Source organism: Prunus mume, linkage group LG6 (genome assembly GCF_029339155.1).
Source record: "Prunus mume cultivar Tortuosa linkage group LG6, ASM2933915v1, whole genome shotgun sequence".
Classification (NCBI taxonomy): Eukaryota; Viridiplantae; Streptophyta; class Magnoliopsida; order Rosales; family Rosaceae; genus Prunus; species Prunus mume.
In genome coordinates this window covers 23,761,446-23,833,158 of record NC_142703.1, presented here as the reverse complement: position 1 = coordinate 23,833,158, position 71,713 = coordinate 23,761,446, and the positions used below count along the sequence as shown (strand labels likewise).

Genomic DNA, 71,713 nt, shown 5'->3' with positions numbered 1-71,713 from the left:
GTTCTGTCTGCAGCAGATCCAGATCCTTCATCACCGGTCAAAGGCCTCTCTGTCCTCATCTAGCTCTAATTCAGAGATCGCGGATCTTCGCCTCCATTGCTTCTTCCACCGCCTGGACTTTATCTTACCAACAGGAGAGCCGAGCTTTTCCAACTTATCCAGCTGGGCATCTAGGTCCATGGCTTCAAATTCTACCACCTCAGATCGGCAAAAGAGGTCGTGGCAGATGAACCGCAAGGGAATGTATAGGCATCTGTAGAAGGAAGCATAAGTCAAAACAAGGCAGAAACAGAAAAGAAGAAGACAAAAGTACAAAAACACTCACAGCAACAATCGGAGGTGCAAGGGGATGGTCCTCACCGCCAAGATCCCAGGTTTCGATGTTTCGCCTATAAAGATTTGAGAGTCGAGAGAGATAGAGGCAGGATGAACCACATAAGACAGAAAAGACAGAGTAAGGGCAGAACTCACCATGAAGCTGTGAACGGCAGCAGCCACTTCTACTATGGTTTCAGGAGCAGAACCACTTGTTCGACTGCTCCCGAGGCTCGATCCGAATTGCTCCGATCCTCACTGGAGCGGCAGAGAATGTTCTGCCTTTGGATCATCAAAAGGGCCACCTCGAGTTAGTTAGCCCTGCCTATATCTTCCTGCTTCCGAGCCAAGGCAATGCTCTCGCTATCACCTCAGCAGAATTTCCTCCTATGGATGCATGAAGTCGAACAGAGAAATAAGAGTGCAGCAGAAACAAATACTGCCAAGTATATAAAACTCACCTCTTCTTCCACTGTTTTAGCCTTCTCTTGAGGCTCCTCTCCTACCTCTTCTATCTCTTCCAGCTCCCTTTCTTGCTCCACAGCTTCGAAAGCCTCTCTCGGATCATCATCCGTGCTGTAGTGGTGGTAGGAACTGCCCTAGTTCCCTCCGGGGCCACATATTCTTCTACAATCTTCTTTCTAAGTCTTTTTGACTTAGTAAGAGGAGGAGAAGGGCTTCCAGCTGCAACGAATAGAGAATGAGCCTTAGAATTATGACAGAACAAGATTGTGAAGAATTCAGAAAAAGGGAAACTGTCAAAGAATACCTAGAGTCACAGTTGGGCGGTTTCTTTTCTTTTTCTTCTAACAGGAGAAGTGGCCTCAACAGAGTCTGTTCTTCTTCTTCTTCTTCCTCATCTCCATCCCCGGAGGGCAGCTCCAGATCCCCAGCAGCAATAATGAATTAACTATGCAGAAAACAAGAGTCAAGAGTCAATCCAGTAGAGGAGTAATAGAAGAAGCTGAACAAATATCAAAACTTACCAAACACCTCTCCACTCTGAGCAGGTGGCTACCAATATTCTTTGTCAAAGAAGGATCTGATTATAGATAGAATGAAAGATTAGCACTATCTCTAAAAACAGAATGGGCAACAACAGACAGAATTAAGGATTTACCTTCTATAACTTGCATATTGATGTCCTTAATGGTCTGCACCATGAATTTGTGGGTCTCCTCATCTGTATGGATCCATTGTCCCAGCCCTTAAAAAGAACTCAAGAGAGGTACTAGAAGCAGTGATCACGAATCGCCTTCCACCAAGCATCAAACTCCCCAAACTGCAGGAGTTCAGTTCCCATGAAGGATAAAGGGCATCTACACTATTGTTAATCTTATTCACGGCACACCTGGCATCTTTGTGAACCTCCAAGTCATCTGCATCCCTCCAAGAAGAACCCCGATTGCGCTTCAGATGATTTGAGGGGTATGAGTGGGCAGCAAGCCGCCTTACATGAAGTTGGGATGGTAGACTTCGCCCCAAATGATAATTTGGAGGTTTTCCTCCTCCATGAGGCAGATCTGGGTAAGGTCACACTCAGAACTTTTTCCTCAAATCACCTCGCGATTCTTCTTCCTGCTCCTTCTCAAATAGACGATGTCCAGTGAAACCAAGGATAGGTTCTCCCGATCACCACTTGCCACCTGCAGACCTCTTGGTACAGTTCTGAAGAACATCGGTACTCATCAATTAACCTCTTGGGAACTTCGCCGACAACAATGGTTGAGCCGTAACCTGATCCTCGAGCGTAACTATGTCCGGAAACCTCAATTCAGAAAATAGACACGCAAGCTGATCCGAACCATCCGTAAGGCACCAAGGGCGCATGATTTAGTGGATATTCTAGGGTGGCGGATGCGTGTTCTTGAATAGATGAGCGAATCAGAGGCCCGAGCCCAACGCCGATGATTGTGCAAAGCTTCGCAGATGCCTATATTCAAGCGAATCGCAGAAGAACGATTAGGCGAATAAACTTGTTCACCAATACAGAAGAAACAAGATGTGTCACGGTCTTTATCCTTCTTAGCACCGAATTTTTCGAGATAATTGGAGAAGGAGCAATTTTGGTTGATCAGGCGGTGAGAAATAATGAACGGCTTGGCTAGCTTCACGATCTTTCTTCCCGTGATAATCACCATGACAAAGATCAACAGCCTTCCATGAGGTCTAAAACCAAAAATCGAGCCATATCCAGCAGAGTTGGAGCCATGGGGCCTATGCGAAAATCAAAAGTATTCTTCGCAGAATTCGAAACACAAAGCAAAGACAACAAGCGTGTTCTCATCTCTGTTGATAGATTGCCGATGAAGTATGGCGTCATAAATTCCACCCGCTTCAAAGTGAGCCCCAAATCAAGGAAGGAGCTCATCAATCCAATCACCCACTTGACGGTGTTTCTCACTTCACTAGATGGGAACGAACGGCTCAGATTTTTGCTAACCTAAGAATGAGAAGCCGAGCGTAAGAACTCTCAAAACATAGAGGGCCTCGGATCCTTCTTCATCACCCGCCTATCTCGGGAGGAACGGACCAAACCGGTGAGGCCCCAGACCAAGGTGTTTTCAAACAAATGGAGGACATTCTCGTCTAGGTTCTTAAGGCAAAAGGATGGAGTTTGCTCCTAACCTCTATCGCATGCTTATCAATCCCAGTGATTTCAGAATGTAATCTGGAGGGACCTGCAACAGAGGAAGACTGAGCACGAGACTTGGGAAGACATTTCTCGGAGTATCTTTCTAAAAAAGAGGTCGACAGGACGGACAAGGCAGGATCGAGCGAAAAGGAGTTATCGAAAGAAAGAAAGAAAGCTCAAGAGGAATGGAGTCTGAAAAAACTAGGTTTTCAGGTGAACAGAAACAGAGGGTTTTTTGAAATTCTTTTAAAGAAGCCAGAAAACGTGGGAAAGAGAAGACAGACGTGAGAAGACAAAGCGTCACCGATATTGACTAGCTAATAAAGAGTCGAGAATCAAAATCGCCTCACACGGGCACTAGCTTAGTGGGAAGCGTGGCGAGCGTGAGGTAACAGAGGAATTGATCACGCGCCAATTTAATGGCTATAATATTTAAGTCCAAACCTGCTCCAAAACGATTCGACTTAAGGGCATTGTTTGGGCCTAAAATTGACACACCCAAATTTCAAAGAAAAACGGCCCAAAACCGAGCGCCACCAAAACTTATCAAACAACGAGGCTAAACCGGGCCTCACAGCCCGATATGATAAGGGAAGAGCCGAAACAAGAACAATCTCACGTGATATCTCTGGGATAAAGAAAAGTCAACAATAGCAACTGCCATGGAAGAAGCGATTGAAAAGATTATGACATCAAGTGTTCGAAAAGCACGAAAACCACTGAAGATCAAATCCCTCTCACATGTATATATTCAGAGATTTTTTCTTCTATGTTTACAGAGAAGGTAATTCTCCCAAGAAGATAAGCAAGTTACAATCTCGAGAGAAGGATAAGCAGGAAAGCAGGCTGTCCAGAAAAGAAGTCAAACTAACCATCACGAGTGAAATCCCACAAGGGGCAGTTGAAATTGGGAAAGAGATTAAGTTCTTTTTCAAGAAAGACAGGGAAGTGATTGCCTATTTGAGAGCCTATCTGCCAAAACTGATGAAATCCTATTTTCTTTCTTTCCATTAACAAAGAAAAAGGGGGAACATCCTTTTGCCGCCCAAATATTGAACAAAAATCACTCTACCCCAGAAAAATATTTTTACTATAAATAAACAAGAAGGAGTGAACAGGAAGGAGACAACAAAAAATTCATCATCCAATCAAACAAAATCCTACACAAGGAAACTATCAGCCAAATAGACAACTCAAAATCAACCAACAAGCCCACTTGAATTTCAAGTAAAACCAGCGTCAAATCAAAATTCCCAAGGCTCGGACTTAAGAAATAAGTCATTCAGAACGAGATTTTCTCACAAATTTGGTTCGAGAAACCAAGATGTAGAGCTTGAGTTCTCTCCAAAAATGGAAAACCTCAACAAATTTCACGGTCGATCTCTAGCTCACCGACGTCCTCAAGAACACCATCGCCCTTTCAGATCAAGAAGCCGATTCGCTTCACTCGTAAGCTTCACAAAAGCTTAAGGTACATTAAAGCTCTGCGAGAATCAACCTTTGGTATCGATTTGTAGTTGAAAACTGCAATCGAGTTGTCAATGGTCCATCCAACCAAGGCATTTCGATCCATGAGCCTCCCATCCAGCAGAAATGGAGATCGGCTATCTTTTTATCTTTTAGCATTGGAATCTACTTTTATAGTTTTGTAAAAGGCGATTCGCCTAAAAACAGCTTTAAATTTCATCAACCATTCGGCCAGAGCAACCTCTTTATACTGAGATAAATTGTTAAAGTCCTCACCAGTCTGAGGCAAGAAAAGAACTTACTTGGGAGATATTCCTCACCCAAATTCACAATCGTTTGTTTAAGAAATCAGTAACTTGGGGCGCAAGTTATCCATTCCAGACTAAGTCTGCTAGAATTTTATTACTAGCAGTGGCATGCTCGCACACCAAAGAAAGCTGACTTGTTGACCAGTCTATGGTTCTCAAGGCAGTGGGGAACTTTGTCCTTCCATCATAGGAGTAAACCAAAGCGGGTGAACAATTTGGCACGCCCAGTGGGACTTCTCGGTATACATATTCTCATTAATTTATTCGCAAGTTCATGAATACTGGAAGCTCTAGCCAGAACCCACACCACGATATGGAAATAAACCAAGTAGCCCTCAGGGAAGGACTAGAATCGGAAGAGAGTGATGCCCGGCATTCAAAGACATGGCAAGACAGGAGCAGGAGATCCAGGACCGGCTCGTAGGATGAACTCGACATAGAATCTGTATTCGACAAGAGGTCACAACACAAAGGAGCCAAGCTACTCTAAATAATACGGCGGCTATGATGCAATGGCAGTCAACAGCAATTCGGGAAAGACGAGAGGTCGCCATGGCTGTAATTCCCAATCGAGACGCATTTAGGTGGTCCAAAGAACTAGATCTTACCTCCCCCACCAGATTTGCATGGCCATATCAAGAGAATCCTCTTGTTGCATGTGTAGCTGGAATACTGTAACGAGGGAAATCCAGCCGACACAGGAAGAAGCGTTTCCTATCCAAGAACGCCAGTCCCAATACGGCCGAAGGTCTGCGCAGACAAGTTCCCAGAATCAACCAGAGCCTCAACCTGTTCCACAACAAGCGGCCCCACAAGATCACCCTATGGAAATTCTGCCCGAAGATACCCTACAGCCCGAAGGATGGACCCCAATCCATTCCCTCCACCTGCAAGAGGAAGGAGAGGCAGAGGGGGAAACTACCCTATGCTAACAATGATAGGAACAGGCAGGGGGCAAAGTGGAGGAACCACCCAGTTTTGGAAGAACCAGGAGGAACACAGGAAGAAGTTACGCCTAGGCCATATAGGTAGAACCGAATTAATTATGCCCGGCCAGTGGACAAAATCTCCTCCTGTTAATGCTTTAAATGATGTGGGGGCATTGCAAAGGATGATCAGGGAAATGATGGAGCCTGAGGCCAGGAGGGGAGAAAGACCCACCTACAGAAAGCCATACCCACCTTACATTGATCAGATACCTTTGTCCCCAGGTTTTAAAGTGCCAAACTTCACTTTATTCAACGGAGAGGATCCTCATGCTTCATCAGTCGAACACGTAGGCAGATTTTCTATCCAATGCATAGCCATAGAGAATAACCCACTGTTAAAGCTAAGACTTTACGGGAATTCTCTCTCTGGACAAGCTTTCACTTGGTACACTAATCTGCCAGCAAATTCCATTCAGACTTGGGAACAAATGGAGAGTGTCTTCCATGACTACTATTACAGGATTCACAGAAGTCACCATCGGTGACCTTGCCGCCCTCAAACAAAATGAAGACGAACCTGCCCAAGACTTTATAAACAGTTCAGGAAGCTCAAAATGAAGTGTCGAATCCCCATGGAAGAAAGACACTTCATCCAAATGGCCCAAGCTGCCCTCAAGATTTCTCTAAGAAAAAGATTTGATGGGATGTTTGGAGATCCGCAGAATCGACAGATAAAGCGTCAAGTACGAGGAATTGCTCAGGGAAGAACAGCAGAAGAGAAACTCTTCCAAAGGCACGTATTATAAATCCTCTTCTTCCTCAATACATATGATCGAAGTTGAGTCAGAAGAAGATACAGAGGGATCGGAGGAGGGAGAGGTTGCAGTGGCGGAAATGACAAAATTAAAACATCCCATCAGTTGTAAGACTCTTACAAAGCCTCCAAGGGATCAGAAGCCGCCACCATTCACAGCAGGTTTGTTCCAAACAAACCAATGCAGAACAAGGTGTATTCCTTTGATCTGACCAAAGTAGATGCCTTGTTCGATGAAATGTTGCTACAGAAAGCAATAGAGACACCTCATAGAATGCCCAAACCAGAAGAACTCAAGGGCAGACAGTATTGCAGATGGCACAATTCTTGGAATCATTCTACCAATAGTTGTGTTGTTTTCAGAGATGTCATACAAGAGGGATAACAGCAGGAAGGCTAAAGCTGGCAGAAAAACCTTCATCCGTCACCACAGACCCTTTTCCCGCCACAAGTTAATATGGTCAACCTAAATTGGCCAGAACGAAAGAAAGACAGACCAGCTATAGAGGCTAGCTCCAGAAAGCAGAATAGTTCCAAAAGGGATTATGGAGAGACCAAAAGCAACCATTTCAGCTGGAGTAGTGCTCTGCAGCAAGTGCAAGTGCGAGGTGAGTTGGAAGTGGTCCCTGGAAAGATAGGAACTGCCCACTCCAAGTGTTTTTGACCGGATTGGGATCACACCCCATGATAGATCAGACGGAGAAACTACCCCAAGCTTTGTCAATCCAGTAGAAGAATGACCAAGCAGCCCAAGGAGGAAATATCAATAAAAATGCTAAGTGAGAAACCTTTGGCAGCCATCATTGAAAGGTGGTATTCGGGAAGAATGGCAGACCAACAATGGAGCTAACAAGAACTCAAAGGAGCGGGGTTGAGCGATCGCACATTCCTCAATAACAAAGCATACAGTGCTTCAGAGGTCAATTTTGCCAAAAAGGGAAAGAGCAGTACTTCCCAGACAGAACAAGCAATCTCTCAACCACGAGGTTGACAAAAGCAGAATCCTCGGAGAAACCTTCAATCCGTCCTGCTTCCATCTCGGAAGATCTACTTAAAACTCCGCAACCAGAGGAAAAAGCAGATCTTATTCCAAGAGAAGGACAAGAAGAGGCTGAAGAGTATGAAGAGGAGCAATTGGATTATGAACCATCTGCAGATGACGAGAATGCGCCCCTCAAAGCAGAAGCGGGAGAATGGATGGAGGAGTGCGGTGGAGAACAGATGGATTATGATGGAGAGTTGGATGCACGGCGAGGCCTTTGGTGCAGGTGGAGGACTTGCTACGTGCCGACCTAGGCATCAATATAGTGTTCGTGCGAGAAAAGTTAAAGGCGATAGAGGACAGAAAGCACTTTGGACGGAGATGTATTTTCCCAAGAAAGTTTTGAATGCGAGGTTGGCGAGCGGAAGAGATGCGGAAGCAACTGGCAATCCCAGGACGGAAGGAACCACCAACAAGGTCAGCTCAGTCAGCTTTGCTTCTCCAAACCAACCAAAGAAATGGCAAACCACCTCAGACCCTTGTTTATAACAGCAAACTTTGGGGGTGTTCCTATCCCCAAAGTTATGGTAGATGGAGGTGCAGCCATCAACCTTCTGCCTCATAGAATGTTGAGCAAAATGGGCAGGACAGAGAGGGATTTAATTCCAACCCGCTTGACCGTCACTAATTTCGCAGGGGGCATCACCAAAACCCTTGGGATCCTGGATGTAGATGTTTTAGTAGGAAGCAAGAAGTTGAAGGTTGCATTCTTTGTGGTAGATACTACTTCTACCACTTACAATGCACTACTTGGCAGAGACTGGATTCATCAGAGTCTATGTGTTCCTTCCACTCTTCATCAACAGTTAGCTTTATGGAATGAAGAAGGCTACATGGAGATAATAGAGGCCGATCCACGGCCATTTCTACCTTCTGCCATGTGTTGTGAGGCAAGGTACTATCATGATGACCTTGGACCTTTCACCTTTTTTGGAGTCAACCAGAACGGCCGCCCCCATGGTGTCACGGCCCAGAGGCTCATTGAAGAAGGTCTAACCAACTCTTTGGAGGATTGGAACAGACCTTTTGTCCTAAACTTCCAAAACTCCGATGTTTAGTCCCAATCAACAAGAAAAGGATCAAGCTGCAACAATCCGGTCCATTACAAAGAGATTGTTGATATACTGGGAGGAAAGAAAGCTTTTTGTACAGAATCCAGCCATCAATATGGCAGAATTCACTCATGAAAGCACGGAAGGCCAGGAGGAAGAGGAACTACAGGAGGAAGTGTTAGATTTTGTACCAGCTCTGCTAAGGGTCTTCCTCTTGAATTTTTGGATTAAAATCATATTTGTGTTTAGAATTTCAAGACCAACACAACAATGTAAATTAGATAAGCAAGAAAAACACACAAGAGCTCATTCCTCTTGAATTTTTGGATTAAAATGTCATGTTTGGTATGAACATGTTGGACATTGGGATGAACTTGTTAAATATGGATATGAATTTGTCGAATGTCGTTTGTAGAGCAAAGAGCATGTGTGCCATCCTTTTTTTTTTGCTTTTTTGTGCTTCGATCCTTCTTGAATGTGGATTAGTTATTTTTCCTTGTTTTCTACATATTGTAGATGTCTGAGAGTTCAGGTAGAGAAAGTCAGGACCCCACCTTTGGCGGGAAGATACCAAAGTGATAAGCCGAGCCTGTATGTATGTTCTAAAGGTGAGAGTTTCCAGTCAGAGTATGTGGTAGAAGGTGTGATAGAGAGTAAGATGGTAGGGCTCGAGGGTTAGAGGGGGGAGCCATCAATGGATTCTCGGGAGGCTGAGTATAGAGAGATGTAGAGGAATTATAGTGTGCTAGAGGTTGTGGCTGATTGGGTTACAGCCTGCCTCGGAGGCCGAGGTGGGCTCAAGCAATCAGGCAGGAGCATCGGGGTTTGTGGAGGTGGCCGTGGCTTCCTTGAGGGGTTGGAAGTACGGATTGGTGTCCCATTATCGAGGAAGAATACACTGAGGTAAAACTAGCGGAGATTCGGTCGGATTTTAGCATCCCACCTTCGGTGAGTTTAAGGCTACCTACTGCGGCGGATGTGATTAGATATCCTCCAGAGGGATGTGTGCTCATTTTTATAGATATGTATAACCATGGCTTCAGACTACCACTTCATCCATGGGTGCAAATGATCTTGGCCAAACTTGGGTATGAGCCGGGGCAATATAATCCCAACTTCTGGATTTTATTGCATGGGTATATATTGCTTAGTGGTTGGCGGGACTGGGAGCCAACGTTTGAGCAGTTCATGTATCGTATTGATTTCTAGGCAGCAGGAAAACTTTGGCTGAGTGCAAGCCAATTGTTGAAAGGCAAAAGAGAAAGGTTACTTCATTAGTCATTTACCTTCTTCTCAGAAATCTTGGAGGAACAGGTGGTGTCTGACTTATGGTGACTGGGAGTGTCCATTAGGGAAGACTGTCGCCAAACACATTTCTAGCCATTTCCAGTCTATAGGTCCTTAGTCCCAACCTTCAAGACAGATTGTTGTTTTGTGTGTTTAACTGCTAGAATTTTGGTTTCTTTGTTCGTTTTTGCTGATGCATGTACGGAGGGTTGAGTGAATCTTTTTGTGTTGCAGGTTCAATGAAGTGGGCCTATCTCAAAGGAAAAGGAAGACGTGGTTGGAAAGGTAAGATCGCTGGCATGAGAAATAACTAACGCACAAATTAAACCCTATAATTTATGCAATCGTAGTACGAGTAAGTAGGGATCGTTCTATTCCGGGGATTAGGAGGGATGCTAATCAACACAAATTAGACTTATTAAATTGGAAACTAAGTTAAGGGAACAATGATTGGGGGGAAATTGGATGATTTAGAATAAAGTAAAACTGACAGCAGCAAACAACTAAGTTGTGAATGAAATATGGATTAAGGGATAGCTAGAGGATTCTTCTCCACACATGGAACATATGCACACAAATCGATCTCCAGTTACTCTTTCTATAAAGTATGAACGACAAAGCCCCAAATTAATTGTGAATGCACTAATTAACTCTCAGATTTTCCTAAGTTCATTGAATTGGACTCAGCGACGCAATCAAATTATCCTTATCAAGTTCCCTATATGAACAGCATGATAGAGATACATATCAAAGATCATTAAGTTCTATGAAAATCATAAGCCTTGACAAGACAATTGTAACTATGAAAAGCATGATACTCCTGCCAAGAATTTACTTAACGCAATCATGACTAGTGACTTTCACTACTTATGAATATAAGTTCATAACGATTAGGTGAAATTCCCTTATATTCTAGCATCAAATCCCTGCATACAAACTAAGTATGCATCCTTAATAAACATGCAAGAATAAGTTCTCAATAAAACATAAAAGTAAATCACATTCATACTTTATGAAACCATAACTGGAAGTAATCAATTCATGTAAAACATATGTCCATGGCTTCGAATTCACCTCTAACTAAGAAGAAATTCAGTTACACATGTTCATAATAATTGAAAAGCAATCTAGAATAAACATTTGAACTAATCAAGGGAAGAACTCTGAAAAACCCAATGGATGCAGCAGGTTCCGGCACCAAGTTCTTCTTCTCCCTTTCTCCTTTCTTGCTACGGCACCAAAAAACTCCCTTCTCCTGCGGCAACCCCTCCTTTATATATGTGGTAGATCTAGGGTAAAAGGGCCCAGCAGAAACCCACGAAATTAGGGTTTTATTTGGCAGATTTCTTTAGGCATTATAGGGCCCAATAGAAACCCACGAAATTAGGGTTTTTAGGTTTCCTAATATGAAATTAATCCCCCCCTTTTCCAGCTGGAATTTAGGTCGAATAGGATTAGGATAAGGTAAAATAAAATAAAATCAGTTAGGGTTTTTACTTCCCAGAAGCTGATTCTTGAATTAATTTCCCCATCTTTTTAGCACATTCCTAGCCTATTCGAACTTCAAAAACGTCCATCCATCTTGGCCCATGCATATGCTATCCATTCCAAGTCCAAAACTGCTCTAAAATGCTCCAAAATGCCCTTTCTTGCCAATCTTGCCATTTGGACCTACAATAGTACGAAAATAAGCTAAATCACTCTAATAAATGGGAATTAACTAAGTAAATACAAAGAAATAAGATAGCAAAGTCGCATAAATATGCTCCTATCAAATTCCCCCACACTTAGCTTCTGCTAGTCCCTAGCAGAACAAAGAAAACAAAACAAAACCTAAACCTTCCAACAATTGTCTCAGGGATTTCCAATGAAACATGACATGTTAAAAATCACTACTCACACAGATTTGAGCTATCCTTACCCTCGAGCTCATACTTAATCACAGTAAACACTCACTAGCTCACATTTAATCAATTAAAACAACATTTGAAAGTGGTAACATGCCTTAGAGAATTCACTCAATTCCTCACCCGATATACTCTCTATTTTCACACAGATTTTCTGACTACACTCCCTATACTAAGTATATGTGAGAAGATTGATGTAAATGTGTAGACTAGCACTCACATATGTTATAACAAAGAAAGCACTTTCTGGAATTATTAATACGAACGTGTATATGATCTCATGAACAGAATGCTACTACTTAGAAGCGAGAACCAGGGATTCCATAAGCTCATACCAATTTCAAACTCCACATATTGAAACACATAACAATCAAGATAGAAGTCTAAGGGTTGTATTGGGGCTAAGGTATTGGCTAACAAAGAAAGGTTGAGGATAAACAAAGGTTCTTAAAGTAATAGTAAACAGAGCAATGAAATCAACACTTGGAATTCAACTTGTGATTGCAGCACCCAATTTTTAGCACAAATGGGAGATTTATACAACTTTAGGGTCAGATTCACATATCCCTTCTTCTTTTTTCTCTCTTTTTTTTTTTTTTGTTTTTTTTTTTTTTTTTTTTTTTTTGAACAACACTAATCCAAAGGAACAAATCCTTACCCCACACTTGTTTTTTTTTTTTTCTGCAAATCGTAAATCAAAAGGAATTCCCAACAAGTCATGCTTGACTATTCTTTAAGAACAAGGGTATGGATATTCTTATACTAGGCTTGGTAGGGATAATGCAAGCTAACAAAGAAAATAAGCTAAATAAGGCTTCAAAAGGGTTAAACCTACAATGCATATGCAAGGGATAAGGCTTTTTGGCTCTGATGGTAACTAAACAACTTCATCTTGTTATTTGTTACGCAATCAATTTGATGCTTTGAATGGAACGGGCATGAGTTCTAGTATTTGGAACTAAAGAGATGAAAAAGCATTCTAAGTAGCAACCAAGCAAAGAAATAATGAGATCATGCAACGACTTTAGAAAACAAGAATATCAAGATTAATAACTCTCCAAACAAAGAACAGGCTCAAGTCTCTCAGGGTTGTAGCGTTAGTTTGAGTTCCTTCCTTCCAGCATGTTACAAAAACAGATGATCTTTTTTTTTTTTTTTTTTTTGGTGTGTGATTACATGTGAATTCGTAATTGACAACTATAACTAAGTATTAACCAAAGAGCATATCAGACTTCCACCCATGTTTGTAACTTTCTTTAAAAGTCATGCAATTAAAAACCAAATCCTCATCATTGTGTTGGAAGGTACCCTAAGACACAAACAAACAACAAAAACGACTCTTGACTCTTTTGGTTTTTTTTTTTAATTTTAAATAAAGCACGAAAACACTTTTTAAAACAGTGAATAACAACATTAGTAGTGATAGGTGGTGAATTTTGAAAATAAATCACGAAAAGCACTCTGTTTACCCCCCCACACTTAAACTAAACATTGTCCTCAATGTTTCAAAAGAAAACTTTAAACAAGAAAGCAATGAGAGACAACTAGCAAACAAGACAATCATAGCAAAGTAAAAATAATAAAGAGAAGAGTAAAAGAGAGCAAATCTGGTTGTAGAGCCCGGAGATTCCGTTGTCTTTCTATTTGAACACATGGGTTGCCTCCCAAGAAGCACTTGCTTTAACGTCTTCCAGCCGGACGGTACCTCCCTTTAAGCTTCACTAGGGCCAATGGCATGGAGGGGTACATCCTCCACTACATGCTCCTCAAAAGACTCATAGTATGGCTTCAAACGGTGTCCATTCACTTTGAATTCATGTCCTGTCTTAAAACTTTGAATTTGGACTGCACCATAGGGAAAAACATTAGTAACAACAAAAGGACCAATCCATTTAGAACGCAACTTACCCGGAAACAAACGAAGGCGAGAGTTGAAAAGTAACACTTTCTGCCCCACAGAAAACGTTTTACTACGAATCATCTTGTCATGGGCAGCCTTTGTTTTCTCCTTGTAAATATGAGCGTTCTCATAAGCTTCAGTCCGAATTTCCTCAAGCTCATTCAATTGCAATTTCCTATGAAGTCCAGCGGCATCAATGTTCATGTTGAAAGTCTTGACTGCCCAATGTGCACGATGCTCCAACTCAACTGGAAGATGGCATGGTTTCCCATAAATGAGCCGAAAAGGAGACATTCCAATTGGTGTTTTGTAGGCAGTACGATATGCCCACAATGCATCATTTAACGCAAGCTCCAATCCTTTCGAGTTGGTCCAACTGTCTTTTCCAAGATCTGCTTGACTTCCCGGTTGGAAACTTCGGCTTGTCCACTTGTTTGGGGATGATAAGGTGTTGAAACCTTATGCGTGACATTATACTTCTTAAGTAGTGCCTCTATGGTCCGATTACAAAAGTGAGAGCCCCCATCACTTATAAGTACTCGTGGCATTCCAAATCTTGCAAATATGTTAGTTTTAATAAAATCTGCAACCACTTTGGAATCATTGGTACGGGTGGCTTTTGCTTCCACCCATTTTGAAACATAATCCACATCAAGTAGGATATAATTAAAACCATGTGAAGAAGGAAAAGGGCCCATGAAATCAATACCCCAAACATCAAAAATCTCAACAGAAAAGATAGGGGTTTGTGGCATTTGATCTTTTGCACCTATATTGCCCATTCTTTGACAACGATCACAAGCCAATAAAATCCACATTCTAAAACCTTAAGTGCTGTGCGTTGTGTACCAAAGTGACCCCCACATGCATAAGTGTGACAGAAGGTTAAGATTGAATTAAACTCAGAATCATGCACACATCTACGAATAATTTGATCAGGGCAATATTTCCACAAATAAGGGTCATCCCACACATAAAACCGTGCAATTTTTTTAAGTTTATCGCGTTGGTGCCTAGTTATGGTGCTTGGAACTTGTTTAGACACAATATAATTCACAATATCAGCATACCATGGCTCACTTACCTCAATGGTCAGCAATTGTTCATCTGGGAATGCCTCTGGAATAGGTAGAAGGTCTTCTTCATGTACCAAACGGCTCAAGTGGTCAGCCACTACATTTTCACATCCTCTTTTGTCCCTAATTTCCACGTCAAACTCCTGAAGAAGAAGCATCCAGCGAATAAGCCTTGGTTTGGCTTCTTTCTTTGTGAGTAAGTACTTCAAAGCTGCATGGTCAGAGTAAATTATAACTTTAGTACAAAGTAAATAAGAACGAAACTTATCTAAAGCAAACACAACAGCAAGAAGTTCTTTTTCAGTGGTGGAGTAATTCAATTGAGCATCATTCAAGGTTCGGGATGCGTAGTAGATGACGTGTGGCTTCTTGTCCTTCCGTTGTCCCAAAACAGCCCCTAAAGCATAATCTGATGCATCACACATAAGCTCGAACGGAAGGCTCCAATCTGGTGGAACAATGATAGGTGCTGAAGTTAACAATTCTTTGAGGTGATTGAACGCCTTCTCACATTCGTCATCGAACACAAACGGCACATCCTTTTGTAGAAGTCGGCACAAGGGTGTTGAAATCTTCGAGAAATCTTTGATAAAACGTCTATAGAATCCTGCATGTCCAAGGAAAGAACGAACCTCTCTCACCGAAGTGGGAGAGGGTAAGTGGCGTACAAGACCTATTTTTGATTTATCAACTTCAATTCCCTTTTCTGAAACTATATGTCCTAAAACTATGCCTTGTTTTACCATGAAGTGACATTTTTCCCAATTTAAAACAAGGTTGGTTTCAATGCAACGTTTTAATATCAACGTGAGATTAGTTAAACAGCCATCAAAAGAGTCACCAAAGACACTAAAATCATCCATGAAAACCTCAATAATCTTCTCAACGAAATCGGAAAAGATACTTACCATGCATCTTTGAAAGGTGGCTGGTGCATTACATAAACCAAATGGCATTCGTCGATAAGCAAAAGTACCAAACGGACAAGTAAAAGTAGTCTTTTCTTGGTCATCTGGGGCTATAACAATCTGATTATATCCCGAATAGCCATCAAGAAAGCAATAAAAAGAATGACCGGCTAACCTTTCAAGCATTTGATCAATGAACGGCAAAGGGAAGTGATCTTTCCTTGTGGTGGCGTTGAGCTTCCTATAATCAATGCAAACTCTCCAACCTGTTTGGATACGAGTGGGGACAAGTTCATTCTCTTCATTTTTTACCACAGTGACTCCTGATTTCTTTGGTACAACTTGAACCGGTGAAACCCAACGACTATCCGAAATTGGGTAAATGACCCCACAATCAAGAAGCTTAATGATCTCCTTTTTCACAACTTCCATCATTGGAGGGTTGAGTCGGCGTTGAGCCTCTCGAGTTGGTTTAGCCCCCTCCTCTAGAAGTATGCGATGCATGCATGTTGTAGGACTAAGTCCCTTGATGTCGGCTAAAGTCCATCCAATAGCTGTTTTGTACTCTTGCAACACCCGAACTAGTTTTTCCTCCTCCACTGCCGTGAGTGATGAAGAGATTATGACAGGCAAAGTCTCTTTATCTCCCAAGAAGACATACTTCAAATGATTCGGTAACGGTTTAAGCTCGAGAGTGGGTGCCTGAATCACCGAAGGTAACAACTTGTTAGTAGAAACGGGAATTGGGATTGGGATTGGAGACTTACCAACATATTGTGGCAGTGACTCAAGGGCAGCCACCATCTCGCCAATTTCTTCATGATTAGGTTCGGCCCCATTTTTGATGAGTTCAATTCCCTGAACAATGGTGGTTTCAAGGACATCCCTATCTAGGGATTCGAGATATTCCTGCGCCAAAGAATCAAATGCATCAATAGAGAAACAGGAGTGATCATCAATAGGGTACCTTATAGCTTCAGAAATATTGAAATCAATGATATTGCCATCAAATTCCATTGTCAACGTCCCCTTGAACACATCGATCTTGGTTCGGGCTGTTTTCATAAAAGGTCGTCCAAGTAAGATTGGCAATGGTGTAGAATGGGCCGAATCCTCCATCTCAAGCACATAAAAATCTGCTGGAAATATCAAGTGGTTAACCTGCACCAAAACATCTTCCAAAACTCCTTTCGGATATGCATTAGAACGATCGGCTAATTGAATTATAACGCCATCATTTTTAAGCTCTCCTAAGTTCATAGATGCATAAATAGAGTATGGCATGACATTAATGGAAGCACCTAAATCTAACATGGCATGTTCAAACTTGGTGTTACCAATAACACAAGGGATTGTGAAACTACCTGGATCTTTGCATTTAGGTGGCAGTTTTCGTTGCAAAACTGCGGAAACATTCTCACTTACCCTTACCACTTCTTTGTTTGAAATCCTCCTCCTTGTTGTACAAAGCTCTTTCAAGAATTTAGCATATCTTGGAACTTGCTTTATTGCGTCAAGAAGTGGGATATTGACTTGTACCTTCCTGAAAGTCTCTAAGATGTCTTTTTCATTCTCTTCTTTCTTAGATTGCATAAACCTGCGAGGGAAAGGCACATTTGGTGGGATAGGGTTAGAATGAGTTGAATTTGGAACAACCTTACCTGAGTTTGGTTGTGTAGGAGCTTTGGGGGACTGCAGCAAGGGTTGTTCCTCCCTTGCCGTGGCTTTGTCCACCTCCTTCTCTTTGAGCAGCAGCTTTTCGTTCTCTTTTGGGCTTTGTTTGGACATTTTGGGATTGGTTCCAATCTCTTTACCACTCCTCAAGATGATAGCTTTAGCCGTTTCAAAACCTCCTTTTGGATTGACAATGGTTGAGCTAGGTAGTTTGCCTTCTTCTCTAAACTGTCCCATGAACTCCGCCATCTGCCCAATTTGCTTCTTCACTTCGCTCATCTCTTTGGCTTGATTTTGTAAACCCTGAGTCAAAGAAGTTAGTACTTTAAGCATTTGATCATTATCCAATGGCGAACCTGAATTTGATTGGGCAGTTTGTGGTTGAGGCTGTGGTGGTGCGAACGGCCTTTGATAGAGCCACTGGAGGTGGCTGTCTATATCCGCCTTATTGTTGTTGAGGCTCCCTCCACTTCAAATTTGGATGATCTCTCCAGCCCGGATTGTAGGTGTTTGAAAACGGGTCATACCTAGGTTGATTTTGGCCTTGATAACCTACGGCATTGGCACTTTCCCATCCCCCATTCTCTATTAATTGAGGACATTGATCAGTGGGGTGTCCATGCATAGAGCACACGCTACAAGTGGCTGTACTTTGCACTTTGGATCCTTCAACAACCTGCGAAATAAGAGTAGAGAGATTAGCCATTTGAGATTGAAGTTCCGAAATAGCACTTACCTCATTAACTGGACTTGGCCGTGTATGATCTCTCCCTCCAACTCCTTCGTATTGTTGTGCATTCAAAGCTCGGTTTGCTATTAAGATCTTCGCAGCAACTGGTGTTTTGTCAACCAAAGCACCTCCCGCTGAAGCATCAAGCATTTGTCTCTCCAGTGGAAGTAGTCCTTCATAGAAATATTGAATTAAAAGCTCTTCCTTCATTTGATGTTGTGGGCAGGATGCAACTAACGTCTTAAAACGCTCATAGTACCCTGGAAAGGATTCTCCCGGGCCTTGTTGAATTCCACTAATTTTCTTCCTCAAAAGAATGACTCTTGAAGTTGGGAAGAATTTCTCTAAGAATGCTTTCTTCATACTTTCCCAAGAAGTAACGGTTCCAGTGCTAGTTCATAGAGCCAATCTTTAGCCTTGTCCATAAGAGAGAATGGGAAGGCTTTCATCTTCAAAATATTCCCATCCACGTTAATGGGTGTCATGCTTGAACATACTACTTCAAATTCCTTCAAATGCTTGTTTGGATCTTCCATGGACAGCCCATGGTATTTGGGAATGTGATGTAGCAAACTCGACTTCAATTCAAACTCATCGGTCTTACCTACAGCTGCCCTAGGGTATTGAATGCAAAGAGGGACTGCAGTGTCCAATCCTGAGGCTGAAAGTTCCTTGATTGTTCGATTGTCTACAGCCATGTCTTGTTCCTCTTCCAAGTCCGTTTCAGCTTCAGATTCAGGTTCGGAACTAGAACTAGAGGGATTGAGTTCTGGCGCTTCCTCTTCCTTCTCAAAGTTCGTTCGAAATCGTCGTCAAGTCCAATATGTGCGCACGAACAGGGTGTGAACTTCGAGTCATAAACTAGTACCTAAAACAAAGAAAACAAAACAAAACAAAATCAGAAACACAAGAAAAACGAAAACAAAAGGAAGATTAGCAATTTTGCTAATCCCCGGCAACGGCGCCAAAATTTGGCGTGAGAAATAACTAACGCACAAATTAAACCTTATAATTTATGCAATCGTAGTACGAGTAAGTAGGGATCGTTCTATTCCGGGGATTAGGAGGGATGCTAATCAACACAAATTAGACTTATTAAATTGGAAACTAAGTTAAGGGAACAATGATTGGGGGGAAATTGGATGATTTAGAATAAAGTAAAACTGACAGCAGCAAACAACTAAGTTGTGAATGAAATATGGATTAAGGGATAGCTAGAGGATTCTTCTCCACACATGGAACATATGCACACAAATCGATCTCCAGTTACTCTTTCTATAAAGTATGAACGACAAAGCCCCAAATTAATTGTGAATGCACTAATTAACTCTCAGATTTTCCTAAGTTCATTGAATTGGACTCAGCGACGCAATCAAATTATCCTTATCAAGTTCCCTATATGAACAGCATGATAGAGATACATATCAAAGATCATTAAGTTCTATGAAAATCATAAGCCTTGACAAGACAATTGTAACTATGAAAAGCATGATACTCCTGCCAAGAATTTACTTAACGCAATCATGACTAGTGACTTTCACTACTTATGAATATAAGTTCATAACGATTAGGTGAAATTCCCTTATATTCTAGCATCAAATCCCTGCATACAAACTAAGTATGCATCCTTAATAAACATGCAAGAATAAGTTCTCAATAAAACAGAAAAGTAAATCACATTCATACTTTATGAAACCATAACTGGAAGTAATCAATTCATGTAAAACATATGTCCATGGCTTCGAATTCACCTCTAACTAAGAAGAAATTCAGTTACACATGTTCATAATAATTGAAAAGCAATCTAGAATAAACATTTGAACTAATCAAGGGAAGAACTCTGAAAAACCCAATGGATGCAGCAGGTTCCGGCACCAAGTTCTTCTTCTCCCTTTCTCCTTTCTTGCTACGGCACCAAAAAACTCCCTTCTCCTGCGGCAACCCCTCCTTTATATATGTGGTAGATCTAGGGTAAAAGGGCCCAGCAGAAACCCACGAAATTAGGGTTTTATTTGGCAGATTTCTTTAGGCATTATAGGGCCCAATAGAAACCCACGAAATTAGGGTTTTTAGGTTTCCTAATATGAAATTAATCCCCCCCTTTTCCAGCTGGAATTTAGGTCGAATAGGATTAGGATAAGGTAAAATAAAATAAAATCAGTTAGGGTTTTTACTTCCCAGAAGCTGATTCTTGAATTAATTTCCCCATCTTTTTAGCACATTCCTAGCCTATTCGAACTTCAAAAACGTCCATCCATCTTGGCCCATGCATATGCTATCCATTCCAAGTCCAAAACTGCTCTAAAATGCTCCAAAATGCCCTTTCTTGCCAATCTTGCCATTTGGACCTACAATAGTACGAAAATAAGCTAAATCACTCTAATAAATGGGAATTAACTAAGTAAATGCAAAGAAATAAGATAGCAAAGTCGCATAAATATGCTCCTATCAATCGCTGCTATTGGAGACTGATTGGGAGAATCTGAAACTTAGTCACACTGAAGAATCGCTAGAGTCCGGACTCTTGCAAGGGAGTAAGTATTTGAGTTCTGTTGTTGTTTGTCTTCTTTTTTATTTTGTGGTTATGACTAACTTGGCTTTTGATATGCAGTGGCAGGTGTCGTAAAGGGATCGCGAAGGTGGTCATGCACATTGAGAAGCCAGCGGCGTAAGGCATCTCGGCGAAAAGGTGAGAATAAGGGTGGCGGTGGCGGAAGCGCCCTCAAGATGATGATGAGGGCTTGTCGCCAAAGCCTTGGCGGGGAAGGGGAAGGCTTTGAAGGAAGCCCACCATAGTGTGATGGGGATGGGACCGAGGCTTCCACCCTTTGATCTGCAGGCACCGCTGAAGCATCCCTTTGGTATGGAGGAGGTTTTTCTAAGGGGATGGAGAGGGTTGACTTGATGGGCTGCGTAGACAGGAGAATGAGGTGAGCCTGGCCATGTACCTGCAGGAAATGCCCTTGGTCAACGTCTTCTGGAAGGCATCAAGAGTGACCCCGAGGCCTTAGCGAGGACCCAGACCTCCTCCTTTGTAGAGCGGGCACAGAAGACGATCCCTATATCCTCCTATGTAATTTATGTTTGTTTAAGAATTTCTTCTTATCATTCTGGTTTTGCTTTGACTGATAATGCTTTGTTTTGCAGGCCTTTGGCGAAATGTATGTCAATCTGGCTAAAGCAGATCAAGAGATCTAGAGGATGAAGAGGCGTGAGGAGATGGCCAAGGACAAGATGGAGGAGGCGCAAGAGGCTATCTGAGAAAGGAACGTCTTGCTTTTGCAGAAGGCGGCGCTTGCAGAGAGGTGGATGAGCTAAAGGAAAAGATGGCGTCTTACGAGCGGGCATTTGTTGAGGAGGAGCAGAAGAAGGCTGAAAATATAGCTGCTGCCCAGTGAAGCGATCGAGTCATACCTAACTTCTAAGGACCTAAACAGTTATATCCTTGATCGGTTGGTGGATGGCAGATTCACTAGGAGGAGACCTTGAGAAGATCAACCCGATCTGAGTGGTGTGCCTTCTTGATTAGTGCTACTGCCTATGCCACTGCAGTTGCCTCATTGGTGAAGGAGACAATCATCACTACTTGAGCCTGCCACCGCAGATATCGCCACTGTCAAGGCCTAAAGGCTTTTCCTGCCTTATGTATTTTATTTATTTTTGGAACAGTGATGTGTTATTTTAGATTTGTATAAACATTTTGCCTTGCCATGGGGCAAGGTTGTCTTTATTTTCTATGGTAGTAGACATATTTCATTTCATAACAATTGTGTTAGCAAAATGACAACATGCGATCATAGAGATAAGTCGAAGTCATGCGTTTCATTAGATAGATGCCGCAAGGCAAAAAGTACATAAGGTGTTAGCCTGAGGCCTAAGATAAGTGTGGAGACATGAGGAAACAAAGAACCTTACTTGGACACAAAACAAGAAGCGTCCCGTAATCACTTGTGGTAGTACATAAGGTGATCAGCATTCCATGGATGAGGCAAAGTCTTGCCATTGGGATCACGAAGTTGATAAGCGTCTCGGCGGCAGACCTTGGTAACCTCATAAGAGCCTTGCCATGTAGGTCCTAGGGTACCCTCGGTAGAGTTTTTGGTGGCCAAGGAAACCTTGCGCATGACCCAGTCACCCATCCTGAAGGCACGAGGTTTCACCTGGGAGTCGTAGTACCTAGCGACATGATGTTCGTAGGAGGTGTTGCACATGCCTAGGCGGTCACGAAGTTCTTTGATGAGGTCAAGGTTTAAGGCCAATTGCCCGTCATTGGCTTCAGCGTCATTAGTGGAGGTTCGGTATATGGGCTGGCCAATTTCTATCGGGGCAATGGCTTCAAGGTCTTCTTAATGATTTTGTTCACAGCTTCGACTTGGCCATTAGACTAACGGTGGGCTAAGGAGGCAAAGCAAAGACATATCTTGAGGTTGGAGCAAAATTACTTAAATTTGGCGTTGTCAAATTGTCAACCGTTGTCTATGATGATGGTGTGGGGGATGCCAAAGCGACATACAATATTTTTCCAGATGAATGTTTCGATGCGAGCTGCGGTGATGGTGGCTAAGGCTTCGGCCTCAGCCCACTTGGTGAAGTAGTCCACAACGACAACTGCGTACTTTACCTAGCCCTTGCCCTCTGGCATAGGTCGAGCACAGGATCGGCTTATGTGATAAGCGTCAAAAGTTGTCGCGGTGATGGGTATCTTTGGAGGTATGCCGTCATGGAGGTGTCCTTGGCGGTGAAGTTCGTTGACTTAGTGAACGACAAGCTGGGAGTCATTGAATATCTGGATTTTTTTAGTGCCCATCTCTTTGGCAAGCCGAAGGCCAACTAAAAGTGCTTCGTATTCGGAGACATTGTTGGAGGCGTGGAATTTAAAGCGGAGGGCATATTCAAGGATGACTTTATCTAGGGAGATAAGGATAAGGCCCACCCCACAACCCTGGGCATTGGAGGAACCATCAACATACAATGTCCATAAGGGCTGGCTGAGGTCGAAGTTGTCGTTCTGGCAATGTGAACCGGTCGAGGTAGGAGTAGGTTCCAGATAAGATCTGGGCGAGTGAAGCTTGGGGTTCTATAAATTCGAAGATAAAGTCGACAACAGCCTGTCCCTTTGTAGCCGAGTTGGGTTTAGAGTGAATATCAAATTCACCAAGCTCAATGGCCCACTTAACTAGTTTACCAGAAGTCTCTGGCTTCTTCAAAACCTGTCTTAGCGGTTGGTTGGTTAGAGCATGAATGGTATGCTCCTGGAAGTAGGGTTAGAGGGGTCTGGCTGACACTACAGGGCAAAGGCCGCTTCTCAATATCTGGGTATCGAACCTCGGCATCCTGCAAGGCTTTGCTAATGTAGTACACTGGATGTTCAGCACCTTCATGTGGTTAGATGAGCACTGAGCTAACTGCCATGGCCGAGACAAAGAGGTAAATCATGAGGATGTCGCTAGGCTTGGGGGTTGATAGTAGAGGTGCCTTGCTCATATATTCTTTGAGCTGGGTGAAAGTGTTGTCACATTCGGCTGTCCAGGTGATGTTTCGTTTGTGGCCTTTGAGTGCCTTGAAGAAGGGGGTGCAGCGATCAGTAGCATTGGAGATAAATCTAATAAGGGCCGTGACGCTTCCGATAAGGTTATGGCTGTCCTTAACTGTCTTCAGTACCTTCATGTCCAAGATAGCCTGGATTTTTTTCTAGATTGGCTTCAATACCCCACTAGTTGATCATGAAACCAAGGAATTTTCCCAAAGCCACTTCGAAGGCATACTTCGTGGGGTTGAGTCTCATTTTGTACTGCTTGAGGATTGCGAACATGGCAGATATGTTAGGGATGTGTTGGTCAGCGGTGCGGCTTTTGACTAGCATGTCGTCAACATAAACTTCCATTGTGTTGCCAATTAGTGGGGCAAAGAGGCTGTTCACAAGACGTTGATAAGTAGCTCCGGCATTTTTTAGGCCGAAGGGCATCACCTTGCAACAATAGAGGCCACGATCGGTAATGAATGATGTGTGGGCCTTGTCATCAGGGTGCATGAAGATCTGGTTGGACCTAGAGTAGGCATCCATGAAGTTAAAAAGGGCGTGGTCAGCGGTGGCGTCGACAAGTTGGTCAATTCAAGGGAGAAGGAAGCTATCCTTGGGACAAGCCCAATTAAGGTTGGTGTAGTCTACACACATGCGCTAGCCTTTCCTTGGTTTGTGGACCATCACCACATTGACCAGCCAGGTGAGGTAGTCCACCTCCTTGATGAAACCAATGTTGCTCAGCTTGTTCACCTCCGTCTTCTTGGCTTCGTATCTCTATAGATCATAAGTACGACGCTTCGCCTAGCGGGTCGAACGACAGGGTTGATGTTGAGCCAATGGGAAATGATATCGGGCGATATGCTAGGTATGTCATTGTAGGACCAAGTAAAGACCTCGGAGTTTACACGAAGGAAGGCTGTGAGGGCAAAGTGAAGGTTGGGAGAAAGGGCAGTGCTGATCTGGACCTGCCGATCTGAGAGGTAGTCATGATGGCAAACAAGTTCAAGGTCCTCTACAGATGTGGCCTGCTGGGTCACGGACTCCTCCCTAGTGTCCTCAGGTCTTTCGGTCCAGGCTCTTGGAGGGGGTTAGGCTTTAGTCACTAAGAGGGCCTCACTCCGCCAGTGGGGATTAGTAGATTGGACTGCCGAAGCATAGCAACTTTGGGCCCCAAGTTGGTCGCCACGCATTGTGCATGTGCCATGGATGGTAAGGAATTTTAGTAACAGCATGTGCGTGGAGATGAAAACTCTCATTCGTGCCAAGGCAGGGCGTCCAAGAATGACATTGTAGGTCGTGGGACAATCAAGGATGAGGAAGGGAGTAGTGACCATTGCTCACTAAGGTGCTGAATCGATAGAGATGGGGAGGTGGATACTTCCACTAGGCTAAAGGACATCACCAGAAAAGCTCACAAGATGTGTGATGCTTCAGTCGAGAAAGTAAGTAGAGACCTAGAGTTCGTTGAAAGCGTCGGCAAACATGACACTAACCGAACTGCCGGTGTCGACTAGGATGCGCCCGACATCAAAGTTGGAGATGTCAACACGAATGATCAGTGGGTCGCCATGGGGGAGGATGACACCACGCTCTTTCTCCTCGCTGAAGGTAATCGAGGCCCAGCTTGACTTGGGCATCTTCGGTAGGCGCCCGTGCTCTATGCTGAAGACCTGATGTGCGTAAGAAGAGCGGACATAGTGCTTGATGAGTTATTGGAGGTCCCGACCAATGTAGGACCACCACTAATGGTGGAAATCATGTTGATCTACCTTTGGTGAGGGTTTAGGGGAGGTGGGAGGTTGTGCACATACTTGTCTAGTTTCCCCTCACAGATGAGGCCTTCAATGATGTTGCGCAGGGCGATGCAAGATTTTGTATCGTGGCCAGTAAATTGGTGAAAATGGCAGAAGATGCCTATACTCGACATGGTTATAATAGGTGCCTCATTGACCAGGACGTTTTGAGGGTGGTGAATACTTCGAACCTAGGCTTGGGCTCGAAGGGGAGCGAGGCACGACCATTTGTCCTTGAAGGGTTGTTGCCGCCGGACCAATGGTGGTTATCATGTTGGCCGCACTTTCCATTGTTGAAGGTGTGCTGGTAGCCATCCTTCCTCTTGGGGTGCTGGGTACTTTAATTATCGGAGGCAGGAGCCTAATGGTGAGGTTTGGCAGAGGTGGGTGCTGAAGCAAGTGGGGGATCATCAAAAGTGCTCCGTGACGAGGTGGCTGGCCACGCTTAGAGTTAAAGTACTCGGCCTTCACATGGACTGCTACATGCTTCATAGGTTGCTATGGAAAAGATAGCGGAAGTTGGATTCACGAAGACCACTTTTGAAAGCTCCGTAAGTAGCCCGGTCATCTGTCTCTAGGCAGCGGGAATATTCATGGCTAAAGCGGGCGGCATATTCCCGAAGGTGTTCGTCCTCATCCTGTCGAAGCATATACAGATCGTCTGCGGAGTATAAGCGATCAGTTTGGATCATAAAATGGTCGAGGAAGGTTTGCTTCAAGCTATCAAATGAGTTGATAGTGTGGGGGTTCAACCGATAGAACCAGTTCAGAGCAGCGCCACTAAGGGTATAAGGAAAAATGAGGCACATCCCTTCGTCACTAAGGCCCTTGCATCCGAGGGTGGATTGAAAAGAGTGGATATGGGTGATAAGATCCTCCTTGGCCGTGTAGAAGGCAATGCGGAGCGGCTGAACGTCCTCCTGACGATAGTTGAGAATACGTTCGGTGAAGGGGTTAGGCGTGGTTTCGTCCAGAGGGGCTGATGGCTATAGAGCTGCTCACTCTTAAAACGTCGGACCTTCTCAAAGAGAAGTCTTATGACTAGGTTGGCATGAGGGAGAACACAGGGTGCTTAAGGCTTGGGGTGTGGGTGGGTATGGGTTGGGTAAGCTTCCTACTCCTCGAACGCTTCGGTATGGTAAGACTTGAATCTTGGGTGATAAGGTTCCCAGTCATCTAAGTCCCCTGCACCTTCTCCAGTGGATAAGTGGGCGGGCTTCGGTAAAGGGCCTAGGTGTGCCACCCGTGGGTCGTCGAGGTTAACAAGGATAGGGATAGACTTTGGCCGAAGCTCGAGATACAGTGCCTGCAATCTTTGTAGATTTTGGTCAGGATATGGGGCCGATCCTTCGTGGGAAAATGTGGAGAAGTTGCGATTTGGTCGCCTCTAGATGAAGGTGGCCTTTGCCCTTACCAAGCCTAGACTAGATCGAGGAGCTATGACGGGAGATCACCGGCAGTTCAACTAGGTGTGTTCAACATCACAGGTGAGGTCTGTTAGGCGCCTTGGGGTGAGTCTTTTCCCGATTGCGCTTGGCGTGACAATCATGCTCCAGCTAGACATTCTTGGTACGAAGATGTTCGTAGTTCTCCGTCATCTTGGCCATACTGGCATGAAGGCGCTCCCCCTCCTCTTGGAGATTCCCCTCAACCAAAGGCTTCTTTGGAGGAATCCCACGGGAGTGTGGTTCTAGGTATCATGGCTGGTCTTGCTCAACATGGTAGAGGGTGGGGAGTAGAAGAGGCGACGGGGCTTGATGGGGAGGGAGCTAGCGAAGTGGTAGAGAAATGGGATTGAGTCCATTCCCACAGCAGTGTCAAGCTGTGATGCTTTTTTGGAGGGTCAACATAGAAAAATGTAGGCTCTTCAGTAGGGAAGAAGGTGAGGACCTTCGGGGTTGGAAGAACCTGTAGAAGATAAGGAGGAAGAAGCAGTTGTGAAGCTTTGGACACCGGTGTGGTGCCTGCCGAAGGCTTTCCGATGCTTAAGTCAGCTATATGTGGTAATTTGGCAGGTAACCTTTAAGGTGAGAAAATAGTTACCTTTTTTACTTGGGCACTATTCCCTATTTATAGGGAGGTGAAAATTGGAGTCTTGCTCAAAGTTTTGATGTGGGACTTTGTGCAAGTTGCTGTGGTGGTGACACGTGTCCTTGGAATTATGTTCGGCAGGGAGCCTGCAGGATCTGCCGCTTAGTAAAGTGTCTACCTTCGGCATGTCGGAAGGTGATGACGTCAGTCACTTTCTAAGGATTTGTCTGTGTGTCCCTTTAAGGTCTTTCAGCAGGGGAGAAGGCGTGTATGCCTTAGTGCTAGTCATTTTGATGCCGGATATGCTCGGTTGATTATGGTGTAAATACATCTAACAATGATGTCAACACCTCATCGACACCATATCTTTTGTTTTTTGTAACAATCAACACCATATCTTCAGTCTATGATTCGAATGGACGCCATGTGGAGAGGAGAAACATAACTGTAGATAATCAAATAGTTTAAAAAAAATTTGATGACGTGAGCTCATGAACACTCCTATTTTTATTTTTAAAATTTTTTTTAAACCCCAATAACGGGTATTCCGATTACCCCTATCAATGGTGTAGATTAGCCCACATCGACTCATTTTTCATCTAATGGTCTATATCCTTTGAGAATTTATCAAAAATAGCCAAAACTTGACCTCTAATTTCAAAAATGTCAATTTTTATAAAAAATTTCAAATATAGCAAAAAACTCACTTAAATAGACACAAATACCCTTAAATTTAAAACCCTATTATTTCTGCCATTTTATATCATTCATGATTAATTTCTTTAAAAATTTTGGCAAGTTTGCTTTTTCTACATGTGATGGCTTTTGCAATCGTTTTTATTTTCCATTCCAGTTCCTTTGATTCTTTTAGTTTTTTTTTTTTTTTTTTTGGGGCTGTAATTGCTGGTTTAACTTTTCTTTTTTCTTCAATTTAGCTCCCAAGGTTGGGGCACCATAAGCTATTAACTCAATCCTAAAAACACTAAGGGCATGTTTAAGTATCAGTAATAGGTATGGGAGGAAAGGGAATGATTTCCATTCTTAACTTCCCCTGCGTTTACTTGCAATTAGTAATGAAAAAATAAGTGGGCCCTACCTCAAAATCCATAATCACATCCCCTCAAAACTAAGTATTAGATTAACTAAGAGGGGGTAGTCGATATGATTCTCATTCCTGTTTTCACTTATTAACTTCCAAAAATACCCTTACCATTTTACCTTAATTCCAAAACACCCTAAAACCTAAAAAAATAAAAACTCACGCCAAGAAGAAGTTCAAAGACGCTCCAAGGTGTAATTGGAGTTTATTTTTTCGTTTGAAATTGGCTCTGGACAAATGTGTTATTAACATTATCATTGAACTGGGATCTTGCTGTTCATCTTGTTTAGCATATTGATTCCTCATGTTTACACTGCCTTACTAGTTTGCTGCGGAATTAGTTTGGTCTCCTTAGCCAATTTGAAAATTATCCATGTGTTGTGGTGAAAATGTGCAGGGCATTTTAGTAATCAAATTAATTTGGATTCTGATTTATGAAAATTAGTAAACAATAACAATGGGAATCAACCTCATTCCTTTGCTAATTCCATATGTTTAGTAACTAGTTTAATGGGAATGATTCTTTCCATACTGATTCAATACTTCCCCGATTCCTAAATTCTCTGATTCCTTACTTTCTCCATTACTGATACGTAAACATGCCCTAAAGTTATTCGTAAGGGATTACTTTAATGTACAAAATCTTTATTTTGGACTTACGGCTTAGAGAGTTTGGTGCCTAGGATTAGATTGAATTGGATAAGTCACTAAATCTAAGGTATATTGAAGGATGAAATGAAGGTAGAGGTGAATGACTTTCCAAGTTTGGGGATTAGGAGGGATTAGTAATAAGGTGTCGTTATCCTACCATTTTGTCGAGATTAGATAGGATAAGTTTTCTTCATGAGTAATCCATCTTCTACTTTCAACTTGATAAAACAAAAAAAAACAAAAAAATTTCATTTTTACCTTAAACATGCTTTAACTATATCGAGTATTCAATCCAAAACTAGTCACCATTAAAAGGATAGGTGTACTTGTCAGAAAACTAGGTTTAAATAGAGGCGCAACTTAACCGATTTGGGTTAACGGTTAAGTTCCAAAAGTCAGGAGCTTCTTCTTTCCTTCATGTTGCTGCTTTGATCTCTAGCTGATTAATGATTTGTTTGTGCCCGAAACTCCAACAATTTGAAACAAGGCTAGAGGGCTTTAGACTTCAATTATGTTTTTGTGTTTAAAAAATTGGATTCAAACACAATAACAAACAGCCCCTAACCATCGGGACCGGTTATGTTTCTTTGTAACATTCGAAAACTACCCTCCTTCAAACTCTGCGTTTCCAACCACGTAGCTGTTTCCAACCTTTCTAACCAATGTGCCTTATTTCTCTCATTTACAACCACATTTCAAAACATATAGTATTTCCTTTTACCTCCACGTGATCTCTTCCTTAAAAACTAGTTCTTCAAATTGTATGATTAATCTTATCCCCTCTCCCTTCTTCCTTCTCCCATTCCTCCAATGAATACAACACGTTTATCTTTCCCTCCACTTTCTTCTTTGCCTATTGTGCATCCCAAACTCTCTGCCACTCTTCTGTTCTCCTGTAATTCTTCAAAAAAACTTATATCCTTCCCAGCCTTGAATGGATTCACAACTATTTACCGTTACTTTTGAGACAACTTTTTTTCTGAAGGAATCATGTTCAGGCCACATGTTTCAGATCCCCCCCTTCCCCCCACCTCCGCGACAGAATCAGACAAACATCCAAACCAATCCCAGCAAGGACACAAAAAAATTTGTCCTGTGCTCTATCCATAAATAAGTCAGCCAATTCCCCCTTTGAACTCATTTACAAATGTGTTTAGCAACAGTTTTCAAACTTCCAGTGGCCCTATCTGGTTAACTATAAACTACAAACAAATATTTCGATGTAACAAAATAAAAACGGCAACTGCATCCAAACAAAAAGCAGTACATTATAGCTCGACAACAGCTTTCTGCATACTTCGTTATTATAAACTTCGCCATATGTAATTGTAAAACATGTTACAAGGACTATCAAGGTTACATGAGCCTAAAGCAATGATAAATTCATAAATATTCTGCACAGTATCTTTCCAAACACCATTTGAACTCCGTAATACATTACCTAGCAAAGAATGCTTTTGTGGAGCGTATATTGAAAAACACGTACTCCCTTCTAGATACTGGAAAATTAAACTTCGCCATTGTTGTAACATTTAGCTATTAATCTTAAGTCTACACACCCGCCTTTCAGACAGAAGCATGGAATGGCATTCTCACTACCAGAACGTTCATTCATAAATTCGCTTCCTCTTCAAAAGGGTTGGAAATATAATCACAGAACCAATAAGGAAAAGCACAACCAAGGTTTTAAAATCATAGAGATCCTTGACTGACTTGAGTTCCCCAAGAGCAAGGCCAGCCTAAAAAAAAAAATCAGCAGCTGTCAGTTACCTAGGAGAAAACTCATATATTAAACTTGAAAAGCAAATTTCATATGGTCAAAGCCGTTCGGTGTAAACCATACATTAAAGAGAAGAAATGAACTTGTGAGAATGTGAGATGAAATGTCATTGAAAAATTAAGTCTTTAGAAAAAGAAAAATGAAGAAATGCCAACTAAACTTTTTATAATGGCATCAGTTGCTCCAGTTATGTATATCTTAAGTTTTTAAATGTGGACCAGAAATAAAAACCTCCAAATTTCCAACAATTCTGATACGCTCTCTACAGGCAGCAAAGCAATATTTTTCTATTGAGTGAGTGCATCAAACAAAGTGGCCAGAAAGCACGGTACACAAGTTAAATGATGAAATCAAACATCTAATCAACAACAAAAACAAAACATTTAGTCCGTCATATTTTTATGACGGGTAGGGACAGCACCACATAACGATCAGCCATCAATTATTCAAATGACTTTGCTAACCTCCTTCAAATTTTTGACAGAATATAAAGCCTACACTACGATCAGATGACCCAGATCAGCTTTAATGTGTGTTACATCCATAAAAGAAAGACTATATTTTTTTTAAAAGGTTACAATCTCATTTCCAGTCAGGGGTGGATCTATTAAGGAGCCAGTGAAGGCACTTGCCTCCCCTCAGTCCTGTTCTACACCTATGAAGGTGCCTAGTTTTCATGACATTTTGTGTTGGATGGGAGAAAACTGTTTGATAAAATGCCTCAAAGAAGGCTAAGCCGGGGCAATGGAGCAAAGGAAGGGCTGACTTGGGCTGCAGTTCGGCTTGGGCAACTGCTCTACTCCTTTATTCTTGTTTACTTCTTGTTCTCTCCACTAACTATTCCCATTCTTCTCTTTGTGCCTTGCAATAGAGAAATTAGGTAGAAAGGTGTAGAGCTTATATCTAATCTGTGCACGGATATGTTTATATCTTCACTATTAGTCATTTGGTAGTATTGTTTGTTTGTCCCAAAGCAAAATTACTAGATCCGCCACTACCAATTACACTTAGTCTTCCAATTTTCAATATTTCAATCCCATAGATCCAAAGGGGCACACGAGGAAGGAGCAAGGACATCAATTATTTAATCAATAATTCAATCATGACAAAAATTTATCTGGTAGTTCTCTTGCAACCTTTTTTTCTTAAATTTCTAACGTTGTTAAATAGACCAGCAATAATCAACATGTGGCGTACTAAACAATGCCTCAAAATCCAAAACCTCCAAAACATAACAAAACAATGAAGCAAAATTCTGGCCACAACTAATCTAAGCAGTGGGCACTATTCAACGGTTTTTATTGCACAGACGGATTATAAAAATTCTTGTCAGCACCAAGCACAGATGCGGAACCAAAACAGGAGACAATAAATAACCAAAATATTGTAAGATGAAAAAAGTTACATCCAGTTTAACAAAAATAAAATTAATCCTTTAATTAGTATAAAGAACTTACTCGGACTGTGATATAAGATGCTGGAATAAGACCAATAAAAGTCGCCAGAAAGAAAACATGAAATGGTATATCAACAATTGGAGATGCCAAGTTGATAAAAAGGTTCGGCAATGTTGGAGTTATCCTCAGGAAAAGCATGTAATTCAGCAGCTTTTCCCTACGCTTTGCAATCTGGAGGCACCAAAATTAAGGTTAAAGCAGCAGCAGAAGGATAGCAGTGTGACCAAATTCAAAGAAGTAAAAAGAAGTACCTCTGCCTGAAAAAATCTCAACTTTTCTGGCCACAACCAACTAACTAAAGGCCTGCCAATTAGCTTAGACAAAAAGAAGCAGGATGATGCTCCAGCTGTAGCATTAAAGACAACCAACAGAAGGCCTCTCATGACACCAAAAAGAGCTCCAGCTAGCAATGACATAAAAATTGTTCCAGGAATCATAAAAGTCTGCATGAAGATGTAAGTAGAGCAGTAACCCAGAATGAATTGTGCCGGATAGTCTTTTGCATATGTTGCAAGATGATCTCTGGAGAAGATTATCAAAGCAAAAACAAAGATTCAGATCAAAGCATTCAGGGAAAGTAACCAATGTTACATGGGGACCATAGAAACTACATTACTGGAAAAAAATATGCAGATAAAAGGAAAACCATGACATGATTTGAAGGCATAGACTAAAACTGTGTTCTACCTGTGTTCTACCTCAATGGTATGCAATGTGCAAAAGTTAAGTGGAGCATAAGTAGCATTTATTGGTGCATTCCCAAATGGCTTCACGGATGTGGAGTGGCTGGTTGTAATGGTTGATTTCCTTCGGTTTTCGTCTACTCATTGGAAACTGAAATCACTGGATTTGGTCCCAATAAAGGAGTGTGAACATTTTAGAGATGCATTCTCCTGGTCATTCTTTGGGTTGTTTGAATGGGGAGAAATGCAAGGATTTTTAAAGTAAGGAGAAAAGGGCTAGATGAGATTTGGGAGTAAATTGGCCTTTAGCTTCTTTTTAGGCTTCCCTCTCCGAAAATTTCAAGGGAAACCCTCCGCCCCCTTTTTTTCCCTAAATTCTGGGGTGGGTGTCTATGTTACTGAAGGTGTAGTTTTTAATTAACTCCTGCATGCTTGATGGTCTATTGATACTTTTGTTTCCTTTGTTTTAATTGGAGGATATCTCATCGTCCCATGTTCCTCACCTCTTCTATGATAAAATTTATTTCTTGTCATACAGAAAAAGAAAACTTGCACGGATCACAATCTGCAGCAAAGGAATGGATTTCTTTTAACACTAGGGGTCATAATAGGAAAGTTCATGGCAAATATCACAAAACACAATCAGCAGCATAGGCATCAAAATTGAGATATCATGAGTAGGAAACTATTCTTTCTGCAAGACACAGATGTAAAATTTCTGTCTAAACAGAAAACTCCTATATTCTCATTCTACGATAATTTAACAAGGTCAGCAAGAGGAACCTACACATCTTAAAAGCTTTAAGTCAGGAAATGTTTGTTAAGTGTGCCTGTGAAACAACAAACTAAAATTTGTCGAGCCATGGATTCTCCAGTAGTGGAGTTAAATGAGAATTCTTTGGTGCAATGGCTAAAAGGAAGCCCTCAATTGCAAAAGGACTAGTAACTTGTTTCATAACTTCTATTTGAATTTTAGATTATCAGAATCTTCAAAGGAAAACACATTGAGGGGAAAACAACAAATCAAGGTTATCTGACATTCTCGTTGGAGCCAACGCAAATTAAACAACATATTCCTAACGGGTACCTTGTTCAAACGCACATCTCTAATCTTATTTTCTTGCTGTATATAAATCCTTAATAACAATAACAAGTATACACATTCAGAAAAGAAAAAAAAACACAAGAAAACAGCAAAACGGCCCACTACCCACATAATCAAACCTTCCACAATTATTAAATTACCCTAGACAAAATCTCATAACCCTTCACAAGAAACCCAAACCATAATGGTTGAATTGTAGAGCATGGAAATGAGGAACGTACTTGAGCAAGCGAAGATCGGCAATGGTGCGCGGCAGCTTGAGTTTACCATACTCGGCGGCGGGCATGGTCAAGTAGACGCAGATGAGGCCGGTAGAGAAGACCACGAAAACGCCGAGAGCCGCCGCGAACTCCCATCGCGTCAGCGGAAACCTCTCGGACTTGGGCTTCTTTCCGGCGGACCAATCGCCCTCCTTTGCACTCTCCTCATCCCTCAGCAGCCTCCCCGCGTCCCCCACCAGATTTCTTGGAGCCGCCATGTACGGATTGCACAAGCACGATCCAAAGATGAGGAGGAGGGCGCACTTCAATAACAGCACTCATTCATTGACAAGCTTTGCGTTTTGGTGCTGAGAAAGTTCAGAGTGAGAGTTTGAGACCTCGTCCAATACCAATCAGCCGATCTGCTATTGAATGCTCACATGGGATGAAATTTTGGATTGAAATTTAGGGATCGAGAATTGTTTTGGTTTTGGGTTAGAAGAATGAAATGTAGTTTAATTTGAGAAGTCAAAAGGAAAATCACAAAGGCAAAGCCAAAACTATTAAACCAACAAAAATGAAAGTCTGGAAAGAATGCCACAAAGGAAGTAGATGGATCGGGAAGAAAATGAACAAAAAGCAATGCGTTTTAAAAAAAACTTTTTCATACAAAAAGCAATGCGTTTGAGTTTGAGTTTCTATTTACGCTAAATGACCCGTTTTAACCAAGTGAAAACTATGCCCCGTTTGATTCGGAGAAAAAATTTAATACAAATTTATAAATAAACCCAATCTTAGACATGTATTTATAAAAAAACTCAAACACTATTTAAACATAGAAACACACCCAAAATCAACCCCAAAGTCAATAATTGTATATTTTTTGGGTGTATTTATAAATGGGTTTTGAGTGTGTGTAATGATAAGTTTTGGGTGTGTTTATAAAGTGTTTTGGGTGTTGGATTTTTTTATAATTTCAGCTCCCATTTTGGGTGTTTTAGTGAAACTCCCAAAATTTAATTGGAAATAATTTCTTATGTTTTTTTTAATAATGAAAAATGGAAAAAACAATACAAATTTATAAATAAACCCAATCCTAAACATGTATTTATAAAAAAATTCAAACACTATTTAAACATAGAAACACACCCAAAATCAACCCCAAAATCAATAATTGTATATTTTTTGGGTGTGTTTATAAATGGGTTTTGAGTGTGTGTAATGATGGGTTTTGGATGTGTTTATAAAGTGTTTTGGGTTTTTTTATAATTTCAGCCCCCATTTTGGGTATTTTAGTGAAACCCAAAAAAAAAAATTCTCATATTTGATAATTATGGGAAAATAATCAGGAAATACACTTTATTTCATTTCACATGTTTAGCTCATGTATGAATGTAAAACAAAATTTGTTTAATTTTCCAATTATACCTATATGAAATTAAATGAAAAAAGAATGCATTTAATGATCCTTGTGATGATCAAATAAAATACCAAAAGCAAATTATTCAAAATATGATGGCTTGTAATGATCCTTGGGTGGATTAAAACATTCTGAAAAAATATGGTATAATTGTCTTAATGAATATCTCTTATAAAAATGAATATATAAGTAATCCAAAATCTGGAAATGAGTTTACCATCATTGCAGTATATATATACATATGAAGATGATTTTAAAATTGTTGGAACTCCTAAAGAGTTTACAAAAACTTCCCCTAATTTAATAAAGGAATTTAAGTTGAAAAATCTATAAAGATTTTGAAGTGTTTGAAACATATCGCCAAAAGCGATTTCCTGAAGAATACAAGGGAACAAGTCCTAAGATATATAATTAATGTGCCATATAATGTATAAATCACACAAAGAAATCTAGAATAAGTGAAAGAGCCTGAAGCTCAAAGTAAGTACTCAATCGTCTTGAAATAATAGTAATTTAAATTATCTCAATGAGTACTTTGATTAAATTTGAATTCAAATTCAAAGACGTTGCAACATATTCAAATGTTTAAAGTTATGAAAAATGTTTAAAGACTCGTGAAGAGCCCATGAAAAATATCATATGCAATTGTTCTCAAAACATACAAGAATATGTATGAATGACTTATAATACCATATAAAATTTCAATATTCTTATCATTATAAATATGAGCTTATTGTTTTTTTATATTGGAGAGCATATGAAATTATTCAAGCCATTATATACAGTAAAAACTTATGAAAATAGCCTAGATATTTTTGTAGTACTCTAACCTCAACAGGGATTAGATGAATGACGACACACATGGATCCTCTAATGATGCTACAACAACAGGTTTTATACAAGCATTACCAAAGATCACTCCGTGAAGGACGGATGTGTGATCAGTATCATTTGTGCTGGATCATCAAAGAAGTATAAAGACATCAAGGGGAGTAATTCTTCAAGGGGAGCATCCAATAATATTGCAAGATTAATTTACAGATCCAATGCCAACTATGACATTCAGAAAGACGGTCAACAATATAGTTTAAAGATATTTTGTCAACACCAGGGGGAGCGTGCCATCAACAAGATCTTCACACACTCTATTTTTTTCCTTTGTCCATGTTTTTGTCCCACTGGATTTTTCCTGACAAGGTTTTAATGAGGCAGTGTCACATGTGTGTCAATGTTCTATACACAGAATTTTAAGTTATACATGGTTATGCACTCTTTTTCCCTTCAACTAGTTTTTGTCCCACTGGGTTTTATTGGTAACGAGGCATACTTTATATATGGTGGACATCCAAGGGGGAGTGTTATAAATACTTAGAATGTGGATGACCACCATTACATCCATTACCTCCACCTTTTGATATATTATAACCTATATTATTAGTATTGTAATCAGTAGTCTTGAACTCATAATTTGTAGGTTAGCTTCCTATTATTGTAAGCCTATAAATAGATGATTAACAAAGAAGAAGATAGAGAAGTTTTAGAGACTAATTTCTATTGTCTTCCTCTACTCCTCATTTCTCTCTACAATTTCCTTTAGTTAGATAACAAAAATATTGTAATTTTAAATTGTTAATTTGGACAAAATGGTCATGAAAAATGTGCATTTAATGTTGGTTCATTTTCCTAAACCTTATCATGAGGAGGAAAACAAAACCCCACCATGAGGGCGCTTCACTTTCCCCCTACTTTTCCATGTGCCACACAACTATTTCCTATGCATGGACTTACCAAACATAGAAAAGCAATTGATTTCTCATCCCCAACCCTCCTTTCCCATGAACTAAACAGGGCCTTTGGAAAATTGACTTGCACACTCACTAAACATAAGGGATAATAATAATAAAAAGTACTCACTTTTTAAATTTCAATAAGAACTATTCACTTTGTAACAAAAAAGTACCAAATTGTCCTCCATAGTATTTGCTTTTATCACTTGAAGGGCAATATGAACGTCTCATTTAAGTTGAAGAAACGGGATCCGATATTGGGATTTTTTGTGCGGACAGCCAAGTCTTACTGTCTAGCAGAGTTCAATCGTCATTTCTCCATGATAAACAATGAGCGAGTGAGAACTTATCTGTTACATGCACATCTCCATAAGTGGTCTCAAGCCCATTGTGACGGACGACAATATAATGTGATGACTATAAGATAATTTGGGCTTTGATTAATTATATACAAGGCACAATTTTACTATGATTAAGCCTAAAAGGGAGCCCTGATTAGTTTACTAATAGAGTATCCAAATAAGGAGGGCAATCAAGCCCTAATAAGGTGTGTCTATTGGTATTAATTAAATAAGATACTAAAAGGAGCAATCACATTCCTTGATAGGAGGGATCTGAATTGTATTGTATTCTTATATAAGGAGGTCTCTGCTCTCACGTCAATATACGTTTTAAAATACCTAGTCCTATTTACTAGTTAGAGCATTTGGTGCTGCAGAGAGTAGAAGCCTTCCTTGTTTGCTGTGATCAATGGCTTCATCAGATAAGACCCAATTCTTGTACTCTTAGTTCTTATGGTTCAATTCATACGATGAGTGTAGTTCTTTGCATGTATGCTATTTGGATTAAATGTATTCATCTATGTGCTTACATGTGGTATCAAAGCTCTTACTATATGCTTAGAATTCGCTCACTAAATTGTTGAATTAGGAAATATGCAATTGTATGTTTGTTTTGAATTATTGTTATTATTTTGGTTAAAGGTTTTTTATAAAAGACCAAAAGTACACGTTTTTTTTTTTCCTTTTGTTATTTTGTTATTAATAATAATAATAAAATAATAATAAAAAATATAAAAAAAGGGGCCTACTAATCCTTACGTTTCCTACATTAGATCTGGGCATTTGGGTTTTTTTTTTTTTGGTTGTTTCTTTTTCTTCTCATCTCCATTCAATCTAGGCATATGGGTTTTATAGGCAAATTGAATTCATTTAGGGTTTTGCTTTTTTCTTCTCATCTCCATTCAATCTGGGCATATGGAAAGTCAAAATTTTCAAATGTTTCTGCTGTTTTTTTATTGCTTATGATGGTGAGATCTACTCCACTCCTACTTTGCTTCTTGCTGCATTAACATCAAAGATTAAGGAAGAAGCAAACAAGGTAAAAACTTACATGTACATAATCAATCAGATGTATACACTTTTGTGTGTGATTCTTATACAATAAATTTATGTTTTTTGTTTTCATCAGACATAAACATAAAGTTTGGTTTTACTGTACATACTGTTAATATGGTAATCAAGAATTTGGCCAAGTTTTAAGGAGATATTTGATGTTCACCAAAGTGGATAGTTTAAATAATCTATCTTAATTCAAAGTTCATTTGAAATATATAGATCATAATTTGTAATCTTCTATGTATTGGTGGTACAATAAAGAAATTTTTTCGTTGCATACTATGTTTTTGCCCAAAGGAAAAATATAATAATGCATAAAGTTTCTCAGGGATATAAAGAACAAAACTAAAGTTCATTCTTTTGTTCTTGATGGTGTAAATTAACATAATATATTTTGGCTGCTTCATCAGTTATGAATCCCTCTTTCAATTTCTCTTCAATTGAGACATTGACTAGAAGTAACTACAAGAAATGGAAGCAAGATGTGGAGATTTTTCTTGGGCTCATGGACTTCAATTTAGCTCTATGGAAGGATTAACCTGCAGCTCTTACAAATGGAAGTAGTGATGCACAAAGAAGGCAATATGAAAAATGGCATAAGGCTAACAAGATGTCTCTTCTCATTATGAAGAGGGCTATGACAGAAACAGTGAGAGGTGGTATTCCGAGCAATGATAAGACAAAAGCTTTCCTAGAGGTTGTTGGGGAGAAATTTAAGGAGTCAAAGAAGGTTGAGACGGAAGTTTGATGAATGCCCTCACCACTATGAGATATGATGGTGAAAGTAGTGTCAGGGAGTACATTATGGAACTCATTGACATTGCCAATAAGCTCAAGGATCTGGAAGTAACCATCTCTGACCCTTCCTCGTGCATGTAGCTCTTAATTCACTATCACCAAAGTTTGGACAGCTGAAAGTTTCTTACAACACACAAAAGGAAAATTGGAATCTTAATGAGTTGATCTCCATGTGTGTACAAGAGGAGGATAGACTGAAATGTGATAAAATGGAAGTTGTCAACTTTGTCCATTCGACTGATGGTAAGAAAAATGGTGCATCAGGTTCTGGTAAGCCCTTTCATGCTTTTAAGTCTTCAAATGCTTCTGCCAAAACTGCCCAACCACCACCTAAAGGGTCTCAAAGTGTTAAAGTCAACAAAACTGGTTGCAAAAAGTCTGGCCACATGAAGAAGGACTATGACAAATACAAAAGGTGGCTGATTAAGAAATGTATTTCAAATTTTTGTGTGTGCATTGAGTCTAATGTCCCTTCTTGGTGGTTTGACACTAGTTCTTCTGTGCATATCACCAATACTTTGTAGAGATTAATGATGAGTCGATTTTATATTATATATTTAGCCTCATTCAATATTTTGGAAGAATTTTGATACTTCAGGACTTTCGACTCTCTCTGGAGCAAAACATAATCAAATGGACGAATTTTGGAGTAATTCCAAGTCACTTACTTGATCGTATCAAAATATCAACTTTTCCACAAGCGATGATTTCCTGGCGAATAAATGAAGGAGCAAAGTGCTGGAATAGTGAGGGTATTGCGTTTTTGGAGCCCAAGATGACCTCGGATGGGTTGATGGCCTTCTGGAGAAGTGTTAATTTTTATCTTTAAAACGAGCTATCTTCAAGGCCAAAACGTGGTTGACCAGAAATTCTCCTAATCCCATTTGGACTTTATTTCCTAGCTTATTTTGGGTAGCTAGGTTTTAGGAGGTATTTAAGCAAAATTTAGGGTGGCTGGCAATTGCTAGGGTTTTGGATTTTCGCGACTTTCAGGTGTTTTCATTCTTATTCTTCTTAATGAATTTTCTTGGATTTCAATTGTGAAATGGTAACTAACTCTCTTTTGCTAGGGTGAGGCCACGAGAGCAAGAAATGTAGTTTCTGTCCAATTTGCTTTTGATTATATGCATGCAGGTTTTCGAATTATTCATCACTGGGTTAAACTATCTAAGGTGGCTGATTAAGAAATGTATTTCAATCACGTCTTAAGGGTTTGGTTTTCAAAAGGTTTCATGTGCATTGACGGATTCTAATCGCTCTTGTTGCTGCATCATAGGTCATAAGTAATGGGAACTATATAGAATTGTTATGAATTCTTGATTTCTAAACACAACTGTTTCTCTTGCTCTTAGCTTTAATTTTGCATATTTCCATTCCTTTTAATTTAAGGTCTTCAAATCAAACATCTCAACTTTCTCTTTTGCTTCTACGAGTTATTTAATAATCCCTACGGAGAACACCTTGCGAGAATCATTTATACTACAATAACCTTGTCATTCTTGCAAGTTTTGTAGGAGTTTTTGTGCGCAGGTATTAAAAAGCCTATCAATTAACAAACAAGAGAGCACCAAATAAGGATGAGTTCAAAGTTTTTGTTGGAAATGGGAAGAAAGTTGTTGTTGAGTCTATAGAGACTGTCAAGTTGCATTTGTTTTCAAGTTTTTTTTTAGAACTGAAAAATGTTCTTTATATACCTTCTATGAGAAGGAATTTAATTCCAGCAAATAAATTAGTCGCATCTGGTTATGCTTTCATTATTGATAATGGTAGTGTAAGGATGTTTGAAAAAAATAAATTTGATGTTTTACTTGGAAGAGCCTTTTTGAACAATGATTTATGGTTCTTATTTTCAATGTTCGAATGAATGCTTATCTTATGCTTTGGCATTAGAAGACTAGGGCATATCTGATTACAACATTTAATGAAGGACATTCTCCCAAAATTGATTTTGATGATTTCGAACTTGTGTTGATTGCATGATGAATAAAATAGTGTTCCACATAGTCACTAATTCGAAATTATTCATACAGATATTTGGGCCCTTTTCCAATTAAAACAATTTGGAAAATCAGTACTTTATTAGTAGATGACTATTCACGTTATTCCTATATATTTTTTTATCTCTGAAAAATCTTCAGTTTTAGATTGTTTTAAAATTTTCAAAAATGAGGCTGAAAAACAATTGGAAAAACATGTTAAAATAGAGAGATTCGATAGGGGTGGTGGATTTTGGCAGGTGGATGAAGATGGAAGAAGGGCCTTTTGCCAATTACCTTGAAGAATGTGGAATCACGGCACAATATACCACACCTGGTACTCCTCAACAAAACGGAGTGGCAAGGAGGCATAATAGGACCTCAAAAGACATGGTAAAGGAGCATGGTAAGCAAATCTACATTGCCTAAATTTTTATGGGGAGAAGCTTTAAAGACTGCAAATTACATTCTTAATCGTGTGCCAAGTAAAGCTGTTCCAAAGACACCATTTGAAATATGGGTAGGAAGACAACCTAGCCTTATGCATCTTCATGTTTGGGGATGCAAAGCTGAGGCTAGATTGTATAATCCCATAAAGAAAAAGTTAGATCCTAGGACTCAAAGTTGTTTTTTCATTGGATATCCTGACAAATCTAAAGGTTTCAGATTCTACTTTCCACATTTGCACACAAGGATAGTCGAAACTAATAATGCCAAATTTCTTGAGGATTTGGATGCAGAAAATTCATCAAATGGCAGCTTTATTTTTGAAGAAGAAAAGTTTGATGCAGCTATACCTCCAGATTATGTCTTGTTTACTGTACCAATTAAAGTTGTGCACAGAAACTGCAGCTATCCATGCATCTCCTGAAGCTATAAAAGCAAAAATTGCCCACTCAATTATTGATCAATCATTACCTTCAATACAGCCAGACATTGGGTCATCTAGTGCTTCAGTACTTCCTTCATACCCTACAATGAATATTCAACAAGTGTTTCAAGAGCCAAGCCAACGTTCATAAAGATTAGAAAGTTAGCTATTCCTAAGGGTTTTGTTGTTTACCTTCAAGAAGTTGACTCTGTTGGAGATATAGATGACCCTTCTAATTTCAAACAAGCAATTGAAAGTGAACATGCTGATCTATAGAGAAAGAATCAAGTTTGGTCACTTGTTGTTCACCCGTTTTGGATTTGTTCCTATGATGGTAGGGTAAAGTTCCCCATTGTCTTGAAAACTATTTGTGGTCAACAAGTCAACTTTCTTTTGTGTATGAGCATGTCATTGCTAGCAATAAAACCCTAACAGACTTCTAAAAAATGGATAACTTGCGCCCAAAGTACTGATTTCTAAACAAGCGATTGTGAATTTGGGTGATGAATATCTCCCAAGTAAGCACTTTTCTTGCCTCAGACTGGTGAAGACTTCACAATTTTTCACAGTATAAGACTGGTAGTTCTGGCCAAAATGAATGATAAGAAAGTGAACTATTTTCAGGTAGAACTCCCTTTTACAAAGCTCAAAAAGGAAAGACCAACTTGTAAAAAAGACAAAAAGAACGTTGGACTTCAATTTCTGCTGGTAGATGCTTTTGATCCAGGACTGGGTATGTCTGTGTTGTATTGGACTATCAACACCTTCAACTGTCAAGTTTCAGCTGTAAATCAATACCAACGTTCGAGTTTGGCAGAGCTTTAATCTATTTCAAGCCTGGAAGGCTTTTTGAACGGGTAGAATTGGAACCTCTTCATCTGGAAGGGGCAAAAGTGGCTGGATTTGATGATTACCTTGAGTCGAACTGCATTGTAGTACATTACATTTGATCAGGGCTCTCCATAAATTTGTTGAGGTTTTATATTTGTAAAAATCCGGACTTTGCTTGATTTGGCTTATGCTAAACCGAATTTGTAATGAGAGAAATCTCGCTTTGTATGACTATTTCTCTGAACTGAACTGTAGTCGAGATTTTGAGTTATAGCTGACTCGTTTCCTGTGGCTTAATGAGCTTTGGTTGCTTCAGTGCTTTGAAGGTTTTTGAGATCAAGTGATCACTTTGAGTTTTTGTTTTTGATTGATTTTTTGGTTGTCCTTGATCTGTTCACCTTCTCTCATATTTATAGAAAATATGCTGGAGTGGGGCTTCTAATATTTTAATAATGGGCGGAAAATTTTCCCAAAAGAAAGATCTTTTGTTTTAAATACAAAAAAAAGGGATTTTATCTATTTTGGCAGAAAAAGCTTATCAATAGTCAGTTCTTATGGTGATTACTTCCTTACTTTTCCTGAAAGAAAACCTAATCCCTTTAATCTTTTAACTGCCCCTAGTAAGAATGCAGTCTTCCATGATGGTTAGTTTGATTTTCCTAATGAACAACTCCCTACTCCCTACTTATCTCTTTAGAAAATGTAGTCTGCTTATCCCTTGGAAATGATACCTGCTCTGATGTAGAATTTTTCTGTATATAGAAAGGGATTTTTGATCTTTTGGCTACAAAGATTCAGAGACGTCTTCTTTTTATACATGCCTACATTAACGGTGACATAACACTTAATCTCTAATATGCAACCTAAGCATGGTATCTACTTAGAATAAAGCATACAAAAGTCATTAAGCTTCTTGAGAATATGATAATCACACAAGTCCTAGAACATGGTATCTGTCCTAGTCAACCTATGGTTGTTAACCCCTTGAATGATTCTTAGGCCATTCATGTGTTGCTTGTGAAAGGAGAGTAGAATTGGTGCATCTAAACCCCTTCCCAACCTGTGCTAGATGCATAAAATCCTAGTTAGCTACTCTAAGAAAACATACATCAAGCACATAATAAACTGGAGATTAACAACTTGATAATGAAAGCAAGGAAATCAATGAACTATAAAATCATCCATAACATTGAATATTCATGACTAGGGCTTCATCCTAAGCCCTAACTAAATGGATTAGTTAGACATAACTATGAATAAAGAAAATAAGAAATACATAGATAGAATAAAGAGAAGAGAAGAACTAGCTGGCAGCAATGTAGTTCCCATGACAGCTCTAAGCTCTCTTCTCTCTTTGTGGTGAATCTGAATATGTGTATAAGAGTAATGGATGAAGTGAAAATGTGTATCTGACTCTCTCTTGAATGAGTGTGCAGCTCTCTATTTATAGAGTGCAATTTCGTCCTCCCCTTTGGTTGGTGAAGCATACCTCTCTTAGCTACTCCCAACTACTCCAGCTGCCTATACTTGCCAATTGCTCCAATCGCCCATACTTGCCAACTGCTCCAGCTGCCAAATACATGCTTTGGTAAAGTTTCTTTATGGAAAGACTTGACTTTTGTTCATCCTTCTGAGTTCCTTGAGCTGATTTGACTCTCAAGTATGGATACTCATACTTAGCACATGGCTCTAGGGATGTAGACACATTAAATGTGATGGCAGCCAACATGACATTTCTGTGAACTTAGTTCAGCCTTTGACGTGCTGAGGGGTCCAGATTTATCCAATTGGGCTGAAATTTGGATATGTTATAATAGACACCCATTGGACACAACTTCTATCAAGGATGTCTCCTCATTCGACCTGTGTAAGTTTCTAAAATGAGGCCTGCAAAATGACCTATGAAACTGGACTGACAAGGAGTGTGGCTCAAATTGGTTTTGTCTTTGAGCTCATATTCCTCTTGTGCCACTCAGCCCTTAACATGCATGAACTGTATCAAATGTCATCCCCTTGCTGTCTTAACCTAAAAAACATACGAACATAGGTAAGAGACTCAAAATAAAGAGAAGCTAAACAAAATTACTAAGCAAAGAAGGCATGCATATGTGTGAAATTATGACCTTATCAATCTTTGCGTCTTAAATCTCCTACAACAAATTGGGAAATACTAGGGGTTGAGGCCTCATATTGGGATCTAGATTTGAGTGTCTCCCTTTGCATCTCTACATCTCTGCGATTCCCTCTCAGGTATCCCCCTAAATCTCACTGTCTCTCTTTTTTTGGTGTTTGATTTATTTATTTTGCTGGTGTTTGTTTTCTTTGTTACTAAGAATGAGATAAGTTGCAGCTTGACCATGATTCATTAATTGAAAATGATATTTTATTAAATAAAAACCACGAAAATGCAATGCAAAAAACTGCTTGACCAAGCTAACATTAGAATGGGATATTTAAATAAATAATTTAGGAATGGCTACTATAAAATAAAATTAATTAGAATGGAGATATTTCTCTTTAAAAAAAAAAAAAAAACTCATCCAATGTTATTTTATGTTTCATATAGTTGGATCCTTTTGAAGATTGTTGTGATAGTTTTGACGGTGGAGCAGCTAGAAATAATGTGCAAGATTTAGATCCGTCTAATAACAATGCAGTTGCTATAACTCAGTTTGGTAAGAGACATAGAAAACTCACATCACATGTATGAAATCAGTTTGAAATTCTTCTTATCGATCCAAATAATAAGCTTTATGCAGAGTGCATGAAATGTGGTCATAAGTACTTGTGTGATAATAGATATGGTACTGGAAATTTGAAGCGTCATCTTGATTCTTGTTTGAAATCTGATACTCGTGATTTGGGCAAGTTATTATTATCTAAATTTGAAGGTTCTTTCATAACAAGGTCTGCTAAGTTTGATTCTAATAAATTCAGTGAATTACTAGTGATAACAATTATCATGCATGAGTTGCACTTTGAATTTGTTAAGTATGCTAGAATTAGGAAAGTGTTTAATTACATTTGTGCTGATATCAAACTGATATCTAGAAATACTGCAAAGGCTGATGTGTTGAGTATGTAAAATAGAGAAAAGGTTAAGCTTAAGGAACTCTTGGGTTCAATTCCTGGAAGAGTTTGTTTGACATCTAATTTGTGGAGTTCTATAACCACATATGGTTATCTTTCTCTCACTGTCCATTTTGTTAATGCTAGTTGGAAATTGCAAAAAAGAATTTTGAATTTCATTTTTATGTCTCCTCCTCATAGCAGTGTTGCATTGTGTGAAAAATCTATATGTTGTTGACTAATTGGGGGGGTGGAAAAGAACTTTTCTCAATGACTTTGGACAATGCATCTTCAAATGATGCATTTGTTGTGTTGGTAAAGGGGCAACTTAACTGGAAGAATACACTTTTAATGAATGAGAAATTTTTTCATGTTCGATGTTGTGCTCACATTCTGAACTTGATAGTGCAAGATGGGTTGAAACACATTGATGATTCCGTGAGGAAAATTAGGGAAAGTATTAAGTATGTTAGAGGTTCACAAGGGAGGAAACAAAAATTCTTAGATTGTGCTGCACAAGCTTATTTAGATTGTAAAGAGGGCTTGCGCCAAGATGTACCCACTAGATGGAACTCCATATTTCTTATGATTGACAGTGCACTTTATTATCAATGAGCATTTCTGCATTTGCAATTAAGTGATTCTAATTACAAGAATTCTCCATCTCAAGATGAGTAGGAAAAATTAGAAAAACTTAGTAAGTTTCTTAAGGTGTTTTATAATGTGACTTGCTTGTTTTCTGGAACTAAATATACTACTGCAAATTTGTATTTTCCTAAAGTGTTTGTGGTGGAAGATACGTTGAGAAAGAAAAAGATTGATTTAGATGATTTCATGAGATCTATGGCAACTCAGATTATGAAAAGTTTGATAAGTATTGGAAAGAGTATAGTTTGATCATTGCAATTGTTGTGATATTGGATCCTAGATATAAACTTCAGTTTGTCGAATTTTGTTATAAAAGGTTGTATGGTACAAACTCCCAAGAAATGGCTAAAGTTCATGATATGTTGGTTTCTCTCTTTGATTTGTACATGGAAATACATTCTAAATCTGAATTAGTTGCTAGTACATCAAGTACTTCAAATGATGTTCCTTCTCATGTTGATGACATGGTTTCTAAGGAATGCATGGATGTTATGAAGGTAAAAAGCTTTTCTTTCTTTTTTTTGGACTAAAGGTAAAAAGCTATTTATTTTGTTCATAATCAAGTTCAGTTTATATTTGACTATGTGCTAATATTTGTGGGAGTGATTTTTCATATGAGAATATTCGATTGGAAAGATTCCCCTTTCTTCTTCGCCACCTCTTTCTCCCTGCAAAATAGAACAAATTAGAGGACCACACCCTTGTGTGTAGGAGGGAGAGAGAGTGTGGCGGCTAGGGTTTGTGAGGGATTATTTCTGCAGAGTTTCAGTAGGAATTTTAGACATACCTCAACTCTTATGTGTAGCCATCTATTTATAGGGGGACGAGGAGGCTAGGGTTTCGGAGGAATAATTCCGTAATTGGAAAGAAATTATTCATCCCCGATTTGGCGAGATTTGATTAATTAGGGATTTGATTTATTTGAATTAATCAAATCCCTAATTGTGGTAGGAATCCAATCAATCCCAATTTAATTAGGTAACTCTCAATTTAATTGGGCAACCCCCAATTAAATTGAGTAACTCCCAATTAGGTCAAATAATCCCCAAATGGAAGAAAATATTTGACCTAGGGTTTTGATATAATTTGGCTCCCACAATATTAATGTTGTTATATTATTAGGAATTTGATACCTAAGTGAGGAGTCTACCACTTCTTGCCAAAGTCTCAGCTACAATTGTATTTGGATGAGCCTAAAGTAGACAAGAAGATAAATTTGAATGTTCTTGATTTTTGAAAAGCAAACCAATTTCGATATCCTGACCTATGTATTTTGGCTCGTGATGTACTATCTATTCGAATATCTACAGTAGCTTCTGAGACATCATTTAGTGTTGGTAGTAGAGTGCTTGATCAGTATCATAGTGCTCTCAAACCTGAAAATGTTGAGGCACTCATTTGTACACGAGACTGGATATTTGGTGAACAAGGTATATTTCCTATCATCTTATTTATTGTATTTGTTTCTTTTATGATTATTTGTTGAAGCCTTATGGTTTGAATTGTAGAAAATTCCACTTTAGCACAAAACTTGGAAGAATTGACTAAGGATATTAGCAAGATAAACATGAATCCCTCCCAATCGGTTGAGTGTTCAAATACCATCAATGTTGGTGGTTGAATATTATTGGAGTTGGGAATTTCATTTGTATTTTATGTTGTAATTTAATCAAAGTTTTATGTTTGATTTGGAGTGTACTGATGAAATTGTTTGAAGTTTTTTAATTTTAGTGTGATTTTGGAATGTTTATAACACGGCTACTTTCATCAAAAAAGAAATAGAACATTTTAGATTTTAAGCAGGTTTTTAAATAGGTTACTAAGCAAGTTACTTGTTTGTGACCTAACTCAACTTGTTTAGTAAACAGGTTACACATGTCTTGTTGTGTCAACCCCTTTATAAATGGGTAGTGTTTGGAGTTTGGAATTCTTGACACGTCTAATAAATGGGTTGTGTATGGGTTGAGGATTCTTACCACATTTAAAAGTCTGACACGACACGAACGCGACACGACACGACCCATTGTCAACCATAATTTATGACCATGTGTAGGGATATTTCAATTCACTTTAAAGGACATTTACCCTTCGTTTGGATGAAAGAATTGAAAATTATATAGATTTATAAAATGGTAGAGTTTAGATTTCCATTATTTTAATTTCTGGCAATTAATGATTTCAATGTTTCGAATTTTGTAACTGACAAAATTTAGTAAATGGCACTATGGAAATTGTGGAATAACGCCCATTTAGTGGATATTAAACTTGGGAATTTGATGCCTCAATTTCCATGATTTTTTATGCGTGTCATTTAATAAATTCCGCATTTCTTAAGTTGCCAAACAAAGAAAATGTCAATTTTCCTCTTAAATTTCTGAATTTGAGCAAAATTCTGAATTATTTTCCCTCATCTAAACAAAGCGTTAGGATTTTAGAAAAATTTATATCTCTAGCTTAAAATTTGGGTGAATTGGAAAGAATTTGGCTCAAAAGTGTCAAAATACCCCTCTACGTGAGTGCAGGTATTCAAAACTTAATGGAATTGGAAGGAATTTTAATAAAAATTGAATCATATCATTGAATTGCTTCAAATTGAAAACTACAAGAATAAAGTTAGCAAAATTAAAAACTACAAATATAAAATTGACAAAATTCAAACTACAATATATTTTTTTTTCTACAAAGAAGAATTTTAAAGCCCGTAACCCAACCCAAGCTCCATCCCTTTCTCATTCCTTTCTTTTATTTTTCTTGTTTATTCTCGAATGAAACACACCCTTCCCAGCATATTGGCCATGTATTTGTTGCAGGCAGGCAAATCCCATCCCAGCGTGTTCTGGTTTTGCAGGTTCGTTGTTCAAATTCTCATCTTCTTCATTTAAGTTTAACAGCAGCACCCATGCCCTTCTATTTTGTTCTTCAATCTCTTACTCATGATTTGGAGTTTGATTTCTGATTTCAATTTCTAAAATATACGGTTTAATTCTTTCTATTTATAATTTAGGGTTTAATTGTTGCTGAGTGGAGAATTGTAAGCAGCTCACAAAAAAGTGCACAATTTTGGCACCAAATCTTCACCACCACCAGGCTTTAAATCCTGGTTTCGAACCAAGGCTCTTCTGCGTAGGTAAGCTTCCATAGTTTTTCTTTGTATATTTTAGTTTAATATCCACTCTGAAATTGATGATGAGGTGTAATGGTTTTTGCTAACCTTTAAATTGATGCCTTATCGAATAACAAGTAGGAACTTCTGCTTCGGTCGGTTGAATATTATTGGGTTGTCAAATTAAAATGGGCAGCAAAAGCAAGAGAAAGAAGCATTTTGACGACACAAGCGACAACGATTCGTCATTGTCGTCTTCTTCAAGCTCTGAGGAATCTGAACGCTCTTCAAAGAGGAACCGGCGCCACCGCCACAGAAAAGATGATAATTCGAGAAGAGAGAAAGAAAGGAGAAGGGAAAGGAGAGAGAAACGGAGAAGCAAGAGAGAGACGAGGAGAAGGAAATCCAAAAAGGAGGACAATAAGAAGAGGGCTTATGGGGTTGATGATGACTCTGGTTCTGGGGGGTCTTTAAGTGGTGATGATTCAGACCCAGGTAGGAGTGGGGCTGAACCGCAAGCCATTTTGCAAGGCTTGTTCAACGAATTTCCCAATGTTGGGAATGATTTGAAACAGGTAAACTTATCATCCTTTTTGCATGTGCTTCTTAACAAAATTTATGTTCAAAATAGATGGAGTAGAATTCATGTATGAAACTCTTAAGATTTGATTAAGTGTGAATATTAACCAGAGAACTCCCAATATTTTCCAGCCATGATACTAATTGTCAGTTATTGAAGTTTGATTTTTCTTGTTGACATGCTATTTGATAAAGTTTGAATATTAACTAGAGAACTTCTAATATTTTCCAGCCATGAATTTAGACTGATCGGTAGTTATCTTCAGTTTGATTTTCATGTCAACTGGTTTTTTTTTGGTTCCATGTCAAAGATACTTTATGTTTTTCAGATGGTCTTTTGGCATATTTTATTCAAATCTGTCAGTAATATATTGTATAAAATAATTCTTCTGATTGCCCGTAAAAGTGTGAATTGACAATGTTTTGCTACCATAAACAGTGATATGGTGGGCCGGCAGTCGACACAGAAACACTATTTTTGTTTAGTTGTTTCTCAGTAATCTCTTCAATCTGTGGTTGTTTTGTGTTTCTACTTTATATTTGTTTTTGCAATAAGACTGGAACCTTACATGTGAGAACTAATATGGTTTTACTTTTCACCTATTGGATATAGTGATGAAATGTTATTGATAGTTGTCAGCATTTGTTTGATATAGCTTTTAGAAATGATTGATGGTGGGCAAGCAGTTGACATCAAGGGAATATCAGAAAGATCTTTGATTAAGCATCTAAGGAAGTTGTTCCTTGCATTAAACCTGAAGCAAAATGATGGAGTTTTTTTGCTGCCTTCAAATGTTCGTCCCACTTTAGAGGTTGTTGGGCTCATGATTCAAACATCCTTAGAACCTAAATCTGGACAGAATGAGATGCATCCAAAACAACTGGATGAGGAACACAGACAAGTGGCTGGTGAAAATAATAGGACAGTGCCATGCATGGAGGATGATGATACTGGTCCCAAAAGAAGGTAGTGACTCTGTTTTCACTCTTTGTAGTTGTGTAAGTGCTTGTTAGTTTGATTTAAAACTCACAAGTACTAGTTGATGTTTTTGTCCAGTTAACCAACTTGTATTAGTTTTTAAATTTATAAAATATATTTATATGCACTGCTTTATTGTTGTTTTCTTATGAATTGCAGCTTCCATACAAAACCAAGTTTTGTAAAGTATTACCCCTTTTCACTAGTATTTTCTGACCCATCTCTGCATATGAATTTCTCATATTGATAACTGCATTAAGAGGTTTTCCACGATGTTCATCGGTCGTTACTGCCTTGTCTATTATACTTTGTAGTTATTTTTTGTGTTGATGTTGTAATGAATGAGAAGATAACAATGTATTCTCAAAAGAAAAGAATGTGGAAAGATAACAAAATATAATAAAGTGCTGAAAATTCCTTTTCAATTGTGAAAAACTTATTCTTGTAAAACAAGTTGTCATGATAATTTTTGTTCCTCTAGAAATCTTTAATAAGACTATGCTTTTTCCTGTGAAGCAGCCCCAACATTTTGGTTTGCTTAAAATTAATACACGAGTAAAAGTATTTTTAACTTAAATATAGTTCTGTACTTGATTTTAATATTGCATCAAGTACTGATGTGTTTGATATATGTTGAATGAAATATCTAATAACACTTGCTTAAGAAAAGAACCTTGCTTTTTTATTTTGTTTTGATTGTTTGCAACAATTGCAGGGTAATTGGCCCTGCGATGCCATCAGCTGAGTTACTTGCTGCTGCAGCGAAATTGACAGATGCACAGGCTGAGCTCAGGTATATTCTTTAACTGTATTGAGTGGTCGCTTTATTTTGAAACAAATTTTGGAATTATTCAAGTTTTATTTTTTTAGAATACAGTTATAATTTGGGCTTACTTATGGACATGGTTCAGATTGAGAGGACTTTAAATGTCGTGGTTTTTAATATATATAATATATGTACAGAGAAGCTGAGTTGGAAGAAGATAGTGAATTTTTTATAGGACCTCCACCGCCTGCTATGGTTGCTGAAACTGCTTCAGCTAATGAAGCTGAGCGGTTCGAAGAGGTATGATTGTTTTATCTCGCTGACATAATACTCAAGTTAATAAGGGCATTACATATTGCCTTAGATTGGGTGAGAGTTCATGTTTAATCATCACAACTCATCTCTTTTTAGCCTTAGCTTTCATTTTTCCTTCTGCTCTTACACACTCTTGCACATGTGTAGCAGATATAAATGATGCACGACGAAGAGTTTTGGTCTTAGATGATGAAAGAGTTGTTGAGCATTTTGGTAATTAAATGAGTAGTCAAATACAGAATGTAAATTTAAGAGTTAATTTAAATTCTCGTGACTACAAGTAGTCAGTAAGAGGGTAGTCTAGATTTTAAGGTGCATATTATAAAAGAGATAGGACCTTAATGCAATGTAATGAGATTTCAAAAGTAAATTTCAGTCTTTTCCCTTGGATTAATTCTGGTGCTTTAAGGTTTTCTCCCAGATTTGTTCTGTGGAACTTTCGTGGCTCCAAGGATGTTTGGAGTGAAATAGTCCTTGTCCCTACAGTCTTTTGGGCTGTACTTTTTATTTACATTGCAGATGTAGCTGGTAAAAGTACCAGCTTTAAATTTAATTTATTTATTGGTTTTATGTAGTCTATATTTGGTATTTTTTATTCTTGTATTGTTTAAACTCAATGACCAACATGCAACCAATCAGGTTACTAGGATCATGGATGCTGCGGATGATAGTCTATATGATATTCTAGGAGCAAACCAAAATATGTCTGCTGAGAATATAAAGAAAAGGTATAACAGCTGATATTTATTTAATTTTTTTATCGTGAGGGTTGTGTTAATTTTAGCTATTCTACATGCTTGTGGACTTTTGAGTTTATGCTATTTGGTATGTTGCCTTTGATTTCTTTGTTTATTAATCACTTGATCCTATCTGTCAGGTATTGGAAGATGTCTCTTTTGGTGCATCCTGATAAATGCTCGCATCCTCAAGCTCAACAAGCATTTGTTAAGTTGAATAAAGCTTTTAAAGAATTACAAGATCCAGATAAGGTGAGTTCTTTATACAGATATATTATGGATGAGAGGTATATTTATATATTTTTTCCATGATCACTGTGAAATATTTGTTTTATTGGTTTGAATCTACCAGTTTTGTTTCACAACTTGGGTTGTGTTTTTCTTCTGTATAGAATAGTAGTTTATATTTCTGAACTGCTATTTGTGCTAGAATTACAAGAAAATGTGCAGTCTGGTTTCAGGCTGGTGAAGTTTCTCTTATTATATTCCAATTTTTTAAGGACATCTAGCTGGAGATTAGACTATATATACATATTTTGCACAATTACTTATTAAAAGCCAAACAGAATGATCTAAAGGGGCAGGTAGATGCTCGCTTTCCTACTACTTTGGAACCCAGGCAATAATTTGACCATCACTCAATCCACGGAAAAAAGGATCCACTGGAATCGATTGCAATCCAATTGGTCATGGTTGCTTTAGTTAACTTGTATGAACAATGAATATCTGAAGCATCCCTCCCCTCAACAATTAATCCAGTTGTACACTTTGTCATCATTTGAGGTTGCATGCTTACTTTCATTCTTTAAACTGGATCATATAGAAACATTTCTGGGGCATATGTGAGTGGCAGAGAATTGACTGTTTGGCGCAAATAAAACTAACTTTTAATCCTCCACAAACATAATGAAGCTCCCTAGGAAGATGAACATAGAGGGCTATTGGCTATTTTAAGGTTGTTTATGTGGCCTTTTATTTCTTGAATAATGAATACAAGTTTTTCATTGCTTGAATTGCCCATTTTAGCTATGGACAACATGATAAGCTTCTTCAACCATTTGGAATCTAGAACTTATGCTACCAGTATTCTGCACAATTACATTGTTATAGGGAGTTGACAGATTAGCTAACCCATTATTGTTGCTGTTTTAGCCATTGATTTTGAAAGAAAGTTATTATTTAGGAAATGCATTGTATTTGATTTGTAGAGTGAGAAGGTACTGTTCTGTTGGGGTCCCTGCTCTCATCCGATTGTTTTTCTATTTCCCATTTTTTTGAATCATATGGCATTCATATCACACTCGCATAACTACATAATCTATGCATAATTATACAACTTACTCCTATCACATAATCAAAGACTAATTAGAGATTTATCATTGCATTGTCAATGCCTGATTAGTTAAATAATAGTAAACTATGAAGTTAGATATGTCATTTGATTCAGTCTTTATTTGGCCCCCTGCTATAGCTTTCAGTTTGATGTTTGATTTTGATGGTTTTTTTCCCTACCTTGCTGTTTGTTGTAGCGGAAAGTGCTGGATGACAAGATTAAACTCAAGGAGGAACATGAAAAATTTAAGGTATGAATTTTCACCACTGTGTTGGATCAAGCAATATTCTGAAAAAATCACCTATAACTTGGCAGCTTTTTGCTCCACTAGGTTGAGTTGAAAGCAATGCGTGAGGCTGCACAGTGGAGAAAGTTACAAGGTTAGCTTGTTTTTTGCTAATATGGAAATTTTCATCTCAATTTGTCTTCTAATATCTCTCTCTCTCGCTCCCTCCTCCCACACAATACAAAAGGAGGGTTGAAGTTAATGTCATGCTTTTCAAGGGTAAACTGCTAAATACCCCCTGAAAAATATCGATTGTCTAACTTAGCACCTTGAATTATTTTTTCAGCCAATTTAGCCCTTGGACTATTCTAAATGGTCAATTTAGCCCCTGCCTGTCAAATTTTTACACTTCCATCCAATTTTCCCTTAATTATAAGGGTAAGTGTGCCATTTTACAAGGTACAGTACAAAAACAAATTGTAAAAAATGAAAAAAAATAATTTCAAAATAGAAAGAACAAAAGAAAACCAACAAATCCCCACCCGAACACCGACTCCCCTCTCCTCCGACGGAAGCCACCGTCTCCCCTTTCACACGAGGAGCCTTTCAATTTTTGCATTCTCATTTGCGATTTGGAAAATTCAGGGCTAGGAAATTAAGGGAACTTGTTTGGGTGCTTATGCTTGAGCTCAATACGAGCTCTTTTTGGTTGGTTTCTTTGTGGGTTTTGTGTTACATGTGATTTTGTTCAATATTTTGGCAGCTTTGGGGAAGAAAACTTCTGGGTTTTCCTCAATTCTTTATGTTGTATTCAGAGTTCAACTTCTCATCAGAAAAACTTTCGTGGGTATGTGAAGATTTTCTTATATATGGTGGAAATTGGGATATAATAGGTTTTTTCTTAAGGAAAATTGAATTGGGTTGGTGCCAAATCGTGAAAGTTAGTAGCTTTTGTGTGGTTTTGCGTGATGAAGCTTGTTGGGAGCATTATCAGTGCCACGGCGGAGGCATGTTGGGCTGGCTTCCGCCGTGCGTAGTTGAGTTTTTAAGCAATGAGGATTGGGCCATGAAGAAGGCCGTGGCTGAGGTGCTTGGGAAGGTGGCCTTGGTGGAGAGAGATTTGACGGCGACGCATAAAGCTTCGTGTTTGAATGCTTTGGAAAGTTCGAAGATTTGATAAGATATATTGTCTTCCCTCCTTCCCAGTCGGTTGTTTGGTTGCTGAGAAAGGGTAGGAGAAGAGGAAAATATATTGTGACTTCAAACATATCAGTAATTGTCTTTCTATGCCTTGGTGATTCACATCCGATCTGAGGGATGAGAATTTGGTGGAGGAGGAGAAGGGGAAGGGGGCGGTGTTGGTGGATCTGCTAATTGATTATTATTTTTTGTTAAACAATAAAACATTTATAAAAATATATATATTTTTATTATTATTTGTTGAGGCATATGTCATTCACGTGACATTTTTGACGGATTTGGATGAAATTGGCTAAAAACTAACGGCATGGGCTAAATGGACCGTCTAAAATAATCTGAGTGCTAAATTGGTTGAAAAATAATTCAAGGTGCTAAGTTCAATAGTCGATATAGTTCAGGGTGGTATTCGGCAGTTTACCCTTTCCTAAATGACAAAATTATTTGTAACATGGATGCTAAGTTGAACCAGAAACTGATCTGTAGGTAGAATCTGAGCACAGCCGGAATTGGGGTTGTTTCTAGTCAAGAAAATTATCCAACTGCATGTTGTAGTGAATATTTGTTGTTATTTCCTGCTTGTGTGTGAGGCATGGGTTGACTCATAGCGATTGCAAAGCACTTCAGGTGTGATGCCAAAGGCCTGTGAGATGACGGAAGTTTTATAACTTCTGTTAGAGACTCCTATACACCTTTTGTGCGATGCAAAAGGCCAGGGGGAGTTTGGGTCTCTCTCCTCTTCCTTTCTCACCCGATTTTCCTACATGACTCCACCGGCTCAACTTCGTGCAAGTTCCTTCTAATACCAAAGTCCCAGTTCAATTTTAAGACAATAGAGTCAATAAGGATTCAGGATAGAAATAGCCTTACTGTGTTGTTTTGGACAACTTATGTTGTCCAGAAACAGATTTTTTTAGAGAGTTTCTAATTAATTATTTTCATTCAAATTTGTTTTCTTGTTTTCATCTGAAAATATTTCAGAAAACACTCTCCGAAAACGTTACAGACGGGCCCTAATTATGTCTCCATTTCCAACAATTTGATTGCCAAAACATATCTTTTAACCACTGCATGCCAAAGGGACTTTCAACCAGGAAATGTCACAACTGCTTTCCCAATAAGGCCTCTAGCCAACAGAATGCCAACTCTTCGGTTTTCGGAACCATTGTCCAATTAATAAGATGATCCTTTCAACCTCCCCAACAGCACCACACAAATTTTTTCTATCAAACACTCCAAAACCCCTATTCTGCACTTTCTGCCTCCAATTAGCACCTGAAAAACCCTAAATCAGATAACACTCCCGTTCTCCATCCTCCTTTGTATTCTGGTTTTTTTATGGTTTTCTGGAACCTGTGGTGGTATCAGCCCTTGATCTGGAATAACGATAAGCCACGTATGTATTTATTTCTTTTATCCGTTATATTGAAAGGGATTGAAAGCTTGACCTCCTAACCCGTTTCCTCACCCATCACTTGAGCTAACCCAATGCCTTCACAATGGGTTACTTTGGGTTTTCTGTTTGTTTAATTTTGTTGTCTTACTTACTACGTGTACTTGTGTTGACTATTTGCTGGTTATATGTTTTGCTGTCAGTTAGTTTTGGTAATGGGTAACGGGTTGCTAGCTATTGTCTCGTTTAACTTTTATCAATCAAGTAAACGTTCGAAAGCCAAAAAAGTAAATCAACATACAGATATGCTAATTCACAGAATTTACATGTCTAATTTATGCATTACTGATTAGTATAACATTTCTAAAGTTTTATTTGAACTTTCCATGTTTTAAAGTAAATTTCAATATTTCCATAAATCTGGAGTACTAAAATATACTATCAATATCTTGCTTGAATCTTCCATATTCTGGATTTAAACACTTGCTAAATTATTGTTCTGTCTAATTGTGTTGACATTATTGTTTGCTCTAGTTGAAAGAAAACTTTTTGTTTTTTCAACAGGAATATCTATGGAGGGTGATGATGAGCTCCTAGCAGACATGGATGTTAAGGTGGCACCAAAAAGAGATGAGTGGATGACAACGCTGCCACCTGAAAGGAAAGTATGTGCTTTTTCATTCGTGTTATCTTGTTATATAAATTGCCTTTTGTATTCTTCTATTTCTCTCCATCCAAACCACCTAAGATTTTCCAACACAGCACATCTTTCTATCACTAAACCCCAATATTTACCTCGAAAGAAGAGAAACTTCTCACATTATGGATTATTGCATGATCCTGGAATTTCGAAACTTAAACTATCCTCTATCGTCAATCTTAACCAAGGAACTGAACAGTGGAGCACCAAATGTCACACTTGCATCATTTGTGCACATCACACACCAATGAGGAGGTAGACACTAATTTGGTCTTGATGCAGGACAACCTAAGGCTTATTAAATCTAGAAGACTCCAACAAAATAAAATAAAATAAAATAAAATAAAATCTAGAAGACTCAAGCAAATTCAAAATTAAAGACTGCAGTAATTTCAAAATTAAGGATTTTCTGAACCAAATTATTTTTTCCTGGTGTCCATCAGGGTTTCCTCTGCACCAGATCACAAGTATTCATCTTCCCATGGGAAATAACCCAACCAAAAACCTGGACGTCATGTGGTACTTTAGCCTCCCTAGTTGCTTGAGAGGAACCAAAAAGTGTGTCATCCCATAATCGAAACTCCTCATAACTCAAACCTCCATATTCTTTCGTCCTATCTAAGTGGGAACAATACCACATTCTTTATGATAGTCAATATTAGCTCGGTTAACTCCTCTACTTCCTGATTATTCAGATTTAGCTGGGATTAAAAATTCGAAAATAAAGGAAGAGTAGAAGGATTAAAGCACAAACGAGCACTAAGAAGGACAAATTCTGTTTCCCTCACCCAACTTTCATCCCAAAACCTGAGTCTTTTCCCATTTCCCACCCTTAATCTGCTGAACAAGGTAAACGGATAAGGCCTTGAGAGATATCTTTCGAAGAGCATCAATTTGATACTTGAATCACAATGTTAGAATGCCAGCCAGTAATTAAAACTGACTATGTGTATTTGATGAAAGCTAGTCATAATGCTGATGGTTTTTTCTTGTCAGCATGGTATGCCTCCTACACAATCAACCAGATTCAACAAGAGCACTAAAGAAGGACGCGGTGATACCAGTGCTTGGACTGATACCCCTTCAGACAGAGCCCAGAAAGCTAAGATGGGGTGTGTACTATATTGCTTTGCACTTGTGTAATATGTAACTCTCTGTGTGTACATGTATGAAATTTTAACATATTATGTTTTCCATGGCAGTTACTTGGAGGCGTATAATGAGGCTGCAGCCCTTGCTTCAAATGAGGTGGAAAAGAAAAAGCAGAGTTCAGATGCAGAATTGGTGGACAAATACAATAACGAAAAACGCTCAAAATCATTGGTGCAAAAACACAAAGAGGAGACTGTAAAGCGTTCAAAGAGAAAAGTCAAGCAACAGACAGAGGAGGACTGGGTGGGGAAACATCCGTGGAAGCCTTGGGATCGTGAGAAGGATTTGTCAGGTGGGAGGCAAAGTGTAAAATTGGATTCAGAAAACATGAATCAAGCTTTAACGTCACGGTTTTCTTCGGGCTCATTTGAGAGAAACTTCCTTTAAACACGAATTGATGAGCATTCAGGTTTCTCTGAACACTTATCAGACAAATTCCTTGTAGACATGAATGGATGAGTTGCCTTGTATTTTAGATGCATGATTATAGTCCTGTCATTTTTCTTGTTTGTAAACATGTTAGATTAGATTTATAATTGAAACATAAAACACGGAAAAAAATTAACGAAATGCGCTTGCAGAGAGTAAAACTGCTGAGTTTTGTTGTTTTTATTTTTTCTGAATTATTTAGAATGAGGTTTAAGTTTTATTTCTTTTCTTGTGCCAGATAAAAGGGGATCAATCTCTTGTTAAATAAGTGGAGTATTGGTTACAAGATGTGTAAATTAAAGGAAATAGGTTTTTTTGACAATATACCTTTTCCAACACAGTGTGACTAAAACTGAGGAAGAGGGTGGTTAGAATTCAGTTTATCATTTTATTGTTCACCATGATGCTCGAGTAGGCTCAATGACTTATAAGATGCAGCTTTTATCGTCATCAAGTGGCATCAGAATTTCATGCCTCATATCTTATCCTTGAGCACAAGGATAGTTTGCAGGGAGGGTAATAATACGAACCTAGCATATATTATTGCTCACTCATCAACTACGTTGGAAATGGTTGTTATTAGTTGGTTAGTAGCGGAGATAATCCCTAGCCTGCAATCGGCTATTTAGTTGATTAATTGTGCACTGCAATCGGCTATTTAGTTGATTAATTGTGCATTGCCAAGGTCATGTTGATTGAATTAGTTTGTTCTTGGTACGTTCTTTGTGTACATTGGGTTAAGGCAGAACATGGTTCTATCATATTTATATTAGTCATTGTTAAACAATTGTTCGGTCATTTAAATTGTTGATACCAACAACTTAGTGGGGGTATAGCTTAGTTTGCTGAGCTATTCTACCTCCACTCATGTAGACAAAGGTACCCTCAGACACCCAATGAATATTTGTGTAAAATCTACTTTAAAAAAAAAAAAAATTTGTTAATACGAACACCAAAAGTATCCATAAGGTCTACCCTAAAAGAGCCTAATAAATATAAAGGCCCAAATGACATAAGGAGGTAGTTATGCCCAAAATCGACATTTACCTTACTCACACCTGAGGAGTCTCAAGACGGGTAAGGAAGGTCCAGAACGGCCCACAGAATGTTCTACTGACGCGTGCTTTTCAAAAAGAGGGGAGACACACGTCAGGCCACCACTAATCACCCACTTAACGGATGCCACGTCATCAACGTACTCCCTAAGTCCCACATCGAAAACGGACAATAGAAAGGTCTAACATTCCTTATAAAAGGGAGTACTTTTCACTTAAAACGGTAACTCGAATCTCCTTAATACTTAAGTACAGTACTTTTGGTAACCTTTTTTTAGGGAAAAGACTGAATTAAGCATTGGATGGTAGTTCGTGAACCCACCACCACCTCTTTAGTGACCGTCTTCTATTTCTTTTTCAGCAATAGAAGCCAGCAATGCCCCTACTTAGCCACTCCAAGTAGGGACAAGATATACACAAGCGCAACATCCTAACCAAGTTCGTCCTTGAGAAAGGGTTGACTTGGTTTGTCCCCACTCTGATTGGTTGAACGATTTTTATGCATCAACATAAATTATGGAAACAACTGAGAATCTACAAAATGTATGGTTCTAATAATTAGATTTCATACCGACAATAGGATGTTCGCATTTTTCTTATGTGCAAAAATCCTCTCTATAAGCTAATTGATATACCAAAAGAGAAGTGAGAATTGTTTGTAAGATTTGCCTGCGTTGTAGTTCAGTGATATATACTTTTATTTTTTGAGCATTAGTTCATAGATCGTTTATCCTTTATCCAAATTAGGAATTATGGAAACCTCTAGCAAATAAATAAATGAATACAATGCTTCTCATAGCTACTAAAATTCCATAATGTTCGAATGGTTAAATGATTTTATAATATATATTTTTTTTGGGTAAGGATATAATCTCTTAATTGAAACTTAAAAATAGACAATTTAGATAATTCAACCAAGTGGGTTGCACAAGTGATCTTCATCTTCAAATGAGTGACAGTTTCATATAAAAGCCAAACAAATCTTAGAAAACAAAATTTCCAGGGGATCATCATCTTTAACCTTTTATCCACCTTGCAGTATGAATAGCTAGGGAACTACTTGAGCCGGCTTGCAAGTGGAAAGAGAGTAGCATCTCACTTGTATAGTATGGTTGGTTGCTATATCACACCCAAGGAAGATGAATGTTGTCTCTTGTAAATAATTTTATACATTTATAAAAGGAGGATCGTATAGGAACAAGAACAGACAATCGGATTAGAACCCCACAAGTAATCATTAAGCCTTCCATGTCTCATACCACATTTAGGGAAATATAAAAAGGACAACTTGGGTGTGTGAGGAGACATGTCATTATCAATCTTTGCCTCTCTCTCTCTCTCTTCTCGAGCATGTTTAAGTCATTTTCAAGCTTGGTCGTTTAACCTCTCTCTCTTGGCTAGCTAGCTAGCTATGTGTAGGTTCTAGAATGTTTGTTGAATATAATAGATGGGGATATTATGAGGAGGATTGAAAATGTTGCTATTAAATACATTAATGTATGTGGGACGCAGCAAAGAACAAGTCCCACAAACCGCCCCAAAACATCCAACTTGCTTTGTTTGCACTATTTCTTGTTTGCTAAAGCAACCCCACCAACCACTCTTTACAATTGAGTTATTGTATCATCAAGTTTATGTTTACCCCATAATCGTTTTGAGTACAAGCAATAGAAAGGTGGATTTCTCACACAGACACAATTATGATATTGGGGGAATTCGAACCTAAGAACTCTTGTCATCAAGTTAAAACCCCTTTTAATTGGACTAGACCACGTTATTCTTGGGTTTCTAATGACAAAATTTAGTTGTGTATTGAAAACGATCACATGAGACTTATGACATACTGATAATACACTTATTGCTATAAATAATAATAATAATTAGTATTATACTAAATGTGTGTATTTGTTTCTTCCACATTAATTGTCTAACAGTTTTTTGAATGTTAACGTTTTAAATTATGTACGAGACTACGAACTACTAAACAAAACTTTTTTCAGCCCCAATGAATTTGTGACCAACAAATTCAAGATCAAACCTTTTCCCAAATAAATAAATAAATAAATAATAATAATAAAATAGTCTAAGACCCAAACAATAGAGGCGCCAAAATAATATCAAAATTGAATCTTTCCAAAGTCATACATACTGTTGGTTACTACTATTTTTGTGAAATGATTCGTAGGATGAGGTAAGTGGTACACCGACTGACCATGATAGAGGCATTTCCGCAACCGGCCATGAAGCAGACCTCTTCAAATTGATCGATCCATTTTCAGGCTTAATGCGTTTAGTACTGTTAAATCAAGAATCCCATCAATTCAGTGTTGATACATATTTCATAGATGGTGTTTGACTCATTATGAGCCCTCACTAAATCTAGTGATACCGATCAACTCTCTACTTTGTTGGAAGAGGTACTAAATTCAATACTACTATGAATCGTTCAACCCCAAAGCAATAAAAAAATTGAAAAAGGTATGTGAACTTGTCAAAGAGATATCCGTCCACTGATAAATAATTAAGCCCCGCTAAACCTAGATGGGGATAGGGTATGAATTTTTTTTAAAAATTAAATCTTATTAGAATCGTCAAATAGTTTTGAATTGGACCATCGTATTGGAGAAAAGTTATGTGCATCTTGAGTTCAACATCCACACGTGCTTTTACGTCACTTGAGATGAGTTGTCTCTATATATTTGATTTGTGTGTGGTGCCATATGAGAAGATGTGTTGAGAATTTATTCCTTCTTAGGAAACTAGAAACCTTACGTTCACCGACTATAATGTACTAATTATATGTCCCTCATTAGGGGCTCTTTTACCATACAAATACAGGTACTGGCATAGGGTTTATGTGGATTTGACACACATTTACCATAAAGGGACTCTTTAGAATTTCTCATAATTGGCTAGGCCGACTTTCAGTATTTTCAATTCAGTGATGAAATCCATGAAAGATCTGCCACCATGATTGCCATTGTTGTTTTGCACTCATAATTAAGGACTAATAATGAGTGATTCCTCCTTGTACCTACTGGTTATAGAGCTTGTTCACACACAAGACAAAGGTGATGGGAGGTCACTTGAGCCATCCACATGCTTTTTTTTTCTCTCTTGATTACATTTTCCATGCATGCGTTTCTTTGTAGCATGAAGCATGCAGAGTACCTACAAAATTAATTCTAGAAACGTGTCTAATAAAGCTAAAATTATTTTTTAAATCAGTATTATTTTAGTTAAATATTTTTCAAATATATATTTTTTTTAGAGAAAGCGATAATTTTTTTCAGATATCTTTTAGTAACGACTGAATAATAAAAAGAGAAGTTAAATTTGTAGGAAAAATAGAAAAAAGAAGAACAATATAAAAATTTATTATTAAATTAACGTTAATTTCATGGAGAACTCATGTTCCCATGAGTCCTGACCCATCAGCATGCCCTTTCCTTCTTTCCTTGTTTTATTATTTTATTTTTTCCAAAAGAAAAAAAAATATGCTTCATTTTTACTTTGTATATTTGTACTTTTTCTTTTGCAATGACACAGTAGTCATGAGAACAGTCACTCTCACACTTTTACTTAAACAGAAGAGTCTAGCATGAGATCCTATGTAGAAAACCTTTCTTGATTACACGCCATCTATCATAAAGTTACCTTTAATTATCTGCCAACTTTTAGTAATTAAAAAATTGTCTAATACTTAGAACAGAAATCTTCACAATACACATGTCATGCGGAATTGTTAATCTTTTAAATAACTATTTAAAGACCATCTCTAAAAAAAAGAAGAAAAACAAAACAAAATCAATCAAATTAGACATTGTTTAGTTATCCATATGTATCGAACAAATTGATAGTTTTGGGTGCAATTAAGACCATGATGAATTATTCATTTAGTTGATACATATGGGATGACTAAGTGGTTGTAAATTTGATTGATAACTTTTTTTTCTGTGCATAAATAATCTTGAAATAGCGATTTAAGATGAACAGTTCCGATTATGACAAGTGTATGGTGAAAATTTATTAAAATGGAGTGGATAAATAGAAATCTAACTATTGTCCTTAAAAAATGACTATTTGCTAATACTATAGTATATATATTGCACTAGCACTGGCCTTTGTCTTGTTTCTCTTAATATAGCTTTAATTGTTCCATTGTTTTATTATCTCAAGTTGACAAGTCTAGTTCCAAACGAAATGATTAAGGTGGTCTGGTCAATTAATTTAAGCAATTAATCCTGCTATAGTTTCTGCAATGACGATGAAAGCAATTTCTAAGCAACGAGATAAGAATGATCATCTAGCATACCATGTTCGGTGGAGAGTATTATATATGAATGGAAAAATCACACACTATGTTATAAAACAAAGAGTATGGGAAAGTCGGTAGATATCATAAGATCTTGTTGACCTCAAATTTCTCTAGCATCAGGCAGAAGGAAGGACATTGTCTTGGATGCGAGCATATCACTGTTAGTTGTACGTAGTGCAGAGGGCCTAATAAAAAGATGAATAATTGATAACTTGCGCCTCAAGTAACCTAAGTTCGAACCAGGCCACTGTGGTCTAAGTTGGAGACGACTCATATTGGTACTTTCTATGTCCTAAGATGAACCGGTTACATATAATAAATAAAGCCGTAATAATAATTTAATGGTAAACGAATGGAAGATCTCCTTATAGCAAGATAAATAACATGAAAAACAGTTAAAAATTTGGAATCGGAACAACTCTATATTCGGGGTGAGGAGGTGTCAACTTGGATTGAACTGTTGCAGCACGAAATCTACATAATCACAACTGGGACGGTACGTCAATCCAAAATCACACCGATACAGGTGAATCTTCAAATGGTGTTCAAATCTCTAGAAACTGGTATTTAGATATCTCTTGAGATGAGCATCTGTCTCTATATAGCATTTAATTTGAGCCTCCTGGTGGCCTTTTCCAACAGAAGAACAATGTTAATTTAAGAATATTAAGAAAGCCATAGCTGTAAAGGGCTCGCAAACTTTTTTTTATTATCTGAATCAGTGAAAAAAGATTAATTATTTTGCTTGTTCTATGGATTTATATATCTTAAATCAACCCAAGACTGATAATGAAGGACTGACAGATTAAGCTACAGCCAAGCCAAACCCTTGTTAATCAATAAGAAAGGTTATTCTTGTTCCCATATATATTAATTAATGAATAAGAAAAGGTTAATTAAGCCCTTATCTTATAACCAAACCTTAGTGATCAAAGAGAAGTGATCGTGATGGATGACTTTGGCGGGACTCATCTGCGCAGGGAAAAAGTATAAATATACGAACAAATTAAGGATAAATGATTGGTTCTGTGATATGGACAGGTTGGAAATCTGACATGGCCCTATAGGTGGCAGTAGATGAATGGTGCCAAATGGCAAAGGGCGGCACACCAAACAGATAGGATGGATAGTGAGAGGAGGGAAAGAAAAAGCTTGGCTCCTCAAGATTGTGGAGTTCCTCCTTACAACCAATGTGGTTTTGACGAGTGTCAAATTATTTTATTTTATTTTTTTTGTTGTTGAAATTTTGTCAATGTTGCTGGAATTTAACAAGTGCCAAAATCACATTGGTTGTAAGCAGGAGCTCCTCCTCAATCTTACGGAGCCAAGTCATACTCAGGAGAGAATATGATAGATGTCTATGTGAGAGGGTTGGTTAATTTAGTGAAAATCTGATTGTGTTGATTGTTTTTCAGAGATTATTCTCAAACTAGACAATTCAAATCGTTGGACCACCATTGTATACAGTCTGCATCCAACAATACACAATGCATTTGAATCTCTCCTAAGATTTTGTGATGGATGATAAATGCATGACATAGAGTGCGTGAGTGTGGAGTTGTTAAAACTTAAAATCTAGTTTAGTTATAAAAAAACAAGAAAAAAAGAACTAAAAGTACATATATATTATAATTGAATTCATATATATGGAAAAGCTTAGGGAACAAAATAGCGGTGGGCGGGGGGTGGCGTGAAAACTTGGTGTGACGCCGTCCAAATAAACCTTCCATCTCATTTTCTCAGCTGCCACCCCACGCGCAATCCTCATGTAATCAATACCCTTACCACTCTATCCTCTCTTAATTCCCTCTTCTTCATCTACTCTTCTTTTCTTCATCTAAAGCTCCATGCTCCATGCATATAAATACATTTATTAGCCTCTCTTTTTCTCCAACAAAAATTTATATTCACTGCATTCTTCCTGTCTACCTCCATCCATCTCTCTCTCTCTCTCTCTCTCTCTCTCTCTGGATCTCGATCTCTCAATCTCTCAGAAACAGAAGCTTCAATCTCCTGATATTTTCTCTTTGGCCAGCGCAAAGACACACAGCAGCAATACATTTATTTATTTTCCTGTGAGTATTTTTGTGTTTGATATTACATATCATATATATTATACCTACACAGACAGGGGTACTTATAGCTAGGTTATTTTGATAATCTATGTCAATCCTTCTATAGCATGTATATATATATATATATATATATATATATAGCTTAATTATATATGTTCTAGGTATTGCAAATGTTGAATCTCATCATAAAATTTCACATTTTGATTTTGAGAAATGAAATATGCATCAAACATTGGATCATAACTTCTTATTCGTAACTTAATTAGATCTCACCAGGAATCTTCCGCTGGTGTGCGAGAGTTTAATTGACCTCAATTGATTCTGGAGTATTATGTGCTGAAATATCAGTTTCTCAAATTTTTTTGTTCTTCTGGTTTTTTTGCTTGAAGAAATAACTATGTTGCGTAGGGTGTGTATGAAATGTTTTAATTTCCAGCACTTAGCCACCACTAAAACTAAGCACTAGCAGGCGGAGGTAGCAGGCCCGGAGTGCACTGCACTCAAAGAAATAGAACATGCTTGTGCCAGCAAAGTCAAGCTTTTCGGCCAACTTTTGTGTTCAATATACTTTTCCTAATTACTCCATGCATATGATATTAATTAAAAAGAAATCACTTAATAATGCTTTTTTAGAAGAAGATTTCTTTCATATTTCATAAAGAATAAAAGGCACACAAAAACCGGCACGATTACAAGGGCTTTGTTAAAATCTTCTTAGGAAAATCATGTAGAACAAACTCTAGAGGAGAAAACAGTTCCACATATATCATGGACTAACATGAGAGTATGACCCAATCACTTAATTATGCTTACTTATAAGGATAAACCACTATTAATTCGATCATCTGCCATGTTTGTGTGGTGGGCTCCACACTCTTCCTCTGCAAATGCCATGATTGTTTTTGGCAATGTCATAGCCACAAACACATGCAACACCACTAACAACTTCCACAAAAGTGATGAAATTTCCATCATTACTAGCTAGCTTAGCTAGTCTCTTAGTCTAGTCTCTTAGTCTTTTAGAATTCCACTTCAATATCCCTCCGACAGTCAATATTTGTCTCCTCGGCTTTTCATATGTTAGGCCTAAACCCACAAATTAAAGAAGCTTCAAGATGCTGTGTGTGGAAGGAATATATATCACATAATTATTTGTCATTTGATGTGATATTGACGAAAATATATTCAACCACACGTAGAGTCAAAAGCATAATGAAGATGTTCTATATATATCTCTCTCCCTCACTCCTCTCTCATACTTTTTTTTTCCATACATGATATTCAGGCTCGGAGACCAGAAGATTGTTAATGGATCGCATGGAGTCTTGTGTTCCACCAGGTTTTAGGTTTCACCCGACAGAAGAAGAACTTGTGGGTTACTACCTGAAAAGAAAGATCAACTCACTACAAATTGATCTAGACGTCATTATTGACATTGACCTGTACAAAATTGAACCATGGGACATACAAGGTACATATATATATATATATATATATATACATGAAGATCGAATTAAATTTGATATTTGACCTCGATCGATGGATATGGCACCAATTAAATATATAGACCTAATTAAGTATGTATACGTTCATACTACATTTTAAATTTAGGGTATGACACAATTTGTATAAAGGAATCATATATACATATGAAAGATGCATTGATATATTTCTGTTAGCAAAAAAAAAAAACATAATGCACTTATTTCCTTTGAATTAGTCAATTTTCATCTTTTTAGTAAGCATCATGCCACGCATTTTTCTGCAAGTGCTTTCCTCAAAATAAATAAAAAAAGTGAAACGGTTAAATAAAAGAGTTATTGACACTATTTCCAGAAGTCATTATGTACTCCTCTTTTATAAATTTTATAAGCGAAAAGTGCAGCTTCTGCCGTATTCTTTTTTTCATAAATACATAGATACTGAGCTACATATGTCTTATGTATGGTGTGGTGCAGCAAGATGCAAGCTAGGTTACAGTGAACAGAATGAGTGGTACTTCTTCAGTCACAAAGACAAGAAGTACCCGACTGGAACTCGGACAAATAGAGCCACGGCTGCCGGATTCTGGAAGGCAACAGGAAGGGACAAGGCAGTGCTTTCAAAGAACAACATTATAGGAATGAGGAAAACCCTTGTGTTCTACAAGGGACGAGCACCTAATGGGAACAAAACTGACTGGATCATGCATGAATATCGCCTCCAAACATCTGAACATGCACCCCCTCAGGCAAGTTCAATATCTATCCCATCAACTCCCCTAAATATATAATGTGTAACTAATTTAATTTTGATTTCTAATGGACTAGTACTTGTATTAGACACTAATTCATAATATTTTGCCAAGACGAGGAGAGAAAAGAAGACCAATAACATATATTTATTCTTCAAAGTGGACTAGTGTGGTAGTGGAGTATGGTGACGTGGTATAGTTCATCTTCATGTTATAATATAAGCAGATATTTTTTTATACTATTCCCTAAAAGCGGAAAATTTTAACTATATCCTCAACTCATATTGTGGTCGTACTACAATATCATACAGATATTTCTCTATTTATGAAAATTAATTTATAATGAAGCCCCTAATCCGGCGTGGTGGTGACAATGCAGGAAGAAGGATGGGTTGTATGCCGGGCATTCAAGAAGCCAAGCCCTAGCCACAGGCAAGGTTTTGAAGCATTGAAGCATGCTTACTATATCAGAGAACATAACAGCCATGCTTCATCCTCAAATTTTGGGAGTGAGATGCATATGGTGAACCCGAGCCTAGGTTTTCAATATCAATCCTTTGGTTTGGATCAGCAAGATCATCTCATTTCAAACCATATTTTCATGGGCAACCAACTCACAGAACTTCCTCAACTAGAGAGCCCAAGCATTTCAACAAGCTTGGCCAACAAACAAGGTGTGCATGAGCAGCAAAACAATAATATAACCACTGAACACTATGACGACCAAAGGAGCAACATGAATTGCAGTGATCAGCACATAGACTGGAGAAATTTGGACAGCTTACTTGAAGTGCCATTGATACCCCAAAATTATGAGCAAGAAGCTCAAAACCACCATCTTCTTGGATGCTTTCCTGACTTGTAACGAGAAGATCCATGGTCTCATCAGCAAATTCTTGATAAGTTGATGGATCAATCTATTTTCTATTTTCTTTTTTCTTTAAAAGAAAAAAAGAGAGAAAAGAAATACATGTATGTATTTATGTAAGCTGATGAATTCATCCTCCTAATAATCCAACCCATGTCTAGTCTCTAGACAAGGTTAAAGCTGTACGTCGAATTGCTTGGGCCTCAGTTTTACTATGGGGCAAATATGGTTGGAGGTGGATTAATGGGCATTGAATATGAGCCCAGCCACCGCTACTTCTCATCTGCCCCCTTAAATACCCTTTTCGGCTGCCAAGACCCATTTTTATTTATTTTTGACAAACAATCGTTTTTGGTGCTTGTAGTTTGTCATTTTTATTATTTTGGTCCATATTGTTTCAATTTGATCAATTTTGTTCATGCAATTTTCAATTTAAGCAATGCAAGGCCGTTGTTAAGGGCATTTCGGTCCAAAAACAAAGGTAACCAAAAAAGTAACCAAAACTCAAAAACCAAACCAAGAATAAAATAACAAAAAGGTTTTTTAAAAAGTAACCAAAAATAAAAAGAACCCAGATTACCGACCTGCCGCTATCATCCTTTTAGCCCTTTTCTAAAGGCTATCATGTGGAGGGTGGCTACACACAAGTATAGTCACGGACAGATCTAGGCATGGGCTAGAGTGGGCTCTAGCCTAGTGCTAAACTTGGAGGTGAAAAAAATTTAATATTAATTTTATAAGTTAAAGCCAAGTTAATTAGAAAGATTCTACTCCTTTTTGTTGAAATTAGCCTATCACAACTGTAAGATTTCATCTCTAGAGGCACCCACACACGTCAAAAATCATGTTTTTCTATTACCTACCCATGTAAGTTATAACTTTATATTTGAACTTGAGAGCTTAGAAGTAGTAGGTCTCCTTTTCTTTAAAGTTGTATCAACCTATATCCAATGGGTTCTTTAATATTAGAGTTTCTCTCTTACTTTTTGTTTAATTTCCAATTTCAATTGTTATTGTTAGCCTTTTATGATTTAGAGTTTGTGTGTTAAATTTTGGGGATTTTTTTCTTATGCAATTTGCTATGATTTTAT

The 71,713-nt window shown here is 38.4% G+C and overlaps 4 protein-coding genes and 2 pseudogenes across 5 annotated transcripts; 3 read left to right on the top strand and 3 right to left on the bottom strand.

Moving 5' to 3' along the window:
* Positions 1–11,546: 11,546 nt before the first annotated feature.
* On the bottom strand, positions 11,547–19,020 carry LOC148916526 (uncharacterized; annotated as a pseudogene).
* Positions 13,468–17,692, bottom strand: LOC148916527 (uncharacterized). The gene is made up of 2 exons (XM_089054594.1): positions 15,823–17,692; positions 13,468–13,535 (listed from the first exon to the last, which is right to left on the bottom strand). The coding sequence occupies exons 1-2, from the start codon at positions 17,645–17,647 to the stop codon at positions 13,468–13,470; spliced, it is 1,893 nt and encodes a 630-aa protein (XP_088910720.1). The 5' UTR covers positions 17,648–17,692.
* An 11,390-nt stretch (positions 19,021–30,410) lies between the features above and the next one.
* Positions 30,411–35,061, bottom strand: LOC103336007 (putative membrane protein At4g09580). Its single transcript, XM_008239042.2, has 4 exons — positions 34,389–35,061; positions 32,631–32,901; positions 32,380–32,550; positions 30,411–30,881 (listed from the first exon to the last, which is right to left on the bottom strand). Exons 1-4 carry the CDS (start codon positions 34,643–34,645, stop codon positions 30,750–30,752), a joined length of 831 nt encoding a protein of 276 aa, XP_008237264.2. The 5' UTR covers positions 34,646–35,061; the 3' UTR covers positions 30,411–30,749.
* Positions 35,062–39,393: 4,332 nt separating this feature from the next.
* LOC148916525 (uncharacterized) lies at positions 39,394–40,293 on the top strand (annotated as a pseudogene).
* Positions 40,294–49,796: 9,503 nt separating this feature from the next.
* Positions 49,797–60,234, top strand: LOC103336006 (DNAJ heat shock N-terminal domain-containing protein). 2 transcript variants are annotated; one of them, XM_089054130.1, is made up of 13 exons: positions 49,797–50,012; positions 50,169–50,291; positions 50,409–50,842; positions 51,503–51,813; positions 52,541–52,618; positions 52,789–52,891; positions 53,546–53,634; positions 53,784–53,895; positions 55,173–55,226; positions 55,308–55,356; positions 58,357–58,457; positions 59,489–59,604; positions 59,695–60,234. In XM_089054130.1, exons 3-13 carry the CDS (start codon positions 50,456–50,458, stop codon positions 60,029–60,031), a joined length of 1,737 nt encoding a protein of 578 aa, XP_088910256.1. In that variant the 5' UTR covers positions 49,797–50,012; positions 50,169–50,291; positions 50,409–50,455; the 3' UTR covers positions 60,032–60,234. The 2 variants fall into 2 exon arrangements, with proteins under 2 accessions (XP_088910256.1, XP_088910257.1); XM_089054131.1 differs by having other exon boundaries at positions 49,830–50,012; positions 50,406–50,842.
* A 6,910-nt stretch (positions 60,235–67,144) lies between these two features.
* Positions 67,145–70,807, top strand: VND7 (vascular related NAC-domain protein 7). Its single transcript, XM_008239048.3, has 4 exons — positions 67,145–67,521; positions 68,807–68,992; positions 69,480–69,751; positions 70,134–70,807. The coding sequence occupies exons 2-4, from the start codon at positions 68,830–68,832 to the stop codon at positions 70,617–70,619; spliced, it is 921 nt and encodes a 306-aa protein (XP_008237270.2). The 5' UTR covers positions 67,145–67,521; positions 68,807–68,829; the 3' UTR covers positions 70,620–70,807.
* Positions 70,808–71,713: the final 906 nt, after the last annotated feature.

Coding starts and splice junctions, on each gene's coding strand:
- LOC148916527 (XM_089054594.1), bottom strand. CDS start 17,647: ATGCTTAAAGTACTAACTTCTTTGACTCAGGGTTTACAAAATCAAGCC. Junction 13,536..15,822: donor GCCGTTCATTGATCAAATGC/TTGAAAGGTTAG, acceptor TGAAGCCATACT/ATGAGTCTTTTGAGGAGCAT.
- LOC103336007 (XM_008239042.2), bottom strand. CDS start 34,645: ATGGCGGCTCCAAGAAATCTGGTGGGGGACGCGGGGAGGCTGCTGAGG. Junction 32,551..32,630: donor TGAGATTTTTTCAGGCAGAG/GTACTTCTTTTT, acceptor TGGTGCCTCCAG/ATTGCAAAGCGTAGGGAAAA. Junction 30,882..32,379: donor CATCTTATATCACAGTCCGA/GTAAGTTCTTTA, acceptor TTTTTTTTTTAG/GCTGGCCTTGCTCTTGGGGA.
- LOC103336006 (XM_089054130.1), top strand. CDS start 50,456: ATGGGCAGCAAAAGCAAGAGAAAGAAGCATTTTGACGACACAAGCGAC. Junction 58,458..59,488: donor CGCTGCCACCTGAAAGGAAA/GTATGTGCTTTT, acceptor TTTTCTTGTCAG/CATGGTATGCCTCCTACACA. Junction 59,605..59,694: donor GCCCAGAAAGCTAAGATGGG/GTGTGTACTATA, acceptor TTTCCATGGCAG/TTACTTGGAGGCGTATAATG.
- VND7 (XM_008239048.3), top strand. CDS start 68,830: ATGGATCGCATGGAGTCTTGTGTTCCACCAGGTTTTAGGTTTCACCCG. Junction 68,993..69,479: donor TGAACCATGGGACATACAAG/GTACATATATAT, acceptor GGTGTGGTGCAG/CAAGATGCAAGCTAGGTTAC. Junction 69,752..70,133: donor CTGAACATGCACCCCCTCAG/GCAAGTTCAATA, acceptor GTGACAATGCAG/GAAGAAGGATGGGTTGTATG.